At 46.1% G+C, this 72089-nt stretch overlaps 2 protein-coding genes across 2 annotated transcripts; both read right to left on the bottom strand.

The window, feature by feature from the left end:
* Window positions 1–43001: 43001 nt before the first annotated feature.
* LOC125530914 (RNA-binding KH domain-containing protein) lies at window positions 43002–44927 on the bottom strand. Its single transcript, XM_048695328.2, has 2 exons — window positions 44545–44927; window positions 43002–43665 (listed from the first exon to the last, which is right to left on the bottom strand). Exons 1-2 carry the CDS (start codon window positions 44797–44799, stop codon window positions 43243–43245), a joined length of 678 nt encoding a protein of 225 aa, XP_048551285.2. The 5' UTR covers window positions 44800–44927; the 3' UTR covers window positions 43002–43242.
* Window positions 44928–45490: 563 nt separating this feature from the next.
* Window positions 45491–50493, bottom strand: NYC1 (NAD(P)-binding Rossmann-fold superfamily protein). The gene is made up of 10 exons (XM_048695327.2): window positions 50101–50493; window positions 49204–49282; window positions 48974–49109; window positions 48540–48614; window positions 48266–48461; window positions 48032–48100; window positions 47755–47894; window positions 46734–46856; window positions 46236–46428; window positions 45491–46148 (listed from the first exon to the last, which is right to left on the bottom strand). Exons 1-10 carry the CDS (start codon window positions 50389–50391, stop codon window positions 45963–45965), a joined length of 1488 nt encoding a protein of 495 aa, XP_048551284.1. The 5' UTR covers window positions 50392–50493; the 3' UTR covers window positions 45491–45962.
* Window positions 50494–72089: the final 21596 nt, after the last annotated feature.

Genomic DNA, 72089 nt, shown 5'->3' with positions numbered 1-72089 from the left:
CTTGCTTGTTGCGGTATATCCATTTGGTGCTATTATATTGTGCTTCTGTGGATCAGGACGCTTAACCAGTTCCCATACATTATTCAGCTCAAACTGTTGAAGCTCTTCTTGCATAGCTTGAATCCATTCAGGTTCCATGAAGGCTTCTTCAACTTTCTTGGATTCTGTTATTGAGACGAATGCGAAGTGCCCACAGAAATTTGCTAGCTGAGTTGCCCTTGAACGAGTGAGTGGACCTGGTGCATTGATGCTATCAATTATTCTTTCAATCTGTACTTCATTGGCAACGTGAGGATGTACAGGGCAAAGACTTTGCTCTTGCTGATCATTGTCATTGTTAGAAGGAATGTCTTCAGGCTGAGCATTGTCTTCATGTTGATCAGGTGCTGAGATGATAAGTTCTTCTTCAGGATGAGCTTCAGAAGGTATAATTTCTCCAGTTCCCATTAGCTTGATTGATTCACTGGATGGAACTTCATCTAGCACATTTGGCAGTTGCTCTCTTTGTGAACCCTTGGTCTCATCGAACCGCACATCCATTGTTTCAACCACTTTGTAATGAAAGAGATTGAAGACTCTGTAGGAGTGCGAATCCTTTCCATATCCAAGCATAAAACCCTCATGTGCTTTTGGTGCAAACTTTGAGGTGTGATGTGGGTCCTTGATCCAGCACCTTGCGCCAAATACTCTGAAGTAACTGACATTTGGCTTCTTGCCAGTAAGGAGCTCATAAGATGTCTTGTTCAGAAGCTTGTGAAGATAAACATGATTGATTGTATGGCATGCAATATCAATGGCTTTGGGCCAGAATTTTCTTGGGGTCTTGTATTCATCTAGCATCGTTCTGGCCATCTCAATGAGTGTTCCGTTCTTGCGTTCGACGACGCCATTTTGCTGTGGCGTGTACGGGGCTGAGAATTCATGTGTGATGCCCAAGGTATCAAGATATGTATCAAGGCCATTGTTCTTGAATTCAGTGCCATTGTCACTTCTGGTGTGCTTTATCTTGGCGCCATAATTGTTCATAGCTCGATTGGCGAAGCGTCTGAAGACATCCTGCACTTCAGTCTTGTAAAGGATTATGTGCACCCAAGTATATCTAGAATAATCATCAACAATGACGAAGCCATAGAGACAAGCAGTAGTAGTAAGAGTTGAGTAATGAGTGGGACCAAAAAGATCCATGTGAAGCAGTTCGAAGGGTCGAGTAGTGGTCATGATTGTCTTCGAGGCATGTTTGGCCCTCGTCATCTTCCCTGCTTCACAGGCACCGCATAAGTGATCTTTCTTGAACTTGACGCCTTTGATGCCTATGACATGCTTCTTCTTTGCAAGGGTGTGAAGGTTCCTCATGCCAGCATGCCCAAGCCTCCGATGCCAGAGCCAGCATTCTGGAGCTTTTGCTAGAAGACATACGGCAAGCTGTGGTCCTGCTGAGAAATCTACCACGTACAAATCATCTTTTCGATACCCTTCAAACACTAGAGACTTGTCAGATTCCATTAGTACAAGGCAACGATATTTTCCAAATATTACGATCATGTTCAAATCGCAAAACATTGAGACAGACATTAAGTTGAAGCCAAGGGATTCAACAAGCATGACTTTATCCATGTGTTGATCCCTTGAGATTGCAACTCTACCTAGACCCAAGACCTTACTTTTACCAGTGTCAGCAAATGTGATGTGGCTCTTGTCGGATGGACGTAAGGTTGAGTCCATAAGAAGACTTCTTTTGCCAGTCATGTGATTTGTACACCCACTATCAATAATCCATTCTGAAGACGCTGGTGTCGTACCCTACAGTGCAGTTAGGGGGATAGGCTTCACCAAGAGCATTGTGAAGCAAAAACATTTGACGAACCAGTGGGTTATGAAAGCTTAGATCCAGATTAGGACTAATAGGGAGAGTAGCAAGAGATTCAGGTACGAAGTACATAGTAAGACCATTTGGGCATTTGATCTTGCGCCCTACAAGATGTTTAAGGTCCCCAGCAATAGCGTCAGACGATTTTGGTTTTCTGCTGGAGACCTTTCCCTGCAAAAGAGAGTTAAGCTATCTTAGCCACCCACATCTTCAAGGGTGGCTTAGAAGCAATAAGTCTAAGTGCAGCATCTGAGAATTTTGGCTTTGAAGCCCTAGCAAACAGTCTTGCAGGCGGACAATAGTACTCATAAGAATAAGCAGAATAGTTCTTGGTCTTATGAACATGGCGGTTTGATGAACCGCTCTCATATTCATATGCCTGAGTATGGTTTCCCTGCAAAACATTTGCGTTAGTGCGACTCAGGTGAGTCCTCTGTTTGTATGAAGCCTTTGGACCGTATGAAGCCTTTGGTCTGAGGTTTGTCTTCTTCACGTGAGGTGTCATGATGACATTCACAGGAAGATTCTCCAGACACCTTTTCGGAACCCAAATCTTCGTCATAGGCGTTCCATTCCTGCAGTTAGTACCAATGTACCTGGCAAACACTTCACCATTCTGATTCTTAAACAGTATATAGTTTGCATCAAAGGATTCATCAATGATAATGGGGTTAGCACAAGTGAAGCCAGATAGATTGGATGGATCTGCTGAAGGTTCCTTTGCAGCAACCCACATGGTTTTGGGGTACTACTCAGGTTTCCAGTAAGAGCCATCTGCATTCATTTTCCTTACAAACCCTACACCCTCTTTCCTAGGGTTTCGGTTCAGAATCTGCTTTTTTAGGGCATCACATAGCGTCTGATGCCCTTTAAGACTTTTGTACATCCCTGTTTCAAGCAATGTCTTCAACCTGGCATTCTCATCAGCAATAGCGGTGGTATCCTCAATAGAGGGGTTAGTCACCACATCAACAGTTGAAGATATCGCAACAGCAGTAGCAGTAGAACATTCAGCAACAGAAGTAGCATTATCACGCTCAATGCATTTAAAACATGGTGGTTCAAATCCTTCCTGAGCGGGACTGATCTGTTTGGCGTGAAGTGACTCGTTTTCTTTTTGAAGATCTTCATGAACCGCTCTCAATTTCTCAAGATCTTGCTTCCTTTGAAGATAATCATAGGAAAGCTTTTCATGAGTTGTTGAGAGAGTTTCATGAAGATTTTCAAGTTCCTGATACTTAACGTGAAGATTTTTTATGTCTTCAATTAAGGATTCAGATCGAGTCATTTCAGCACCTAACAGATCATCGCTTCTGTCTAACAGTTTTTGAATATGTTCCATAGCTTTCTGTTTTTCAGTTGCAATTTTAGCAAGTGTTTTGTAGCTGGGTTTTGAATCACAATCAGAGTCATCGTCACTAGATGTTTGATAGTGAGTAGTGCGTGTGTTTACCTTGGCACCGCGTGCCATGAAGCAGTAGGTAGAAGCAAAGTAGTCCTTGTCATTTGCATCGGTGTCGGTGATGAAGTCATTGTCTTCAGTGTTGAAGATGGACTTGGCAACGTATGCTGTAGCCAGGCTTGCGACGCCTGAGTCGGACTCCTCCTCAGACTCCACCTCCGCCTCCTCAGAAGCAGACTCCTCCTCTGAATCCATTTCCTTGCCAACAAACGCACGTGCCTTGCCAGATGAGCTCTTCTTGTGTGATGAAGACTTTGATGAAGACTTGGAAGAAGACTTTGAGTATTTCTTCTTCTTCTTGTCGTCAGAGTCATATTCCTTGATCTTCTTCTTCTTTTTGTTCTCATTGTCCCACTGTGGACACTCAGAGATGAAGTGGCCAAGTTTCTTGCACTTGTTACATGTTTTCTTCTTGTAGTCATGAGCAGAAGCTTCATCATTCCTTGAGCTTGATCGGGAAGACTTTCTGAAGCCTTTCTTCTTGGTGAATTTTTGGAACTTCTTGACAAGCATAGAAAGTTCCCTTCCAATGTCTTCAGGATCATCAGAACTGCTGTCAGATTCTTCTTCAGATGAGGAGACAGCTTTTGCCTTCAAGGCACGAGTTCGCCCATAGTTTGGACCGTAGATATCTCTTTTCTCAGAAAGCTGAAACTCATGTGTGTTGAGACTCTCAAGTATGTCAGACGGATTGAGTGTCTTGAAATAAGGACATTCTTGAATCATCAGGGCTAGAATGTCAAACGAACTATCAAGTGATCTCAGTAGTGTCTTGACGACTTCATGTTTGGTCATCTCAGTAGCGCCGAGGGCTTGAAGCTCATTTGTGATGTCAGTGAGTCGGTCAAATGTGTGCTGGACATTCTCATTGTCATTTCGCTTGAAGCGGTTGAAGAGGTTGTGAAGGACACTGATTCTCTGATCTCTCTGGGTTGAGACGCCTTCATTGACCTTGGAGAGCCAGTCCCAGACCAGCTTAGATGTCTTCAAAGCACTCACACGCCCATACTGTCCTTTGGTCAGATGACCACAGATGATATTTTTGGCAGTGGAGTCCAGTTGAACGAATTTCTTGACATCAGCAGCAGTGACACCTTCTCCAGCCTTGGGAACGCCGTTTTCGATGACATACCATAGGTCGACGTCAATGGCTTCAAGATGCATGTGCATCTTATTCTTCCAGTAGGGATATTCAGTTCCATCAAAGACGGGGCACGCAGCGGAGACTTTAATTATCCCTGCAGTCGACATAGCTAAAACTCCAGGTGGTTAAGCCGAATCACACAGAACAAGGGAGCACCTTGCTCTGATACCAATTGAAAGTGCGTTATATCGACTAGAGGGGGGGTGAATAGGCGATTTTTATGAAAGTCTTTAAAACTTGGAAGTTATGAAGACAAACGATAGAAATAAACCTATTACCATGCAGTGGAAGGTAGACTACACTAGGTAAACCATAGTCAAGTATTCAATGAAGTCAAAGCACAAAGACTAATAGCAGCTAGGTAGTAAGGATCAGGTAGGAAGATATTATGAAGCCAAACAGAACTTGCAGTCACTCAGTGAAGACAAAAGATAGTGCAATCATACAATGACATCACAAGGAGTAACGGTAAGTAAAGGGAAGGGAAGATGAAACCAGTGACACGCTGAAGACAATGATTTGTTGGACCAGTTCCAGTTGCTGTGACAATTGTACGTCTGGTTGGAGCGGCTAGGTATTTAAACCTTAGGACACACAGTCCCGAACACCCAGTCCTGAACACGCAGCTCAGGACACCCAGTCCTCACCGTATTCTCCTTGAGCTAAGGTCACACAGACCTCGCCCATCACTCTGGTAAGTCTTCAAGGTAGACTCCCAAACCTTCACAGACTTCATTCACAATGACTCTTGGATGCTCAGAACGCGACGCCTAACCGGCTGGAGGATGCACAGTCCTCAAGTGTAATAAGTCTTCAGATCACACAGACAAGAAGACTTAAGTGATGCCCAATTCTCTCTGGCACTGGGTGGTTAGGGCTTTATCCTCGCAAGGAATTCTCTCTCAAAGGCTTCGAGGTGGGTTGCTCTCAAACGACAAAAGTCGTACTCTCAATCTGAGCAGCCAACCGTTTATGATTGTAGGGGGTGGGCTATTTATAGCCACTTGGCAACCCAACCTGATTTGTCCGAAATGACCCTGGGTCACTAAGGAACTGACACGTGTTCCAACGGTCAGATTTCAAACTCACATGGCAACTTTACTTGGGCTACAAGCAAAGCTGACTTGTCCGACTCTGGACAAGATTCGCTCTCAAAGTCTTCACTCGAAGACATAGGTTTTGGTTTGTTAGGCATCACTTCAGTCATTCTGACTGGTTCTCTTGGACCCCACTTAACAGTACGGTGGTTCCTATGACTCAACACAAGAGAAAAAGAACTACGAAAGATCTAAGTCTTCGAGCTCCATAGGCTTCATATGGTGTCTTCTCATGTCATAATCTTCAACGTGAATATCTTCATATACCACCTTTGACTTCAATGTCTTCATACATTTTTAGGGGTCATCTCTAGTAGGAAAACCGAATCAATGAGGGACTTCTACCTGTGTTATCCTACAATTCTCACAAACACATTAGTCCCTCAGCTAGGTTTGTCGTCAATACTCCAAAACCAACTAGGGGTGGCACTAGATGCACTTACAGTTATTGACCGGAGAGGTGTCTCGGTCATGTCTACATAGTTCTCGAACCTATACGGTCCGCATGCTTAATGTTCGTTGACGATATAGTATTATATGAGTTATGTATGTAGGTGACCGAATGTTGTTCGGAGTCCCGGATGAGATCATGGACATGATGAGGAGCTCTGGAATAGTCCGAAGGTAAAGATTGATATATATATATATATATATGATGATATGGTTAGTCCAAGTGGTAAGACCCACCGGGTTTTAAGTCAGTGCAAAAGGATTTTTGCGGAGGCCAGGGGGCCAAACGCCGGAGACCCTGGCGTCTGGCCCTGGGCCAGGCATCGAGGCCCATGGGTCTGGGCCAAACGCCAAGGACTGTGGCGTCTGGTCCTAGAAATCCGAGAAGGACTCTTCCTTGTGGGCAAAACCGACTTTGGATGCTCTTTCTCCAAGTTACGACCCCAGGGCTCAACATATAAATAGAGGGGCGGGGCTAGCACCTGGGACACATCAAGATACAGTAAGCCATGTACCGGCAACCCCACCCCTCTAGTTTATCCTCCGTCATAGTCTCCGTTGTGCTTGGTGAAGCCCTGCGGAGATTGTTCTTCACCAACACCGTCACCACGCTGTCATGCTGCCGGAACTCATCTACTACTTCGACCCTCTTGCTGGATCAAGAAGGCGAGGATGTCATTGAGCTGAACGTGTGCTGAACACAGAGGTGTCGTATGTTCGGTACTTGATCGAGATGGATCGTGAAGGTGTACGACTACATCAACCGTGTTGATAAACGCTTCCACTTAGCGATCTTCATGGGTATGAAGATGTTCTCCTCCTCTCGTAGCTATGCATCTCCATGGATAGATCTTGCGTGTGCGTAGAAATATTTTGTTTTCCATGCAACATTTCGCAACAACAACACCATTCAAAATAGACCCATCTATGTTGAGCTTCACCCATCGAGCGGCTGGTGGAGACCAAGGACTATGTTCTTGACGCCTCCTATCACGTGTGGGTGCCACCAGAGGGAAACAAACTTGAGCTGGGAACTTCCCTTTTGTGTGGTCAGCATTTGGATTTGTAGCAATGGAGTTCAGCAAGGCGACATAGCTAGATAGAAAGTGGTAGGAAACATCAATTGAAGGTGCAGGTTTGTGGTGGACTAACTCATTTTGAACGTGCCAGATCCGCCAAAGAAGCATCATGAACCGAAGCCGGATAGGTTCTGTCAAATCAGAGATAGCTTGAGTAAACCATTCTTTGCCCGTGGGAAGGATATTAGTGACCTCTGGGAGATCCCATTTAGTGGACATTGCTTTCCATAAGCATTTTGCATTGATGCAAGAGAAAAAAGTATGAAATGAATCTTCCTCTTCATAGGAGCAAATCGGACACAATGCACAAATCTCTAGATTACGTTTCTGTTTATTTCTCCAAGTAGCAAGGGAGTCTGTAGCTAGTCTCCAAGCGAAATTTAGTACCTTTGGTGGAGCCGGATTAGACCAAATGCACTTCCAGCCGTCATGACTGCCATCGGCTTGCCCGCTAGATGTTGCAATAGAGCTATTGTGTACCTCATCAAAAGCAAGTTTGTAAGCACTTCGTATTGTAAAGACTCCTGATTTTTCTAGTGCCCGACCAGGAAGTCCTTACCAAAACGCGATGATGGTCAAATTTTCAGAATTTCAACTGTGTCCACTGACAGAAAAAATTGATGTAGTTTTGTGAGGTCCCAAGCTCCATTGTGATCCAAGAGATCAGACACCCACTTTAGTCTACACCGTCCCTTACGGGAAAAAGGCTACCTGTTGGCTGTCGCACCACCCATCTGTCTCGCCAAATACACATAGTATGGCCATTGTCAATCCTCCATACAAGCCCTTTCTTTAATATGTCTAACCCGTAGCTGACGCCCTGCCATGTTGGAGAGGGGTTTCCAGTAAAAACTGTGTCCTCAAATATGCCACTTGGATAGCATTTAGCCTTCAATAATCTAGCACACAAACTATTTGGGAATGCAATCAATCTCCATGCTTGCCTCGCGAGTAGCGCTTGGTTAAACAGCCAAATCTCTAAAACCTAGGACCCCAGCCTTGTCATTTTATCCCATGCATACCAGTGCATCTTCCATTTACCTTTCTCAGCTCCCCAATAATAATTCTGCACCATCCGATTTAAATCATCACAAAGTTCCATCGGAAGTTTAAAAACACTCATGAAATAGGTAGGGATTGACTATGCAATTGACCTGATGAGTACCTCTTTTCCCGCATGAGTGGGGTGGCCATCAAAAGAAAACAATCTCTTTGAGAGCTTCACTTGGAGGTTCTGAAATTTACCTTTCGTCGTCCTGCCATCCGGGGTGGGTAAACCCAAATATTTCTCCTCAAAACAAACTGAAGTAACATGCAGAATATTTTTGACCGAATCAACATTACCTTGTGGGCATGCATCTCCAAACAGCAAGGAAGACTTATCTTGATTTATCAATTGGCATGTTGCCTTACCATAAACCTCCAGGATATTAACAACATGGGAAGCTTGCTGATCAGTGGCTTTAAAGAAAAGTAGAGTATCATTAGCAAACAACAAGTGGGATATACCAGGAGCTCTTCTTGTAATTTTTAACGGGGAAATATGCTCTTCATCAATGCCTTTATCAATTAGAGCAGAGAGACCATCAGCTACAAAAAGAAACAAATAGGGGGACAATTGGTCACCTTGCCGAAGACCACGTGACGGTGCAAACGATTCCAAGACAGCTCCATTAAATTTCACAGAGTATCTCACCGAGGTTACACAAGTCATGATCCAACTAACCCACCGGCGAACAAAGCTGAGCTTTTCCATCATTTGCCTAAGGTAGTTCCAATCCACTCCATCATAAGCTTTTGAGAGGTCTAGCTTATATGCACACAAGCTTCTCATACACTACTGGAATTAGCTTCTTTGCCGTCCACCATGGAAGACGACAAAGGCATAGATCACGGACAGCAAACATCTTTGTCGTCCTCCAGCAGACAGCAAACTGTCCGTCTGAACACGTGCCAACAAAGGCCTTCTTTGTCGTCCGCTTCTTAGAAACGGACGGCAGTGGGGTGGGGTGAGAGCCGTTAGGGGTTAACGGCACTCTTTGCCGTCCGCCAGCGGATGACAAAGATTCAAAGATATTTGTCGTCCGCTGACAGACGGCAAAGAACTCAGCTAGGCAGCACTGGGGAGCTGCCACGTGGCCAGCTATGCCATCTTCCAGCGGACGGCAAAGTGATCTGAATCTTTGCCGTCTGCTGGCAGACGACAAAGTGACCAAATAGGTAGCCAATGTTCCCAGTTTCTACAGGTAGCTAACACGTGTCCTCTTTGCCGTGTGCTAGCAGACGGCAAAGAGGCTACATATCCCCTGTTTTTATTTGAATCCATTTAATTTCACAGGAATTCACACACATATATACATATTTTTTTTCACATGCACAGTAGACATATGATGTATCCAACACATAGCTCCATCCATGACAACATACATATATACATAAGAAAGAGAGTTCCATCCATACATATTACAGTAACATCACAATGTTCATCCAACACATTGTTCTATGCATGCATATAACAAGTTCCACATTTTTCATCGATACAAACGAAAAAAGAACAGGGAAACAAGCACTCCATCCATGCAAGCTTCCATATAGTGAATTAAATCTGCAAAATGGGAAACAAGAAAGTTAGAAGAAGAAGAAGACTAGAATCAGAAGAAGAAGAAGAAGAAGAAGAAGAAGAAGTAAGCATACTTAGGTAAAATGGAGCCAACCTACCTAATTATGCCATTTTTGAGTGAACTAAGCATATTATGCCATTTTTTATATAACTTAGAGCTAACTTCATTTTAGAGAAGAAGAAGACTAGAAGAAGAAGAAGAAGATCTTCTTCTTTTCTTCCTATTCCTTCTTTTCTTCCTCTTCCTAGATTTTCTTCATCTTATTATGTCATTTGTGGACTAAATAGGCTAAATTATGTCATAAATGGACTAAATAGGCTAAATAAGAAGAAAAATGCCATTTTTGAGCTTACCTAGCTAATTATGCCATTTTTGACCTAACTAAGCATATTATTCCATTTTTGATATAACTTAGAGCTAACTTCATTTTGGAGAAGAAGAAGAAGAAGAAAAAAAAACTAGAAGAAGAAGAAGAAGAAGAAGAAGAAGAAGACTAGAAGAAGAAGCAGAAGAGCTTCTTCTTCTTCTTGTCTTCTTCTTCTTCTAGTCTTCTTCTTCTTTTCTTCATATTCCTTCTTTCCTTCCTCTTCCTTGATTTTCTTCATCTTATTATGTCATTTGTGGACTATATAGGCTCAATTATGTCAAAAATGGACTAAACATGCTAAATAAGAAGAAAAATACCGTTATCATAGTGGTGTAGGAAAGGTCGGGGCTGCTCCAGTGGAAGACGGAAGTGAAGGACCGGTCGGGGTTTCAGCATTGGCAGAAGGAGTGGCCGATGCTTGTCGGGAGCCATGCTGCACCAAAGATCATTTCCAATAATGTCTCGTTAGCAAGTTCGCAAACTAAAATGTGAATAGTAGTAACTAATGACCATTCAAATCAAACTCACCGTGGTTGCCGGAGCAATCTGGGGCATCGGCGGAGGGGCCTGACCATTTTTCTCGCACATGGTCTGCACATTTGGTTCTCACGAGTCAGTCATATTAGATAGTAATGCGAACATTACATGCATGATTGGGCTTATATGCACGAGAAACGTACCACGATGAGCTCGTATAGGGCCCGGTTAGCGTCGTGGTTCCGGTTCCTCTCCTCCTCCAATAGCTTAGCCGTCTCCTCCTCCATCTCCCTTTTTGCCTCCTCCAAAAGCGCATGGGTCTTCAATCTCTCTTTCTCAACCACTGCCTGCAACACACCACTCCTCGTTAGCATTGTAATCATCGACGGACGCACACACAATGTAATGGAGGAAAGGTGAGAAAGTGCGTATAACTAACCGCCATGGTGAGCTCCACGGGCCGTGCACGAGGCGTTATCTCAGGATCAGGGCCACTCAGGCGCTTCTTGATCTGCGGGGGAGTCATAGGACAACGTATCAGTCCATCACCAATGGCTTGAGAGCCATGGGACCTCCTGCCACCAGATATCATCACCAGCTCTGTATCAAAAGGATCCTGGCTCGGGTTAAAGTCATCCCCTTTCCTCACCTTCCCCTCGTCTCTGTACTTCACAAGCTTGTGGTGGGAGGATATGTTGGTGAAGCTCTCTGGATGATCTAGGTCAGACTCCGTGAATGGCTTGGCCTTCTTGTACGGGGCCATATGGGCCATGCCATAGAGGTCGAACAGACTTTGCACAGGCTTCTTGTGGTGGTGCGCCTGAGAGAGAGGAACAAAATATTAGTTATGCCATTTTTAACTAACTAAAGCATATTAAGTCATTTTATAGAGCTATCTAAGGTTATTATGTCATTTTAGAGCTAAATATGTCATGAATGAACTAGCTGAGATTAGTTTAGGTCATTATTGAGCTATCAAAGGTAGTTATGCCATTTTTTACTAACTAAAGCATATTAAGTCATTTTATAGAGCTATCTAAGGTTATTATGTCATTTTAGAGCTAAATATGTCATAAATGAACTATCCAAGGTAGTTATGCCATTTTTTAACTAACTAAGCATATTAATTAAGTCATTTTGGAAGGGATAAATGCTAGCATGAAGAATGAAATTGCATGAATCATGTAGCAAACCACATACCCAGTTATCCCCGTACTCAAACAGGTTGGAACTCCCTTGATGGTGTGGCACACCTTCCATTTGGTCGCGCTTATCCTTGGCCCTTTGGTGTTCGACTTTCCATTGGGGAGAGCACCACGCATCCACCAATGCCTCCCAACAGTCCATCTTATCCGCACACCATCTCGGGGGCACCTAAGTGAGTCAAGAGAAATTTCAGCACTACGCCTACGAATCAAATCAAGAAAACTAAGTTCAAGGCCTTAAGAATAGGTAATTACCTGCATGTACTTATCCTTACTCAGAAACTTGCCGCGACACTTGTTCTTGCCCTTCCTAATACCCTTCGAGGCGTAGTAGTCTCGAACGGCCTGCACCCGAGCCTTGTGCCTTAAGTTCTGAAGTAGGCGCTTGCACTCGGTTTCGACTACCATACACGCGGCCTCCTGCTCTCCCTCTGAAACCCTGTAGAAGGTCTGCAATCAAACAAGACAACAATGATTAGTACAATCACTAGGTAGTGTTGATTTTTAATTCTGTAAAGGAGAAATTACCCAAAACCGATGGAACACAATGTCGGCCACTGTATCGCACAAGACACCGTCGACCCTCTCCTACAGCGTGGCCGGGGCAACCGAGTATAGCTCCCAGGTCAGTGCTAGCTGTGGAACCTGGCCCTCACCGAGCAACGTGACCCACCCAGGTAAGTGCTGCCGGCAAAGCACACCAAGGACCTGGTTGGGCCCGCGGACACCACGGGGGTGTACCCAGCCCCTGCAGTATGACAAGGCCAACGCATTAGATATTAATTTGAAGGAACATGAAGGCAAAAGGTTAAAAAAATAGTAAATGCACTTACTTCAACCCTTTAGGCGCAATCAACCACCTCTGGTCGGGGGTCGTCGGCACGGGCGGGAGCTTTGTACAGCCACGCCTGTAGACCTTCTTGCCCTTCTCAACCAGCTTTTCGTCGATGTAGCTATCATCTGAAAAGGTGTCCTCGCTACCATCGTCCACGCCACTAGCCTCCGGAGTCTCGTGGGAAGAAGACTGCGGTATCGGAGTCTTCTGGGACGAAGACCCCGTGACCAGAGTCTTCTAGGACGAAGACTCTGGGACCGAGCGCACGTGGGGCGAAGGATCGACGAACCGAATCTGGTGGGACGAAGGATCAGTGACTGGAGGCTCATGGACCGGAGTCCGAGACAGGTCCACGTCAGACGGAGTAGTCCTGTGGTCGGGTGAATCAGCTGAGGGTGGCGGCGAGGAAGGCGTAACAGCCTTCCTACCTCTCCCGCTACCATGTCCACCTCTACCAGCCTTCTTCGTCCTCCCCTGACCTCTCCCAGCCGAAGAAGAAGCGCCCGCCGCAGTTGTCTGCATACTGTCTAGCAGCTCTCTCCAGAGGGGCTGGGCTGGAATAATGGAACCACCCCTCCCAGTAGCGCTCGCAGGAGGATCGGGGCACTCTGGACCCTTGCCCACCATCCTGTCAACACCTACAATGACAAAAAGTAAACGAATTTAGTACAACATAAAAAATTTGGATACCTGACATGAACATAATAATATGTATATAATTTAAGTGTATCATAATCATGAACATGATAAAAATACACCCGATCAACACAAATATATATGATGGTTTTGTATCATCATCATGTCCGGGGTCGATCGGGGTGTCAGGGTGTTGGGGTCAGGGTTGGGGTGTGCTGTCAGGGTGTCGGGGTGTGGGTCAGGGTGTCGGGGGTCGGGGTCGGGGTGGGGGGTCGGGGTGTCGATTGTCGGGGTGTCGGGGTCGGGTCGGGGTGTCGGTGGTCGGGGCGGGGTGTCGTGTCGGGGTGTCATGTCGGGGTCGGGGTGTTAGGGTCGAGCGGGTCGGGGTGTGGGTCGGGGTGTGGTGTCAGGGTGTCAGTTGGTCAGGGGTCGGGGTCGGGGTGTGGTGTCAGGGTGTCGGGGTCGGGTGTCGGGATCGGGGTGTCGGGGGTCGGGTCGGGGTGTCTTTTTTCCTTTTCGTCTTCTCTTCTTCTTCTCATCCTCTCCTCTTTCTTCTTCTTCTTCTTCTTCTTCTTCTTCTTCTTCTTCTCCTCTCCTCTTTCTTCTTCTTCTTCTTCTTCTTCTTCTTATCCTTCTCCTTTTTCCTCTTCTTCTTCTTTTCTTATTTCTTCTTCTCCCTCCTCCTGTTCCTCCCTCCTCCTCCTCCTTCTACTTCTTCTAAACTAAAACTAAAACTAATCTAAACTAAACTACAATAAAATAAAATAAACTAAAACTAAAACTAATCTAAAACTAAAACAGAAACTAAACTAAAAGAAACAAAAAGAAACTAATTAAACAAAAAAGGGGAGGAGCTCACCTGGTGGAGGGGGAGGCCGGACGGCTGCGGCGGCCGCTGGAGGAGGCGGCGACTCGGTGGAGGGGAGGCCGGACGGCCGCGGCGGGATGGGGCAGGGACGACGACGGGGCGAGGATGGCCGCGGCGTGGCTGGCTGGCGTGGAAGAGGCGGGGGGCCGCGGTGGAGGTCGGGGAGGGGTGCGGGGCGGCTGGGCGGCCGGCTACGCCGGACGGGGTGGGCGGCGGCAGCGCGGGCCGATGTGGGTGGGGGATGGCGACGGAGGGGAGGGGCGGGGGGCGGGGCAACGTGGAAGGGGCGGCGGGGGTGCGGTGGAGGTTGGGGCGCCGCAGGGGAGGGGTGCGGGGTGCCGGGTCGGCGGCGGAAGCGCGGGTGTGGGTGGGGAGGGAATGAGAGAGTGGAGAGAAGTGACAGAGGACGGGGGCGGGACGGCCACTAAAGTACCCGCCTCTTTGCCATCAGCCAACGGTCGGCAAAGATTCTTTGTCGTCCGCTTGCGGACGGCAAAGAGGTGTGGCCGGTGGGCTTGAGTTGGTTAAACAATAACTGGACCCACCCACCTCTTTGTCGTCTGCTAGCGGGCGGCAAAGATTCTTTGTCGTCAGCCAGCAGACGGCAAAAAATTGGCTGATGGCAAAGACCTTGTTTGCCATCAACCACATCTTTGCCGTCTGTTTTCGTTTGGCTGACGGCAAAGACCTTCTTTTCCATCAGCCAACGGACGACAAAGAGTTGGCAGACGGCAAATAAGCTAATTCTAGTAGTGGTAGGGTCTTTTTCTTACTTTATATGATGAATGCATTCAAACGCCATCAGTGCATTGTCAGTGATCATGCGCCCAGGTATAAAAGCACTCTGTGCTGGTGAAATAATATCATCAAGAATTGGACGGAGTCTATTAATAAGACATTTGGACACCACCTTGTAGATAACATTACATAAGCTAATAGGGCAGAAGTCCGTGACTTTTGTTGGGTTTGTGATTTTTGGGATCATCACAATTATCATATCATTTACATCTAAAGGCATGATACTAGTGCAGAAAAATTCTTCCACAGAAGCTATTACTCCTTCCCGCAATGTTACCCAATTTCTCTGAAAAAACCTGGCAGGGAAACCATCTGGCCCTGGTGCTTTCAATGCTCCAATTTGGAATGAAGTGGCAGCGATTTCTTTGTCAATAAACTCAGCACAAAAAAGATCAATTGTATTGGTTGTTAGCACGGGCTTAATTAATCCAATAACCGGAGATGCATCAAGAGTAGTGTTGGCCTTAAAAAAATTCTGGAAGTAAGCCACGACCACCTCTCCCATCTCCTTCTGTGAGGTGAACAGATTCCCATGCATGGGCATCTTCAAGCTTTTTAATTTTGTTTTTCCTTGCTCGCCAGATTGCTTTTGCATGGAAAAATTTCGTGTTTTGATCGCCGTCTTTCAACCAGGTTATTCGGGAATGCTGCATCCACATGAGTTCTTCACGGTACAGAAGCTTATTCATCCTATCTGTAACTCTCCAAATTTCCATTATATCTGCGTTCATGGACATGAACTGCTCCAACTAGGTTCTTGACTTCTCTATCTCACGTGTAACACTCCCAAACTTGACTTATTCCATTCACATAATCTGCGCATTGTACCTCTAAGTGCAGCGTGAACATCTCCAAGTGAACTTTTGGTTCCAGCCTCTGCCCATGCTTGTGCAATTACTTCCTGCAATGCAAATCATTGTAGCAAGGTGCACCCAAAAAATAGCATATAAATGCGACCGCACACTAGAAAACTCATGAAGCGTCCTTTGCACCAAAAAGACCAACCAACCTTGCAGCGTCACATGGCTGGTTTTGCGGTAAGTAAAACAATGGTGGTGTGCTTTATGACAAAAAACACAGGGACTCGACTCGCAATGTCACACAGTCGACTTTGCATCAAGGAAAACAACTATAGTTGCAACAGTAACAAGGGCACCGGCATTTTACCATCACATGGGAGGCTTTGAAGTAAGAAAAAATAGCGGTGGTGGTTTACTTTGCAACAAAAAACAAGATGGCCTTGCAACATCACGTGGTCGGCTTTGCAGCAAGGAAAGCAATTATAGTTGCAACAATAGATAAGGTGACTGATGTTACAACATCGCATGACCGACTTTGTAGCAAGAAAAACAATATGGCCAACTTGGCAACAAAAAAGCAGCCCGCTTTGCAGCAAAAAAACACATCGTTAGTTGGCTTGCAGTGGTCAGCCTTATTGCGGCAGAATAAAATCATGTGGTCGCTTGCAATATTGGCGTGCTTGCGCGTTGCATGCTCGTATTCGCAATGGGAAAAAATGGTGCCTCTCTTGTAGTGTCTTGCGACCGATTTGTATCAGAAAAAAAATGCACGACCACTTGCAACATTGGCATGTTTCCGCTTGCAGCATCCCGCGACCGACTTTGCAACAGAAAAATATACATGTGGTCGCTTGCAGCATTGTCATGCTCCCTCTTGTAGTATCATGTGTCCCATTTACAACAACAGCGGCGGCTGCTCTTGCAATGTTGGATAGCGGATTTGCAGCATTGAAAAAATGTGTGGCCACTTTGCAGCATCGATGTGGTTCAGCTTTAGCATTGGTGGTCGGCCTTGCAACATCATGTGGCCAGGTTGTAGCATGGTGGTCTAGTTTTTGCAGTATAGTAAAAATAAGTACGATAATCCTAATACATCGATCGCTCGGGAAGCCACTCGATGGAGCTGTGGAAAACCATCTGATCCTCCCTCATGAACCGATGAGTCTTTGCAACAAACCTCGTGTAGCTCTTAGTGCTTTGCAACACGAGTCTTGTTGCAATTCTGAACAGTTCTTTTCTTTTCACGAGCCATTGTGCCTTTACAACAAGTATTGTGTTGCGCTTTTCAACATGAGCCTTGTTGTAATCCTCGAAAAGTTTTTTTTCCTTTTCTACAACACGATATGGAGTTGTGTGAGCCGCTGAGCCTTTGCAACAAGCCTCGTGTTGCACTCGGTATTTTCCAAAACGAGACTTATTGCAATCCCCTGACCACTTTGTTTTCCTTTTTTCTATGCACGAGCATGATAGTCATCCAATTGTCAGCTATTTACAACATGGCTCATGTTGCGCTCTTAGTTTTGTAACAAGTCATGTTGCAGAGAGCTCAGCAGGGCACGTGGTGTGCGGTTGAATTATAGCGATTACCATTGTTTAGTGCGTGTAGAAATTAAGGAGGCCATGCCTAGAATGTTATTGGTCTTGATTACCGTCTAATGAGAGAAAATAATATATTTTTTCCTACTTTAAAGTGCATTGGAAAGATAGGAGTACACTTTTTATGGACAAATTTTAAAGTCAAACATACACTCTTCACCGAACGGATGGAGTAGCAAGGTTATTGTTAGGCTTCTCAAAGTGAGGATTATCATACATATGATATTACATCTGTAGTGCATAATATTATACTAGGTTAATATTATATATGTTCTCGTTTATTGGCATAACTCATTGTAGAAAATCAATTATTATGATACAATACCATGAAATTATGCCTTATCCTTTGTTTTTTAATTTAATTTTATGTCAACTCAGTAACCATTTCTAGTTGATATGCATGATACTGCTCCAATACCACCACTATGGAAGGTCTAAGCAAGTTGACATTTTTTTATCATGGCTCGGATGACTTGATTTATCATGTCCTAAGAAAATAATTTGAAGAGTAGACTAGCGTAATTAAGAACTCGTCACAGTTTAATCATAGTTCTGATCTTTGATTTATTTATTTATTTGTGATGGGAACAGCTTGCCATGTCTTGGTGATAATGCTACAAAATACTTCAATTGCTTACTGGACTTGCTAAAGAACACATGCATGTCCTCAATCTATGCATTGCCAGTGGCTTGTTAGAACAAGCTATCTTGGTTACGCATGGTTTGCATACTCGAACACACTTTTGCTTTGGTACACCCCAAGCACATTAACGATTGAGTATCCCTTCATAATAAAGGACACGATGACATTAAAAAGATGAAGATAATCCCCGTAATCCTTGTCCCTCTCTCATAAGTATTAATTCTTCTCCTGGCCAGCAATGGGGGCACCTCGCCCCGCATCCAGCGCCTAGATAGAAAGCAGTAGTTGCAGCGAGGTGTCTACTGGCGTTCATACATAACCGTAGCTTGAGAACGTGGACATGTAATTTGTTCCTAGTTTTTTTTTTGAAACCCCACCCGTAGAACAATCATTCTACGATATTTTCTATAATAAATAAAAAGTACACAATACAAACGTCCTATAAAAGGTCTCCAGGAACAGGTGCAAACTATCCTATGCCTATCTTTGGAGTACAAATCATCTTAAAATTATTAACTATCCACTGAGAGAAACTATCCAAGAATTTATCTTTGATCATGTGCTTAAGAAGAAGAATGTCCTGCTTGAGATAAAATCCCCAAGATTGCAAAGTGGGTTGTTGAGCACGGAAGACTTTTCCATTTTGTTGTATCAGATGTTCCAACAACCCAAAATGATAATCTCTGCTGCAAAATGCTTGGTGTCGTGGATTTGTCACGACAGATGTCCTAGTGTGAGGACTTAGTCGTGAGGCCAACGCATATATGTGGTAGCTTGAGAGGGGTTGAGAGGAATTGAGAGACACAACGCAAGACAAGGATTTAGACAGCTTCGGGCCTCGGGAAACATCATCCGGTAACAACCCTACGTGTTGTTTGTGGCTAGGTCTTATTATCATCACGAAGGAGTCGCCGTAAACCGGCTCTCCCAGTTATCCCTAACCCTTAAGATTATTTCCTCTCCCTCTTGGGGTGCCCTGCCCCTCCTTATATATGTTGAAGGGGCGGGTTACATGTAGAGTCCAACTCGGATTAAGACTTAAACTATTCTGACTTCTCTTCATGGGCTTAACGTCTTGGGCTTCATAACGTCTTGGGCGTTATAACGTCTTGGGCGTCATAACCCCAGGCGACTCTATGCCGCCCGTTTATGACTGGAAACCAGTTATCACTTCTGCCGGGTTATGACTGTCAACCAGTTATCATTGTCTGTTGGGTTATGACTGTCTGCCGGTTCATGATGGTCTGTCGGTTTATGATGGTCTGTCAGTTTATGATGGTCTGTCGGTTTATGATCTGACTTAACACCTGCCGGGTTATCATCTGACTTAACACCTGTCGGGTTATCATCTGACTTAACACCTCTCGGGTTATCATTTATCATCTGACTTAACACCTGCCGGGTTATCATCTGACTTAACACCTGCCGGTTTACCAAGTCCCAACCGGGTTATAACTCCGGTCGGGTCATACCGCGGGGTATATCCCCGACATTAGCCCCCAGTTTAATTTGGATTTATCCATGTTAAACTGATCCTAAGCATCCTTAAATCCTTGTCATTTCCTTCTAGAAAATTAGGGTCAATAGACCATCTTCATAATCAATTTGCTGACATTGGTTTGTCATAGAGAAATATTGTGAAGAATAATTCATTTGACTCAGCTCCCAATTCTTAACAAAAATATTGGTCTTTGAAATACTCATCTGATCTTCAGCCGGTTTAAGAATGTAGAACTTGCCGGTTTATCATTGCCGGTTTACAAATATTGATGGCACCGGGTCATAATTGTAGTTAACATCAAGCTTGAAAATATACCTCTTGTATGCCTATCACTTGTAGCCCCCAAGTCTTAAGAAGGTAGCATAGCAACAGCTTAAGACTTGTTTCAATATAAATATCACAATCTTGAAGATTTCTGATTTGTTCAACCCATTCATTAGTCATAAACTGAGTATTCCATATATGTAGCCCCCAAGTGCCGGGTTGTCATGCTTGCAGCAACCTGGGACTTGTAATCACCTGATGCTCATAAAAACTTCAACCAGTGTGGCCCCCAAGAGCCGGGTCATTACGCAATAATGAGCAGGGACTTTGTAAATATAATCATGTAAACTTTGAACAACAACATGTATCCTCCAAGGACTGGCTCAGTAAGATAATATTGAGCTGGGACTTGATATACACTTCAATGAAAATAACATCATATGATGTAACCCCCATCATGGGGCTTGAACCCACGTCCACAAGCTTAAGAGCCTTGTGCTTTACCAAATGAGCAGTGGACCTTTCAATATAATGGATTAAAAGCTTTGTACCTTGAATTGTTGACAGGAGCAATCGGTAGCCCCCAAGGGCCGGCTCATTACGATGTGATGAGTCGGGTCTTCAATAAGGTGATGAAAAAATGACTTTGCATTAGCCCCCAAGTGACATGGTGCATGCTGGCAGTGACATGGGACTTGTACATTGATAATATGAAAGCCATTGCGCTAAAGCGACTTTTAAAACCTTTAATCATAATACTGGTTATTGATAACCATAATAAAATCCAGCCATGTTGGCTATTTGAAGATTTGAATAATATAACCTGGTTTGAAAACCGATTCCTGCCATATAAACCGGTATATCTGTGCCCATATGATACATGCTATGATGATGTAATGATGATGCAATGTATAACGCAATATATGATGATGTATGTGTATGATCAAGAGGGTTTAAGCTATGGTTCGGATATGACCAGAGCCCCCAAGTAGTCACAATTGTGGCATTGCGCCGATCAAGAGGTGTAGCTATGGCTCAAATACGACCAAGCCCCCAAGTGATTTCCCTGTTGCCCTTATGCCTATCAAGAGGTGTAACTATGGTTCGAACCCATAGCCCCCAAGTGATTTCCTTGGTGGCCTTAAGCCTATCAAGAGGTGTAGCTATGGTTCGGATACGACCAAGCCCCCAAGTGATTTCCCTGGTGCCCTTAAGCCTATCAAGAGGTGTAGCTATGGTTCGGATACGACCAAGCCCCCAAGTGATTTCCATGGTGCCCTTGTGCCTATCAAGAGGTGTGACTATGGTTCAAACATAGCCCCCAAGTGATATTGTGAGCTGTGCTCAAGGGATACCCATGTTTGAGCTGTGTTGTGCAGCAGACTCTCTTTGGCCCCTTATGATAATATTGGCTTGATAGCCGGATTACCGAAGTAACCAGAGTTGTGCTCTTATGATAATATTGGCTTGATAGCCGGATCAAGAGGTGTAGCTATGGTTCGAATACGACCAAGCCCCCAAATGATACCGTGATCTGTGCTCAAGGGGCACCTATGTTTGAGTTGTGCTTTTGCAACAGACTCTCTTTGGTCCCTTTAATTTTTCATGAGAACTCGAACTTGCGAGAGATTATTCTTTTTGAACCGGAAATTCTTAAACCGGCTACTGAGAGCTTCAAATCTTTGTGGGAGATAGCTTTCCCTTGAACCGGATTTTAAACCGAAATCCTTCTTTTTAAGCCGGAAATTTTCTGACGGCCTTTAAATTTTCACCAATATGGCGGTAGCCTCCAGGACTGGGTTATCTTCCCTCCAATGACCCGGGCTCTGACAATATTTGCTCAGTCATGTCATCGTAGCCCCCGAGTCTTAAGACTACTCGAGGCGTTGGCTTGATACTCTCCATGCTTGACCATGATATAACCAGTGGTTTGCTGGAATATGTTGAATCTCGGTGGGTTATAATTGACCAAATCCATCGATCCGTCCAGTGTAGGCAAGGGCCATAAATTGATGCCCTCTTTTGTAATGATGAATTGTTCTGCATAAGAATTTGCACAAACAAGAGTAATTGTTCTCAAAGAAATAAAAATGTAAAAAATTGATTGGATAGCTGTCACCTGATTTGTCTTATCTAAAATCATAGTCCGGCAGGTTGCGGCACCGATGATAGAAGTGGCGGTTTAAAACACGGCACCTGGCAGCTCAGAGAAGATCATCCGGGTCATGTTGACCCCCTTTTTTTCAGTGCAAACGCACGAGAAGGGAGCAGCACGGTGGTTCAGCACAATACAAGGCGCGGTGAAACGGCGCTCAGTGCGCTGTAAGGCAGCGGCGGTTTATGAGTGTGAGCAGTGGTGACTGAACATGGCTGTGGCGACTCGGCGGTCTAGCACGGTCGGAACAACACAACATCGCGAAGACGTGTGGTGATGGGATACCATAGTGGCAGCATGAGGCGGCACAAGGCGCGAAGCCGATCGCAGTGAAGGCAAGGCTATGGCAGAAGGGTGCAGTGCCGGCGACTCAATCCGGTGGCGGTTTAAAACTTGGAGGCCTGACAGCGGCGCAGAAAATAGGCATAACCTGACACGGAGGCTCACACATAGGTGGAGGCACGTCAACCGCAGGCAGCTCGTCCAATGGCCCCATGACTGTGGCGGACTGACCGGGTGAACCACAGCAGCGGCGGCGGTTTGTGCCGAGGCGGTTTATGGCGCAGATGTGGTGAGCAGCTTACGCGGGGCCAAGCGGAGGCCTCTGGCGGCTCAGCACAATGGTGGCGTTTTAGAAGGGAACCAGGCAGGTCCGTGGGGAGTGGGCAATGGGCGGTTCGGCTACTCGATGTGAGACGGAGGCCAGCAGCAGCAGCTCGGCGCGCGATGACGGAGATGGCAGTGCCAACTCAAACTCGATGGTGGAGGCGGATTTACAAGAGGCATGGCGAACCACAGCGGCGACTTTAATAATGGCCGACGACTTGTAGGCCGCGGCGGGTGGCTCAGCGCAGTGCAGACCGGCGCTGGCGAGGCATAGTACAAGCGATGGCGACCGGCGGCTCGGGCCATAGGTGACTCGGAGCAGCGAGCTCAAAATTAGAGAAGACCGGGCGCGAGCTGGAGCCGCGCGGGGCGATATGGAAAACCAGCGTGGGGAGCGGCCGTGGCAGATGGGCAACCCGGCGGCGACTCATTGAGGTAGCTCGGAGTTCGAGCAAGTGGACCAAGGCGGAGGCGACTTGGAGCGGAGTCGTGTCTATAATGGCGGCTCAGAAGTAGCAGAGGGGCTCTGGTGACCCGACAACAGTAGGTGGCTTCGAACCGGCCCGCGAAGACGAAGCCAGCGCGACATCGGGTCGCAGCAGAAGCAGGCGGCTCAAGGCCGTGGAGGCGACGCGAGTAGAGGGCACACCAGGGCAATGGCGACTATGGGCTGCGAGCCGGCGGAGGCGATTGCGGAAGTTGGTGGCGGCCTGACACACTGGCGAGGGCGGTTCGAGCGCAACAGGCTTGACGAGGCCACGACAGCAGCTTTGCGGCAGAAGCGAGCCAATCACGCAACTCGACAGTGGCTAGCGATTTGAAGGTGAGCCGCAGCAAGAGCAGCATGAGTGGCTTGACATGCATGGAGCTCGAGGCAGCCATGGCGTAAATCGGTAATGGAGACGGAGCGCGCATCGGCTCAAGACGTGCTTGGAGACGACCGGCAACCGGCGGGTCAATAGCAACAGGGTGGCTGCGGTGATGATGGAGATGGCGTAGGAGCCGGCTAGAGTGGACCAGTGCAGGCCGCAACGACACTAGCTCGGGCGCAACCAAATCGGTTCAGGCGCGGGCGGAGACCTGTTGGAGGTGAGATTCCTTGTATGGTTGAGGGCGTGGGCGATCCGGCACGGCCTCTGCTATGGAAGTGAGGCACGCAGTGAGTCATTAGGCGCCGAGGACCGGGTCACAGCCAGCGGGCGGTTCAACGGCGGCCGCGGGCTAGCCCGATCGCAACTTGTAGAGGAGGCCTGAGGCACGGTGTTGGGCGCCCGGATGCAGAGCCGGTGCGGGCGTGCGAAGGCGCGGAGCGGAGGCGTCCGCGAGAAGGCGCTGGCAAAGCAAGCAGGAAGCAGAGGCGGACCGATTTCTCCTTCAGATCGTGGTCATTGGATAACCCCCATCCGGGTCGTGGTGATTGGATAACCCATGCCCGGGTCACTTGTCACTTTAACCAGAGGCCTTGGTGGATGAATTTTTTTTCACGTGGAGGAAACAGATGAGGCGATTTAGGCATGGCAAGGTCCATCGACGCAGTCGAGCAGAGGCGAACGGGCACAGCCGGCCAGCGTCGATGGGTCAACGGAGCTGCTGCTTAGGGCGTCTCAAGGCAGAAGCGGAGTCCAGGCTCAGCGTGCTACAGCAAAGGGCGGTTCGGGCGGTGGTGGCTCGAAGCTCGGGAAAGGCAGGAACAAATCCCTGGCGGCTCAAGGAAAAAGTACACGATGACTTGGCAACGCGGTAGTGCGGCGACTCTCCCATTGCAGCTGAAAACGGGCAGTTCAAGCAGAAACGACAAAGCTCGACTGAGCCGGCGGCAGGTTGGAAAGCACTGGTGCAGCGGGGGCCGCAGCCGAGCGACCGTCGGAGGCCCGCCCGGCGATAGCGGCTCAGAGACCAAAACTAAATCCGTATTGACCAAGGCTTTGTAAGACGTGCGGTGACCGTTTGCCTCTGATCGTTCTCTTCTTTCCTTGGTATCCACTTGTTGAACTCACATAGTAGCTTTTCCTTGTAGGCATGTAGCAACCACAGTTGACAAAGGGAAAACCGATTTGGCTTATGGTGACAGTCTCGACAACTCATGTATGCGGTAGCAGCGACTCGGCGAATCAGATAAAGCAACCGTAATTTGACAACTTTGACCCGTACAGATGAAAACCCCCTTTGCACTTGGCTTTCTCGCGACGATGAAGGAAAAAGGTGATCCGGCCACGACGGATCACCTGCTTGCATGCGACGGCGCACACAGATTTTAATTTTCTCAGACCTCATAGATTATAAGCTTTGAAGTTGACGCAAATCTTTTCAACCCGGCTTTTCTTCATCCGAAAAATCACAAACTTCTCGATTCCTGGGAGAGATCCCTCCAAGAACTCAACACCACTGTGCGTCAGCCTCACGGTGGGCGCCAACTGTCGTGGATTTGTCACGGCAGATGTCCTATTGTGAGGACTTAGTCGTGAGGCCAATGCATCTATGTGGTAGATTGAGAGGGGTTGAGCAGAATCGAGAGACGCAACACAAGACAAGGATTTAGATAGCTTCGGGCCCCGGGAAACATCATCCGGTAACAACCCTACGTGTTGTTTGTGGCTAGGTTTTATTATCATCACGAAGGAGTCACCGTAAACCGGCTCTCCCCGTTATCCCTAACCCTTAGGATTATTTCCTCTCTCTCTTGGGGTGCCCTGCCCCTCCTTATATATGTTGAAGGGGCGGGTTACATGTAGAGTCCAACTCGGATTAAGACTTAAACTATTCTAACTTCTCTTCATGGGCTTAACGTCTTGGGCTTCATAACGTCTCGGGCATCATAACCCCAGGCGACTCTATGTCCCCAGGTTATGACTGTCAACCAGTTATCACTGTCTGCCGGGTTATGAATGTCAACCAGTTATCATTGTCTGCCGCGTTATGACTGTCTGCCGGCTTATGATGGTCTGGCGGTTTATGATGGTCTGCCAGGTTATGATCTGACTTAACACTTGCCGAGTTATCATCTGACTTAACACCTGACGGGTTATCATCTGACTTAACACATGTCGGGTTATCATCTGACTTAACACCTGTCGGGTTATCATCTAGCTTAACCTCTGCCGGTTTGCCAAATCCCAACCGGGTTATAACTCCGGCTGGGTCATACCACGGGGTATATCCCCGACATTTGGGGAGGAGCTTGCTAACCAGAATGGTGTCCTCATATATGGAAGTCCCTCGTGGTCTGTTTGGAATCAAAGACTTCCAGCATGTTTGTGCAAAATTGCAATCCCAAAGCAGATGCATATTTGTTTCCTGAGCTTTTTCATTGCAAACTGGGCAATAAGGATCATCCAAGTTCATTCCTTTTCTCTGAAGCAAATCTCTGGTGTTTGTTCTGCTGTGGGCCACTAGCCAGAAGAAGATTTTGTGTTTTAATCTGCTAGATTTATTCCATATGAGTTTGAAAATAGGATGCTCATCTTTTGGTTCAAGTAACAGATGGTAAGTGTGGATGGCTGAGTATTTTCCTTTTTGCCCATGGATTAGCCATGAATCATTTACATCTGGTTGCTCTACAAAATCAAGATTTTGGAGCTGTTGGAACTGATCATAGGCTTGCACTGACAAAGGAAGATTGAAATTATCAGACCAATTGTGGGCCCCCAAGAAGTTTTGCAAAGATTGATTCTCATTAGAGGCAAAAGAAAGCAGCTCAGGAACATATTGATGTAGTGGTTAATCCAACCATGAGTCTTTCCAGAAAAGAATTGTTTTCCCATAGCCAACAGTGCACTTGCTTATTTCTTTAAATTGATTCATTAGAGGAGCATGAGCCTTCCACCAAAAGGATCCTTCCAATTACCCATGGGTGGTTCTGTATGATAATGTTTCTCCCATAAAAAGTTGACCCATGGACTGTCCTCTCTGTTGAGAAATTTGAAAATCTTTTTCATGAGCAAGGCTTTTTTGTGTATGGCAATGTCCAGAATTCCCAAACCTCCATGCTTCTTGGGCTGACAAACCTTGGACCAAGCAATTAGAGATGTACCTCTATCCTCCATACCAAATTTTCTCCAGAGGAAATTCCTGAGATACTTATTGATTTGATCAATGACCCCCATTGGAAGAGCCAGAGTGCTCATGAAGAAGATAGGCAGTGAAGCAAAGACAGATTTTATCAAATCAGTCTGCCATCATAAGATAGCATGGTGGAGCACCCAGTTAGACTTCTTTCAATCCTTCGCATCATTGGGTTGAAGTCTTCGATCTTTGGTTTGGAGCTGCCTAGGGGTAGTCCTAGATATGTGAAGGGGAAATTTCCTTATTTGCAACCCAGAATGTTAACCATGGCAGACATGTGTTGAGGTTGGACATTAATATGCACCATAAAAGATTTTTCATAATTGATTTGAGCCCAGTTAGCTGAGAGTAATAGAGCAGAAGATTCTTGATTTGAGCTAATTGTTGAGCCTCTGCTGGTAAGACTAAGATAGTATCATCAGCTTATTGAATAACTGGAAAATCAGGGCAAGCTTGGCTGCTAATAGGAGCTTGGATCAGATTCTGCTGCATGGCTTCATTCAGAATTGTTTGCAGAAGATCTGCAGCTAGAACAAACAGAAGGGGAGAAAGAGGATCTCCTTGCTTGACTCCTTTTTTGCACTTGAAAAACTTTCCAGGAACTCCATTTAGCATAATAGAAGAAGATCCTGAGGTCAAAATCATGCTGATCCAGTTAATCCATCTGTCCCCAAAACCTCGTGCTTTTAGAATTGCCAAAATAGTTTGATGATCAATCAGATCAAAAGCCCTTTCAAAGTCCAGCTTGAGCACCACAATTGGTTTTTTGGATTGATGGCAGTGATGTAAATATTCAAAAGCCCACCCTAAACAATCAGGGATATTTTTGCTCTTTATGAATCCATATTGGTTTGTGTGAACCAATTTAAGGATAACAGTCTGCAACATGTTAGCTAGCAATTTAGTAATGATCTTGATTGTACCATTTAAGAGGGAAGTTGGTTTGAAATCACTAGCACAAACAGGACTGTCTTTCATGGGGATCAAGGTTATAAATGATGCATTTATGCTCTGAAGAGAAATTTTACCCTCATAGAATACCTCAATAAGATGGTAAAAGTCCTCAGAGATGATATCCCAGCAAGCTTTGATGAAATCTCCATTAAAACCATCTGGTCCAGGTGCTTTATCTGATGGCAAGTGCTTAACAACCTCATCTATTTCTTTTTTGGTGAAAGGTTGTTCAAGATCATTTAACCCTTCAAATCTAGGGATTAAACTGAGCGGCTTGAGGGGATCAGAAGTGATATCAGTTTTTCCCAGTCTCTCCTTGAAAGAGTTTCAGAGAATAGCAACCTTGGAAGAATGTTTAGTGTGCTCTTGCCCATTATTGTCTTCAAGCATTTGGATATAGTTGTGCCTATATTTGATAGTTGCTTTGGCTTGGAAGAACTTGGAATTTTCATCTCCAAATTTTACCCATTTGATGGTAGCCCTTTACCTCCAATAAATTCTTTGGAAATATAGCACTTTTAAGAGGTGTTCTTTTAGCATCTCCCTACTGTTACTTTCCATATCTGAGTGCACTCTGTATTCCTCAAAATGATCCCACATCAAAAGCAAAGCATTAGTGGCCTGAATGATTCCAGCTAGATTGGAAATATTTTTGCTCCAGACTTTTAGCCCTTTTCTGAGCCTCTTAAATTTTGTAGTGAATAATTTAGCACTATTACATTCTTGCAAAGGCTCACTCCAAATTATTTGCACTGTTTCATTGAAATTATGATGCTGAAGCCAGAAGTTTTCAAATCTAAAAATCTGAGCTTTTGGGATTGCAGTACCAACAGATATAACAAAGGGGCAGTGATTTGAAACTGGTTTAGACAACGGATGAGCCATGGTATTGGGATAGGTTGTAAACCAGCTTTCTGAGGTGAATAACCAATCAATCTTCTCAAGGAGTGGGGCCTGCTACATGTTGCTCCATGTAAAACTTCTGCCTTTTAAAGGAAGTTCCACTAGTGCTAGATTGTTGATAGCTTCATTAGACTGCATCATGTTATTATTATCTCCATGCCCCATGTTTCTATTTGAGGGATATCTGATATAATTAAAATCCCCTATGATGACCCAATCTGTATCCATAGGCATCTGAATGTTTTTAAACCAAGCTAGAAAGTTCTGCCTGCCCTCGTTGTCACAAGGCCCATGCATGTTTGTCAAAATCCAAGAAGCACCTGTGTGCACTCAAGTGAATCTCATAAAGATAGAGAAGTCATTTTCAAAAAGGCACTCTCCCTGGAAAATGCTATCATTCCAAGCAACAAGCAAACCTCCTGAAGCACCTACTGAAGGAAGAAAATCAAATTTGCTAATTCTCTTAGGGTAAAACTTTATGTAATTACTATCAAAAGTTTCCCTTTTAGTTTCTTGTAAGCAAATTACAGAGCTATTGGCTTCCTCAATTTTGTTTGAAATAGCAAGCCATTTGTCACTAGAGTTGATACCCCTCACATTCCAGTTTAAGATATTCCAGGATTTAAACATTGCCAAATATAATCCACAACATGCCAGGACTTTTGGAAGTCATACATGAGAAGATGCAAGTCAGGCAAACCAATAAGAAGATTCTGAAAGACCAGAGCTCATACAGTTCACAAAATACAGGTCTGATAGCATGACTGAATCCATTACAGAAACACATATAAAAGAGCCAAAAGCAGGGGCAAGCTATCTTGTTCCAGGTCTCCTCCTTCCTTGTGGTCAGCATGTTTAATCTTTCCAACCAGGCTGCTTCCCTCCCTTCTTTGATTTCTTCTTGAGGAGATTTTCATCTGAGCACACCTTTGGGTCCACCTTGCAGTAAGAGGCAGTCAAATTTTTAATAACCTTGATGTTACAAATGGGAGGTTTAGCTTTGCATGCCATGCAAGTGATATCCTGATAAGATTTGTGCTTATAACCCTTGTTTAAGTGTTGTAATCTCTCACTTCTTCTTACCTCAGATTCCACAATTGGAACTCTATCCTTTCTATTTCTTTGGGAGGGGCGTAGAGTTGTTGAAATTAATTTCATCAGAGGCAGTAGATGTTGGGGAACGTAGTAATTTCAAAAAAATTCCTATGCACACGCAAGATCATGTGATGCATAGCAACGAGGGGAGAGTGTGATCTACGTACCTTGTAGATCGACAACGGAAGCGTTTGGTTGATGTAGTCGTACGTCTCCACGGCCCGACCGATCAAGCACCGAAACTACGGCACCTCCGAGTTCTAGCACACGTTCAGCTCGATGACGATCCCCGGACTCCAATCCAGCAAAGTGTCGGGGAAGAGTTCCGTCAGCACGACGGCGTGGTGACGATCTTGATGTACTACTGTCGCAGGGCTTCGCCTAAGCACCGCTACAATATTATCGAGGACTATGGTGGAAGGGGGCACCGCACACGGCTAAGAATATGATCACGTGGATCAACTTGTCTCTTTCTGGGGTGCCCCTGCCTCCGTATATAAAGGACTAAAGGGGGGAGGCCGGCCGGCCAGGAGAGGCGCGCCAGGAGAGTCCTACTCCCTCTGGGAGTAGGATTTCCCCCACCCCTCCCCCCAATCCTAGTTGGAATAGGATTCGCGGAGGGGGGAAAGGAGAGAGAGGGGCCGGCCCCCTCTCCTTGTCCTAATCGGACCAAGGGAGGGGAGGAGCGCGCGGCCCATGTTGGGCTGCCTCTTCTCTTTTCCACTAAGGCCCACTATGGCCCATATAGCTCCCGGGGGGTTCCGGTAACCTCCCGGTACTCCGGTAAAATCCCGATTTCACCCGGAACACTTCCGATATCCAAACATAGGCTTCCAATATATCAATCTTTATGTCTCGACCATTTCGAGACTCCTCGTCATGTCCGTGATCACATCCGGGACTCCGAACAACCTTCGGTACATCAAAATGCATAAACTCATAATATAACTGTCATCGTAACCTTTAAGCGTGCGGACCCTACGGGTTCGAGAACAATGTAGACATGACCGAGACATGTCTCCGGTCAATAACCAATAGCGGGACCTGGATGCCCATATTGGCTCGTACATATTCTACGAAGATCTTTATCGGTCAGACCGCATAACAACATACGTTGTTCCCTTTGTCATCGGTATGTTACTTGCCCGAGATTCGATCGTCGGTATTCCAATACCTAGTTCAATCTCGTTACTGGCAAGTCTCTTTACTCGTTCTGTAATACATCGTCCCGCAACTAACTCATTAGTTGCAATGCTTGCAAGGCTTAAGTGATGTGCATTACCGAGAGGGCCCAGAGATACCTCTCCGACAATCGGAGTGACAAATCCTAATCTCGAAATACGCCAACCCAACATGTACCTTTGGAGACACATGTAGAGCTCCTTTATAATCACCTAGTTACGTTGTGACGTTTGGTAGCACACAAAGTGTTCCTCTGGTAAACGGGAGTTGCATAATCTCATAGTCATAGGAACATGTATAAGTCATGAAGAAAGCAATAGCAACATACTAAACGATCGGGTGCTAAGCTAATGGAATGGGTCATATCAATCACATCATTCTCCTAATGATGTGATCCCGTTAATCAAATAACAACTCTTTTGTTTATGGTTAGGAAACATAACCATCTTCATTAACGAGCTAGTCAAGTAGAGGCATACTAGTGACACTTTGTTTGTCTATGTATTCACACAAGTATTATGTTTCCGGTTAATACAATTCTAGCATGAATAATAAACATTTATCATGATATAAGGAAATAAATAATAACTTTATTATTGCCTCTAGGGCATATTTCCTTCAGTCTCCCACTTGCACTAGAGTCAATAATCTAGTTCGCATCGCCATGTGATTTAACAGCAATAGTTCACATCACCATGTGATTAACACCCATAGTTCACATCGATATGTGATCAACACCCAAAGGGTTTACTAGAGTCAGTAATCTAGTTCTCATCGCTATGTGATTAACACCCAAAGAGTACTAAGGTGTGATCATGTTTTGCTTGTGAGATAATTTTAGTCAACGGGTCTGTCACATTCAGATCCGTAAGTATTTTGCGAATTTCTATGTCAACAATGCTCTGCACGGAGCTACTCTAGCTTATTGCTCCCACTTTCAATATGTATCTAGATCGAGACTTAGAGTCATCCAGATCTGTGTCAAAACTTGCATCGACGTAACTTTTTACGACGAACCTTTTTGTCACCTCCATAATTGAGAAATATTTCCTTATTCCACTAAGGATAATTTTGACCGCTGTCCAGTGATCTACTCTTAGATCACTATTGTACTCCCTTGCTTAACACAGTGTAGGGTATACAATAGATCTGGTACACAGCATGGCATACTTTATAGAACCTATGGCTGAGGCATAGGGAATGACTTTCATTCTATTTCTATCTTCTGCCGTGGTCGGGCTTTGAGTCTTACTCAATTTCACACCTTGCAACACAGGCAAGAACTCTTTCTTTGACTGCTCCATTTTGAACTACTTCAAAATCTTGTCAAGGTATGTACTCATTGAAAAACTTATCAAGCGTCTTGATCTATCTCTATAGATCTTGATGCTCAATATGTAAGCAGCTTTACCGAGGTCTTTCTTTGAAAAACTCCTTTCAAATATTCCTTTATGCTTTCCAGAAAATTATACATTATTTCCGATCAACAATATGTTGTTCACATATACTTATCAGAAATGTTGTAGTGCTCCCACTCACTTTCTTGTAAATACAGGCTTCACCGTAAGTCTGTATAAAACTATATGCTTTGATCAACTTATCAAAGCATATATTCCAACTCCGAGATGCTTGCACCAGTCCATAGATGGATCGTTGGAGCTTGCATATTTTGTTAACACCTTTAGGATTGACAAAACTTTCTGGTTGCATCATATACAACTCTTCTTTAAGAAATCCATTAAGGAATGCAGTTTTGTTTATCCATTTGCCAGATTTCATAAAATGCGGCAATTGCTATCATGATTCGGACAGACTTAAGCATATATACGAGTGAGAAAATCTCATCGTAGTCAACACCTTGAACTTGTCGAAAACCTTTTGCGACAATTCTAGCTTTGTAGATAGTAACACTACTATCAGCGTCCGTCTTCCTCTTGAAGATCCATTTATTTTCTATGGCTTGCCGATCATCGGGCAAATCCATCAAAGTCCATACTTTGTTCTCATACATGGATCATATCTCAGATTTTATGGCCTCAAACCATTTCGCGGAATCTGGGCTCATCATCGCTTCCTCATAGTTCGCAAGTTCGTCATGGTCTAGTAACATGACTTCCAGAACAGGATTACTGTACCACTCTAGTGCAGATCTCACTCTGGTTTACCTACGAGATTCGGTAGTAACTTGATCTGAAGTTACATGATCATCATCATTAGCTTCCTCACTAATTGGTGTAGTAGTCACAGGAACAGATTTCTGTGATGAACTACTTTCCAATAAGGGAGCAGGTACAGTTACCTCATCAAGTTCTACTTTCCTCCCACTCACTTCTTTCGAGAGAAACTCCTTCTCTAGAAAAACTCCGAATTTAGCAACAAAAGTCTTGCCTTCGGATTTGTGATAGAAGGTGTACCCAACAGTCTCCTTTGGGTATTCTATGAAGACATATTTCTCCGATTTGGGTTTGAGCTTATCAGGATGAAACTTTTTCATATAAGCATCACAATCCCAAACTTTAAGAAATGACAACTTTGGTTTCTTGCCAAACCACAGTTCAGATTGTGTCATCTCAACGGACTTAGATGGTGCCCTTTTAAACATGAATGCAGCTGTCTTTAATGCATAACCCCAAAACGATAGTGGTAGATCGGTAAGGGACATCATAGATTGCACTATATCCAATAAAGTACGGTTATGACGATCGGACACACCATTATGCTGTGGTGTTCCAGGTGGCATGAGTTTGTGAAACTATTCCAAAATGTTTTAATTGAAGACCAAACTCGTAACTCAAATATTTGTCTCCACGATCAGATCGTAGAAACCTTTCTTTTCTTGTCACGATGATTTTCCACTTCACCCTGAAATTATTTGAACTTTTCAAATGTTTCAGACTTATGTTTCATCAAGTAGATATACCCATATCTGCTCAAATCATCTGTGAAGTTCAGAAAATAACGATACTTGCCATGAGCCTTAACACTCATCGGACCGCATACATCAGTATGTATTATTTCCAATAAGTCAGTTGCTCGCTCCGGAGAACGGAGTCTTAGTCATCTTGACCATGAGGCATGGTTCGCAAGCATCAAGTGATTCCAAAATCCCATCAGCATGGAGTTTCTTCATGCGCTTTACACCAATATGACCTAAACGGCAGTGCTACAAATAAGTTGCACTATCATTATTAACTTTGCATCTTTTGGTTTCAATATTATGATTATGTGTATCACTACGATCAAGATCCAACGAACTATTTTCATTGGGTGTGTAACCATATAAGGTTTTATTCATGTAAACAGAACAACAATTTATTCTCTTACTTAAATGAATAATCGTATTACAATAAACATGATCAAATCATATTCATGCTTAACGCAAACACCAAATAACACTTATTCAGGTTCAACACTAATCCTGAAAGTATAGGGAGTGTGCGATGATGATCATATCAATCTTGGAACCACTTCCAACACACATCGTCACTTCACCCTTAACTAGTCTCTGTTTATTCTGCAACTCCCGTTTCGAGTTACTAATCTTAGCAACTGAACTAGTATCAAATACCGAGGGGTTGCTATAAACACTAGTAAAGTACACATCAGTAACATGTATATCAAATATACTTATGTTCACTTTGCCATCCTTCTTATCTGCCAATCACTTGGGGTAGTTCCGCTTCCAGTGACCAGTCCCTTTGTAGTAGAAACACTTAGTCTCAGGTTTAGGACCAGACTTGGGCTTCTTCACATGAGCAGCAACTTGCTTGTTGTTCTTCTTGAAGTTCCCCTTCTTCCCTCTGCCCTTTTCTTGAAACTAGTGGTCTTGTCTACCATCAACACTTGATGTTTTTCTTGATTTCTACCTTCGTCAATTTTCGCATTACGAAGAGCTTGGGAATCATTTCCGTTATCCCTTGCATATCATAGTTCATCACGAAGTTCGACTAACTTGGTGATGGTGACTAGAGAATTCTGTCAATCACTATCTTATCTGGAAGATTAACTCCCACTTGATTCAAGTGATTGTTGTACTCAGACAATCTGGGCACATGCTCACTAGTTGAGCGATTCTCCTCCATCTTTTAGCCATAGAACTTGTTGGAGAATTCATATCTCTCAACTCGGGTATTTGCTTGAAATATTAACTTCAACTCCTGGAACATCTCATATGCTCCATGACGTTCAAAACGTCTTTGAAGTCCCGATTCTAAGCCATTAAGCATGGTGCACTAAACTATCAAGTAGTCATCATATTGAGCTAGCCAAACGTTCATAACGTCTGCATCTGCTCCTGCAATAGGTCTGTCACCTAGCGGTGCATCAAGGACATAATTCTTCTGTGCAGCAATGAGGATAAACCTCAGATCACGGATCAAATCCGCATCATTGCTACTAACATCTTTCAACACAATTTTCTCTAGGAACATATCAAAATAAACACAGGGAAGCAACAACGCGAGCTATTGATCTACAACATAATTTGCAAAATACTACCACGACTAAGTTCATGATAAATTTAAGTTCAATTAATCATATTACTTAAGAACTCCCACTTAGATAGACATCCCTCTAATCCTCTAAGTGATTACGTGATCCAAATCAACTAAACCATGTCCGATCATCATGTGAGATGGAGTAGTTTCATTGGTGAACATCACTATGTTGATCATATCTGCTATATGATTCACGCTCGACCTTTCGGTCTCCGTGTTCCGAGGCCATATCTGTATATGCTTGGCTCGTCAAGTATAACCTAAGTATTCTGCGTGTGCAACTGTTTTGCACCCGTTGTATTTGAACGTAGAGCCTATCACACCCGATCATCACGTGGTGTCTCAGCACGAAGAACTTTCGCAACGGTGCATACTCAGGGAGAACACTTCTTGATAATTAGTGAGAGATCATCTTATAATGCTACCGTCAATCAAAGCAAGATAAGATGCATAAAAGATAAACATCACATGCAATCAATATAAGTGATATGATATGGCCACCATCATCTTGTGCTTGTGATCTCCATCTTCGAAGCACCGTCATGATCACCATCGTCACCGGCGTGACACCTTGATCTCCATCGTAGCATCGTTGTCGTCTCGCCAATCTTATGCTTCCACGACTATCGCCACCGCTTAGTGATAAAGTAAAGCATTACAGCACGATTGCATTGCATACAATAAAGCGACAACCATATGGCTCCTGCCAGTTGCCGATAACTCGGTTACAAAACATGATCATCTCATACAATAAAATTTAGCATCATGTCCTGACCATATCACATCACAACATGCTCTGCAAAAACAAGTTAGACGTCCTCTACTTTGTTGTTGCAAGTTTTACGTGGCTGCTACGGGCTTAAGCAAGAACCAATCTTACCTACGCATCAAAACCACAACGATAGTTTGTCAAGTTGGTGTTGTTTTAACCTTCGCAAGGACCGGGCGTAGCCACACTCGGTTCAACTAAAGTTGGAGAAACTGTCACCCGCTAGCCACCTTTGTGCAAAGCACGTCGGGAGAACCGGTCTCGCGTAAGCGTACGCGTAATGTCGGTCCGGGCCGCTTCGTCCAACAATACCGCCGAACCAAAGTATGACATGCTGGTAAGCAGTATGACTTATATCGCCCACAACTCACTTGTGTTCTACTCATGCATATAACATCAACATATAAAACCTAGGCTCGGATGCCACTGTTGGGGAACGTAGTAATTTCAAAAAAATTCCTACGCACACACAAGATCATGTGATGCATAGCAACGAGGGGAGAGTGTGATCTACGTACCTTGTAGATCAACAACGGAAGCGTTTGGTTGATGTAGTCGTACGTCTCCACGGCCCGACCGATCAAGCACCGAAACTATGGCACCTCCGAGTTCTAGCACACGTTCAGCTCGATGACGATCCCCGGACTCCGATCCAGCAAAGTGTCGGGGAAGAGTTCCGTCAGCACGACGGCGTGGTGACGATCTTGATGTACTACTGTCGCAGGGCTTCGCCTAAGCACCGCTACAATATTATCGAGGACTATGGTGGAAGGGGCACCGCACACGGCTAAGAATATGATCACGTGGATCAACTTGTCTCTTTCTGGGGTGCCCCTGCCTCCGTATATAAAGGACTAAAGGGGGGAGGCCGGCCGGCCAGGAGAGGCGCGCCAGGAGAGTCCTACTCCCTCTGGGAGTAGGATTCCCCCCCCCCAATCCTAGTTGGAATAGGATTCGCGGAGGGGGGAAAGGAGAGAGAGGGGACGGCCCCCTCTCCTTGTCCTAATCGGACCAAGGGAGGGGAGGGGCGCGCGGCCCATGTTGGGCTGCCTCTTCTCTTTTCCACTAAGGCCCACTATGGCCCATATAGCTCCCGGGGGGTTCCGGTAACCTCCCGGTACTCCGGTAAAATCCCGATTTCACCCGGAACACTTCCGATATCCAAACATAGGCTTCCAATATATCAATCTTTATGTCTCGACCATTTCGAGACTCCTCGTCGTGTCCGTGATCACATCCGGGACTCCGAACAACCTTCGGTACATCAAAATGCATAAACTCATAATATAACTGTCATCGTAACCTTTAAGCGTGCGGACCCTACGGGTTCGAGAACAATGTAGACATGACCGAGACATGTCTCCGGTCAATAACCAATAGCGGGACCTGGATGCCCATATTGGCTCGTACATATTCTACGAAGATCTTTATCGGTCAGACCGCATAACAACATACGTTGTTCCCTTTGTCATCGGTATGTTACTTGCCCGAGATTCGATCGTCGGTATTCCAATACCTAGTTCAATCTCGTTACTGGCAAGTCTCTTTACTCGTTCTGTAATACATCGTCCCGCAACTAACTCATTAGTTGCAATGCTTGCAAGGCTTAAGTGATGTGCATTACCGAGAGGGCCCAGAGATACCTCTCCGACAATCGGAGTGACAAATCCTAATCTCGAAATACGCCAACCCAACATGTACCTTTGGAGACACATGTAGAGCTCCTTTATAATCACCTAGTTACGTTGTGACGTTTGGTAGCACACAAAGTGTTCCTCTGGTAAACGGGAGTTGCATAATCTCATAGTCATAGGAACATGTATAAGTCATGAAGAAAGCAATAGCAACATACTAAACGATCGGGTGCTAAGCTAATGGAATGGGTCATGTCAATCACATCATTCTCCTAATGATGTGATCCCGTTAATCAAATAACAACTCTTTTGTTTATGGTTAGAAAACATAACCATCTTTGATTAACGAGCTAGTCAAGTAGAGGCATACTAGTGACACTTTGTTTGTCTATGTATTCACACAAGTATTATGTTTCTGGTTAATACAATTCTAGCATGAATAATAAACATTTATCATGATATAAGGAAATAAATAATAACTTTATTATTGCCTCTAGGGCATATTTCCTTCAGTAGAATCCTCTTGGGCTCCTCTATCTTCAGCATTATGAACCTGAGAGCAGATATATGCTGCAGATTCAAGACATGATGAAGGAATAAAGAAATTCAAATAAGATGACTCATCTGATCCCTCTCTGATTATGTGCCACATGGGTGATTTGAGAAAAGAGGCAGCCCATTCAAACTTATTAGGATTTAATAAAGTGGAACAAATAAAGTCCACCCAATCAAGTGGTACCTGGACTTCAGTGGCTCCAGACAATTTTTTTGAGAAATGAAGCTCCCAAGCATCCCAGCAAGCTGGTTTCTGTCCCACTAGATCTGCAGACGAGTCAGAATCTAAAGTTTTAGCTAAATACTTTCCTTTGATACTGAATCCTGGAGGAGCAGAGCTTTCTGAAGATGAAAAAGAGTGAGAATGATTACATGCAGAGACTGTCAAGGCATTAGTGCTGACTGCATTTTTATCTTCAACGATTTCAAATTCTTCATCTATATTATCACTGAGAGCAGCTGCAGCTTCCAAATCAAGGTTATATTCTTCATGCATGGCCAGCCTAATAATAGGATCATGCCCCTCTGCTAGGTTCAGACTAAAGAAAGGAGCTTCATCCTCAATATGAACTAATGGAGGGGGACCACCAGTTGGTTGAGAGGCAACAACTACAGGGTCAGGTGAGTTGTCCAAAATCTTAGGCACATCTAGCCCTTGATTTAAATCAATATCTGCAAGTGGACCTGGAGGCAAAAGGTTAAGAAATTCCCCATGAGCAGCCAGAGCTGGAGCTTCCTGCATCTGCACATGTGCAAACTGACCCTGGGCTTGCTAGGCCTGAGTTGGCCCCAGAAACAAATTGAGATCTGGCAGCCCATGGAGTCCCTCTTGGGACTGAATCACTTGATTTAAAATAATATTTCCCTCCATATTTTGGTTCTGAACTGCATTTACATGGTCCACCTGAATCACATGATTTAAAAAAACATTGCCTCCCAAATTCTGATTCTGAGCTGCAGGTGCATAATCCACCTCTATACCATTTGAGCCAACAGAAAGAGTTAGCTCACTGTTAACATCCATATCTGGCAACTCCACCTGAATGTTTTGTTCTGCCAGAGGCTCCATGAGATCAGCAAGCTTCATAAACTCTCCATCTTCTAATTCTTGATCAATAAACGCATCATCCTCAGCAGGCATGGCCTAGTGCCCCCAGCCAGGGACCTGTTCATCTGCTTCCAAGTCAACATCATTGCCAAACTATTGCATTGCTTGCTAGTGAAAATTTGGCTGGTTGTCTCCCACAACATCTTGGGCCTGGTGCTCTTGAATTGGTCCCACAAAGTGATTTAGCTGGTTTGGATGATGAAAAGGGTTTGCAAGCTGAGGATGAGGGTTTCCATCAACAGGTACATGGTATTCAATAGGAGGGCCTCCTCCCAAAAGCTCTTGCTGCAGAATTATAACAAGCACTGTCCAAGATTCAGAATTTGGGTCCTCGGATTCCCCAAGAACAATACTGATAGGAACATCTGTTAGGTCATCCACCCTAATTTTTACCATGAGGGCAGCCTGCGTGCTTCTTGCTCTATCCCACATCTGCATCTTCCCAAAGCCTCTGACAGCATTGGCTAACTCATGGATTTATCTTTTATCAAACGGAAACCCCACTAACAAAGCCCAGATATCCCTATTTAAAGCCAGATTTCTCCAGTTCATACCTTGATTGTGTCTCTGGAAGATGATGTGAACATTCCCATAAACGTGCGGACTCTGAAGAACCAAGGCATCCCGATCAAAGGGGTTTCTCAGCCTGATGTATGCCTGTCCAAAAGGACATGGACAGATCTCCTGGAAACCCAAATGCTTGACTTGAGTGAGGAACTCACCGATGATTTGCCTCACATTAGGGAACATAACCTACTGATTAGGCATAGGAACAATAGTGACTATTGTCCATTCCTCATGGTGCGGTGTGGCCGGGTCCGTAATAACCCTAACTCTGGCCGGTCTTCCTTCTACTTCAATGGCTTGATGATGCGGTGGAAAAAAAGGAGTGGGGTCAAAAGGAAAGTTGGCAATGGCCCTGCTGCTGAGCTCGCGATTGCTGACTGAAGCTTGCAGTAATCTGCTAGTTGTGAGGGGTGGCGGAGGAGGGAGCGAACTCGAGCTAGGGGAAAGATGCTCTGTTCTGGCTGGATTAGGTGAGGGATCCCAGAATCATCGATAGCATTCCTCGGGTCTTGCACTCCAATCGCGCCATTAATGGGAGCTGCAGCGGTAGGAACAGATACTGAGGTGGACCGCTGATTTGACAAGGCGAGTGATCGGAAGGCCGAGAGACAACCACTGGCAATGTGGCCCCACCCTTTACAATTACGACATCTGATTTTATTTTTGCAAGCCGGCCTCTCATGGCCCACCAGAAGGCACCGAAAGCAGAAGGCCTTGGACTGGGCCTGAGAAGATGGGCCAGCATTAACAGGGGCTGGGGCATGACCAGTTTGAATAGGCAAAATTCCTACCTCATTATTGCCATCAATGGGGAATTTAAGGCGATCAAAGACCGTGGTAACTGGAACCGTTGATTGAGCTCTGTCGGATCTCTGATGAGGAGGATGATGAAATCTTTGATTCAAGAATCTTGGAGCCGGAACCGCATTGGCGTAAGAAGAATGATTGTTTGATCGAGTGACCAAAGTCCAACCTTCCTCTTGATCACGATCTGAAAGAGGGCGGTGTTTTGGCCCATTTCGACCCCAAAGCAGAAAACCCAGATTGAATTTCGAAATAGAGATGTTGCCCTCATTATAAATAGCAAAACCCACATTGATGGACGAGACAGAGAACTTGAACAAACATGCACCAAGTTTTTGAACTTTGTAAAGAGAAGCACGTCCATCAAAGCAGGAAATAAGAATAGTACCTATCGATTCTTCTGTGAGACGGATCTTTGATCTTGTGAATTCAGCCACTAGGAAGAATTCACGTTGACCATTTTCTGCAGTGAAATTGGTCGGTAAGTTCAGAGATCTCAGATACGGTCTTCAAATGCATGACCTCTTTCAAAGCGAAGATCAGCGAGAGACATGGCTGCGACCAGAGGAGCGGAGGAGGGCCATGGAGCGTAGGAGATAGAGCAGAGCAGGCGGCTAGGCAGCTACGGCGGTGGCCGCGGTGGCCAGAGTGGCCAACGGCGGGGCGGGCGAGGCGCGCGGGGAGCGAGACCTAAGCGGAGCGACCGGCTGTGGTTTTTCGACATACATCGTGAAAGATCGTCACCACAATAATTCATTCCTAGTTACCTATAAAGCATTAATTATTTCCTTGTAAATAATATTTGTAGTAACATTTGTTGGTATCAGGATTTTTAAACCTTGTCATGATGTCACTCGCGAGACAGTAACATATAGTTGCCCATGAGAGAACACTGGGTTTGGGAGATAAACACACAATTTAGAAAGTGTTTGTCCTTCACTTCTATTTTTTCATCAAAAATTCTTCTACTGAATTCCCATGTATTGCAAGTAGTAACAGAGAGGAGTATATACCTTTTTCCTTCTGCAAAAAGTAAACACACTTCATATTGCCAAACAGTTTGCCTCCAATATCATATCTTCCCCAAAGGGTTCCAATGCTATAAGACATAACGAATGGTTACACAGATTAAACATATCAATTGGAATTGAGATTTGTGGTGTCAAATAAAACAGTTGGAGAACTCATCAAACGACCAAGAAACAATTTCTCTGGTACCACATGATACACACCACTTTACAAAATCTACAAACCTAAATTGCAATAAATATATATAGCAACAAAACTAAGAAAAATATAGTGGAAGACTAAGATAATTCTTTTCTCAATAGTTTCTACAGATAAGCTGAAATTTTAATTGTAATTTGAGGAACTAAAATCATGGTCTATGCGTGGCTGAGTAGAATGTTGCCCAGTTAACGATTTCTAAGCCCAAGGAATAAGAATCAGAAAATAGGTATTAGAACAGAGTACCAGTAGGTACCTTCGCTGTAGCAGAGATTACATGGTGTTGCCGGAAGGGATGCATATCACATCTTCTGCATCTTGTCCAAACATTTGCATATACCAAATATGTAAATCCTTCTATAAACTTCATGTAGCAGCTACTACAGGGATAACATACTGCAGCAGGAGATGCAGACCAAACCCTTTATGGCTCTCCACTGCCCATGTGCTGCAGTTAAATTGTCCGATCTTGAGACAGTAATAATACATAGCTATCATAAGGATAACCATACGTAGACTACATGTTTACCTTCTCCAAAGTCTGATCCTAAGGGTAACTTATACTGACTGTGACGACATAAGTGCGACGGATTGGTTATAGGTGTCGCTGTACTGTGAAGGACCATTGGAGGCAGGAGATTGAGGCCCTGTTCGGAGAACCTCCACTCCACAACTCCTGAAATTTCCCGGAGTTGGTGGAGTTGCGGTTGAAAACTGCGAAGCAGCTATTTCCTGACTCCACAACTCCTGAAATTTCATGGAGCTGGTGAAATTCCGAACAGGCCTTGATAACTGTTATCCAGCTCAAACTCTGCAGAAGCACCGTACGCACGCACAGGATGGTAATCCAAGATTGGATTAACAAAGCACCAAAGAAAGAAACTATGGCATCCAAAGAAACATAGCCAAGCTAAGATGGATTTACATGGCAATAAAGTACTGCACCAATGCTATATGTTTTGGGTGAGCCTCCTGTGAGAAGGGCTCGCCATACTGCTCAAGAGCAATGCAGAACTTTCTGTAGGATTCACAACCATTATTGTGGTCAATTTGTAAGGGTAAATCGACCAAATTTGACAATTCAAGATTCTAGGTTAACTTGATCATTCTCCACATCCATAGCCATGTTATAGAGTATAAAATACACACACTGAAGAAAAAGAGACAACACAACTTACACAACAGTATTTGGCATATATAAATAGTAGTCGAAGCAAACATATGGTAACGTGTATCAGAACAGCATTTTCTCAAGAAAAAGCCGAGAACAGAACACAAGGAATATCACCACAGATCTCTCGGCACTTCCAAGTTGTTCTTCGTATCAAGACAATGCATAGCACAGGGACACAAATCAGCGGATACAACACCTTACAAGGCCAAAACTGCAGCTATATAATGTGACCCAGACTCAACTAATACCTTTCTGCCAACCTAGCAGATACAGCCCTAAGCTTAGAATAGACCTTGCCGGCAGGAGAACCTAAGATAAGACTACAGAGTGAATCCCTGGCAACCTTGATGTTAACAAAGGATCCGAGTATGTGGATCTTCGTATCAGCGATAACTATGCGAGTCCTCGTAGAGTTCTCGATGGCATACTTGGTCTTGCCTCCTTTCCCTGACAGGCGCCCAATGGCACGCGACAGATGCTCCCCTCTGAGTGTCTTCACATCCTTGATCTCAAAGGAGTCCACATACAGGTCATCAAGACGAAGCAAGGCAACGGCATCGGCAATGTCAAATCCAAGCATAAAAGCATGCACGAAGTCCGCGCACTTCTGAAGGTTGCTCACATCTGGTGTATCATGCCTCGTCTTCAGCTCGACCCTTTTTGCCTGTAAAAAACAAAACAGACTAATGAAATTGCTGCGAAGGAGACAGAGAAATGCTTAACATTCAGATATCTGACAAGTTCTGCCCCAATAATAAGCACTGGAAGAACTCCCTGCAGACCCAAAAACCATGAGAGAAACACCGGCCACAAGGCAAACCAATTGAGTCACGTGTATCTGTATTCTTCTAGAACACTATGCTTTCCCACAAAAATAAGAACACCACTAAGCTAATTGATCAGGTCAGGTGCTCAGTTGGTGGCAATAATTCAAATCAGTAGCTTCACATCATGATGAACTGAAATAAATATGTATATGCAAATAATCAGGATAGCCAGCAGACATTTACTTGCTTCAAGACATACTGCTAGCGTTTATCCAATCGATCGAATTCATGAAGAATCCTCTAATCAAAGCTAATCGATCAGATTCAATACATACTGCTAAAACACTGAACAATCAAGTTCGAAAAATAGTCTATTTTATCACCATGGCTATCATGACTACCTCCCATTTTTTCAGGTCAAGTGCACAGGGAATTAAAATACTGAACACTGAAGTTTGAAAACAGAACATGTTTTATCCTGATAAAAGTGCTAGTACAGTGAACTGAAGGAACATGACATACATCACGTGTCTTTTTGACCTGAATGTCTAACCACAGGTGCTTTAAGCTAGTGCGGATTTTCCCCATGATATACAAGTGCTTGAACCAAACCGTACAGGATATAAGATCATCAACAGACCAACAAATTTCTCCATAATTACTCACCGAACGGCGTGCTTTAAATGACAGGGAGAGAACGAACACAGGTCACACGACTTCCCCTAACTATTAGGACGCTGCAACGACAGACTAGAAAACTGAGCCGGGTCACCAACCTTGAGGTTCATGCGGATGTCGACCTTCATGTGCTCGTAGACGGGGGTGTAGATCTCCAGCCACGCCTTCTTCAGCGGCGCGAAGCGGTGCGGCGGCACCTGGACCTTGCGGTACTGTGGCCTCCCGCCGCTCATCTCGCTAGGCATCAGCGCGTCGAACCGCGGCTTCTCCACGCCGCCGGCCGCGTCCACCGCCATCGCGCCAGAGGAGGATCCTCCTCCCGCGGCAGCGGCCGGGGCTCTGTCGACTTCCATCGGGCTACGGCTGATGCGGCTGCGGCGGGGGTGCGATGGCGCCGGGTAGGAGGCTGCGGCGGGGGTGGGATGGCGCCGGGTGGGAGGCTGCTAGGGTTTTGGGACCGAGAGGAGTGAAAACTTCGGAACGGAGAGGCTTATATTGGGCTGTGGAAGGAGTTTGGGCCAGCACAAGACGATGGACTGTTCCTTCCCCTGTGCGACATGGGCCTGGCCCAGCGAGCACAGTCAGAGCTAGCGACAGAAAACTCACGCATGTTTTTTGTTTTTTTATCGGTCTGTTTACTTTTAAGTTGAAAAAAAATACGAATTAAAAAATTGTTAATGAACTAAAAAAATGTTCAGGACTAAAAAATTGTTCGCAGATTTGAAAAAAAGTTCATGAGTTGAAAAATTATTCACGGATTTGACAAAAAAGTTCGGGAATTCAAAAAAATGTTGATGATGTGCACAATTGAAGCTTTCGTAATTGGGATGTGTCAAGCCTTTCTGGCATTGGACTTTTTGGGTGATATGCATGATGGGATAATTCGATGCGCTCCTCGCAAAAAAAAAAAGAAGAAGGATAATTCGTTGCCGCAAATGTCTGGAGTCATTAGCATTTTCTGTGGTCCTTTGATCCACACACAATGTCAGAGTGGAAATTTACTCCTGTATAGATCAAGAAGCCACAGTGGAAATTTACTCCATGTGTACAAAGATCCACTTCTTTAGTTCACGTTTCCGAGTCTTGCTTTCTTTCTATACAACGATATGTATAAATCTACAAGAACAGGGACATACATATCCTGAACTTTACACTGATGAACCATGAGTTCATAAGGATCATAACTACTACATCCATGTACAAGAGACGACCAAAGCCTGTCGACTTACTCGACTCTTTCCGTGCTCTGGTTACTTCAGACACATGTTCTTACAAGACAGCTTCACACACTAGCTTACAGTAAGTGGAATGCCCACATAACAAATGCTATTTACCCTTTTCTTAATCTGATGAGGGCTCGGTTAGCTTATCCTTAAATGGTAAGGCGGCTGATGATGATCCTATTTGCGTGTAATTACGCGTCTGGGATCACCTTTGCCTCCTTCGCAACATATGTCATTGGATGATAGAATCCCAGTAGTGAAAAAAGAATTGTCTGGTTTGGCGACTCCAGGGATTATGTGCCAGGGAAAGGTCCGCCTGAACTGGAAAGCATTATGAATGCACAGACGACCGAGAGTGAGAAAACAGAAACCCATGTATTCTCTGTGTACATCTCCATGGCATCTGTGAAGGAGAAGCGTGTTCGACTTTCAGCCCAATTGCGAATTCTATCAGCCTCGGCTGCATATACTGCTCTCCCCTGCAATCAGTAAACAACCGGTCAGAATTTGCAAGAGATACATCGACAGAATGGAGGGGTGTTATATTATAGAAAGAAGCAGGCTACCTCTTCATCAAACCATCGGCCTCGGCGAACCCATGCAGTAACCAAGGCAAGCAAGATTCTTGGTGGTGTCAAGTAGTTTACTGCCTTTCCACTTCCTTTCACAACTCGCATTCTTGGGACCAATGTCCTTGCTACTGTTTCTGGAAGCTCGCATATTATATTGAACATCTGTTTATTTTGGAGAGATGAACCACTGCAAAGAATAGACTGTAGGTTAACAACATGAGAGCGGCATGTATATACTACCTCTGTTCCTAAATATAAGTCTTTGTAGAGATTCCACTATGGACCACATACGGATGTATATAGATGCATTTTAGAGTGTAGATTCACTCGTTTTGCTTCGTACGTAGTCCACAGTGGAATCTCTACAAAGACTTATATTTAGGAATGGAGTACTATATATAAGGAGAGAGTTGCAGAGTACAGAATGAACTTTCTTTTCTTGCGCCAGTCGAATCCTGGCATCTGAAGAAGTCAAGTAACTTAAGAGGTTACCTTAGAAGGAGATCTGTAAGGACCATTCCAGGAGACGCGGTGTGTACTCCAACTTTTGATCTTCTGCTTTCCTTCATAAGCGATGCTTGGAACTGCCTTAGTCCACACTTAGTTGAGCCATAACTTTAAAATTGCAAATCAGCATCAGATTTAGTTTCATTGTAAAAGCAGGAGCATCAAATACAATGCATCATCAAGTTTTAGACAACGAGAAAAGCAAGATACATCATCTCTACAATGTAAGTGTTAAATAAATGCGTAGCAGATAATTCGAGAGAGAATTCCTTATTTAACACTGTGTCTAAATTTTATGCCCTATTTGACATTGACAAATAATTTCTTCCCTATCTAACAACGAGTCTAAATTTTATGCCTTTTATAACACTTCTGTCCATTTTGAGCCTAAATAACACCTGAAAAGACCCTTTTGCCCTCTTATAGTATGTTTGTGCGCGCATGTGTGTGCTGTTGCATCTGTGTGCGTGCGCACATGTGTGTGCTACTGTGTGTGTGTGTTTTTGCTACTTTGTGTGTACGTGTGTGTATTTGCTACTACTGCGTGTGTGTACGTGTGTGTGCGCGCGTTGTTGCGTGCCTATGTGCTGCATGCGTCCCTGCTGCTACGTGTGCTGCTGGGTGTCTCTGTGTGTGTGTGTTGCCTGTGAGTGAGTGCTACGTGTGTGTGTGGTGTTGTGTGTGTGTGTGCGCGTGTCTGTTGCTGCTTGTGTATGTGCTGCTTTTTTGCGGGTGTGTGTATGTGCTGCTGTGTGTGCTACTGCCCTCTCTCACTGATGCTGCGTGTGTGTTACTGCCTCGCACACACACATAACACATGAGGGGCAAAAGGGTCTTTTTAGGTGTCATTTATGCTTAAAATGGATGAGAGTGTTATAAAAGGCATAAAATTTAGATTCGTTGTTAGATAGGGAAGAAAAAGTTTTTCAGTGTTAAATAGGGAAACAAAATTTAAGTTAGTGTTAAATAAGGAATTGTTTCATAATTCGATGGCTGAGGTGCTTACACAGCTGTCAACGGTGTGCTTGATCCTCCAGATCCTGCTCCATCCATGTTGAATACATGACCTCCCTTCTCTTGGTATTGCATGACATCCATAGCTTCTCTGGTGCAGAGCAAAGAACCAACTAGGTTTGTTGAGACGATCTGCAAGTAAACCAAGGAAAACAGTTTTAAGGAATAGTGAAATCAGATTGGATGATCGAGCATGATCGAGCTAGTTATAGTTTTCCTGTCATTAAAAGGAAGCATTACGGACAGATAGAAGATATCAATGAACAAACCTGGGTAATATCTTCATCTGAAAAATTTACCAGTGGCCTAAAACCTTTGTTTGTGCCAGCATTATTTATCTGTAGATAAATTAAAAGATCGTATTTAGAGCAATCTACAATGCAAATACAGAATAAAATGATAGGGTACAAGTCGGTAAAGTTGTATTTTTCTACTTTATCCAAGTGACTCTTGAGGTGAAAAATGCAATGCTTAGCGGCATCCATTTCTACAGAATTACTTACCCAAATGTCAATTGAACCCAGTTCACCAACAGCAAAATTTACAAGCTTTTTTACGTCTTCTGGTTTGCATACATCACAAGATGTACCAACAACCTTAGCTTGTAATAAAGTTTCTCTTTGTTTCTTCTTGGCAACTGACAGGCCCTCCTGTATGTTCTCTTCAAGCTCATTGATGGTCTGAAGAACTGATTCAGGGCTGCCAATAGAAATGGAGATAGTAAGAAAACTAAGACAGGGAGCCATTGAACTAGAGCATTATGTCAAGGACTACTACCTGCGGGAAGCAATTACAACATGATCTCCAGAAAGAAGAAACTCCCGAGCAAGTGCTTTTCCTAACCCTCTTGTGCTGCCAACATAAAACTGCAGGGTCAATGATGATCATAAAAATAAATAACAACGAAAAAAAACAGCTTCTCATGGATGAAATCAGCGGTGTCGGATCCATGAAATAACATCCATCAATTTTTACTTCACATGTTTATAAGGCAACTAATTTAGGGGATTGTAATATATAACCGCACACCATAATCTCCTTCATAAACCAACAAAGAGATACGTCACTGAGGTGAAATAGTATTTCCTATCAACTTATGGAGACATTCATTAGATTAGGTTATTTGTTTTGTTCTATATTAAGAGCATGCACACTACTTACTGGGAAAAGATTCACATGGCATGTCAGAAGAAGAATGTAAAATAAGCTACCTTCCCGTTATGACAACGTTGCGAGGTCCAGCTTTACAATGTTCCTCTAGGACACTGTTTGCACCTAGCATTGTGCCGATAATTACTCCACCAAGCCAGCTATACCAAATTAGTGCATCCGTTTGGCTGTCTCCACCTAAATACAGAGGTAGACACATTATTAACTGAAACAAAGAGAAAGGAAGAATACAAATGCAATGCATTAGATTGTACAAGAGTATATGACTGACCTGATAACTGAAATCCAACTGCTAGTACAACACCACTGCTCATCATAGTGATAACGTATCTCCCTACCTGAGTAGCAACCTGAGAGGAGAAGGAAATCAGTGAATACAGATCATCCATGTGAAAAGGAGTACAATGTGTGATCTGTCTCAGAAAAAAAAAGATAAAATTCTTTACTGTCGAGCATGCAAAGAGTCAAAATGGCCATTTTAAGTTTATAACACACAACTGGACAACTTAAATGGATTAAATACAAGTAGGCATGATGCAGCCGATCTAAATAACAACATATTTTGAACAAATCTTGCAAATAAGTAGATAATGCACAGGCGATTAGGCCAGTATCAGGCGAGAGTGGACATTTTGTTCACAGTCACAAGTAGCTACTAGAGAAGAAAGACCCTACCTACATCAAACCACCCTCATCCCCACCTCACCCTATGGACTCTTTAAACTAAAAATCACAGTAAAGTTAGCTTAACTACACAACGTTCGCGCTGCAATTTTAGGCTCATAATGTGCAGTTTTATGTCACTAAGATTTAAGAAATATCAGGCAACCTAGAATTTAGCAAAATCGAACGCGCCGATCAGTGTCTCACACATAGAGTGTGCCAGTACTAGTGATTGGAATTCTAAACACCAAACCAGAAGAGAAGATCAACTAGAATTTAGGCCCCGGAACATATATAGGATCGTTTTCAGCATCTGATGCGAGCAATTCTCGCAAGCATGCGGCTTAATTACGATATCTACCCCCCCATATCTGCATATGCATAAGATAGTACCGTAAGTTAACCAAGCACCAGGCAACCGATCAATCGAAGAAATAAACCATAGTACTATCATCTAGAGCAACTGCATGTGTCGGGCGATCGACGGTTCGCGAACGGAGCTCACCGAGAAGAAGATCTCCTCGGCCTTCTCCACCGCGAGCTCATACTGCCCGCCATACACCTCCGCAGCCGCCGACCGGGACCCCGCGAGCCCCTGCATCGCTGCCTTCAGCGTGTACAGCGGCCCCTTCCTGCGCTTCCGCGGCTCGTTCGGCTTCTCGTCGTCGCCGCCGGCCTCCTGCTTGAACGCGCGGCAGCGGAGGAGGGAAGGGCGGTGGCACGCCTGAGAGACGACGGCCTCCGGCGAGCGGCGAAGGCGGCCGTGGACGGAGAGGTGCACGACCGCGGCGGCCATGGCGCGCTTTCCCCCGGAGGAGATAAGGATCCTGTGCTCTTCCTCTCGCTCCGGTCCGTTCTCGCTCGTACTGTGTGCGCTCCTTTTTGTTTGTGTGGGGTTGTTTTGCTCCTTAATTTATGGAGGGGCGTGTGCCCTGCACTTGCCAGTGAAAATAATAACGCGATGGATTTTGACGGAGAAAATTGAGCTCAATTCGTGGATACAGGCTCGGGTTAATTACAAATTATGCTTAAGTCCATTAGGTTCTCCTTGGCTTCTACAATCTCCGTGTACTTCCTCCGATCATTTTTACTCCGCGTATTAGATTTTTCCAAGGTCAAAGTCTTTGAAATTTGATCATGTTTATACAAGAAATTATTAACATTCATAATACAAAATTAATATCATAAGGCTGATCATAGAATATATTTTCATATTATATTTATTTTGTATAGTAAATGTTGATAATTTTTAATATAAATTTGGTCAAAGTTTATGAAGTTTGACTTCAAAGAAATCTAATATGTGTCGTAAAAAGGACCGGAGGGAGTACATACACTCATTTCAACGGAAGTTAATTCAGGGCCGAGGGAGTAATTTATTAAAAGAAATAATTCAACCTGAAAAAATAAAGAAATAATTTTCTGCTACTAGCAAAAAATAATGTGCAATATCTTTGAGAGAAAAATGTGCTTGCATACAATTTTCAATTAATCTGGAAGTTCTTAGGATCATATATTCTCTCTTTTTGTAAGCAAAAGTTGTTTGATGTAAATTGTTTTATCTTGCAAGGTTGTTGTTTTGTTTCACTGCACATTATTTCTCTATCTATATATAGTTTCTCGCAAAGAAAAATTATTCAAATGTTGCAATGTAGCAACCATACCTAGAAACTTTGAAGTATCGTCAAATCATCAAGTGCCAATTTGTATCTAAGAATCCCCGCAAAAACAAATTGCATCGAAGAAACTTTCTGTTGGGGAACGTAATAATTTCAAAAAATTTCCTACGCGCACGCAGAATCATGATGATGCATAGCAACGAGAGGGGAGAGTCCCACTCGGACTCAGGACCAAACACCACAATCCTTGGCGTCTGGCCCAGACGCCATGGGCCTCGGCGTCTGGCCCAGACGCCATGGGCCTCGGCGTCTGGCCCAGGGCCAGACGCCAGGGTCTCCGGCGTTTGGCCCCCTGGCCTCCGCAAAACTTCTTTTGCACCGACTTATAGCCCCATGGGCCTGACCCCTTGGCCAAACCATATCATCCAATATATGAATCTTTACCTCCGGACCATTTCGGAGTTCCTCGTCATATCTGTGATCTCATCCGGGACTCCGAACAATATTCGGTCACCAACATACATAACTCATATAATACTATATCGTCAACGAACGTTAAGCGTGCGGACCCTACGGGTTCGAGAACTATGTAGACATGACCGAGACACCTCTCTGGTCAATAACCAATAGCGGGACCTGGATGCCCATATTGGCTCCTACATATTCTATGAAGATCTTTATCGGTCTGACCGCATAACAACATACATTGTTCCCTTTGTCATCGGTATGTTACTTGCCCGAGATTCGGTCGTCGGTATCTCAATACCTAGGTCAATCTTATTACCGATAAGTCTCTTTACTCGTTTCGTAATACATCATCACGCAACTAACTCATTAGTTGCAATGCTTGCAAGGCTTATAGTGATGTGCATTACCGAGTGGGCCCAGAGATACCTCTCCGACAATCGGAGTGACAAATCCTAATCTCGAAATACGCCAACTCAACAAGTACCTTCGGAGACACCTGTAGAGCACCTTTATAATCACCCAGTTACGTTGTGACGTTTGGTGGCACACAAAGTGTTCCTCCGGTAAACGGGAGTTGCATAATCTCATAGTCATAGGAACATGTATAAGTCATGAAGAAAGCAATAGCAACATACTAAACGATCGGGTGCTAAGCTAATGGAATGGGTCATGTCAATCACATCATTCTCCTAATGATGTGATCCCGTTAATCAAATAACAACTCTTTTGTTTATGGTTAGAAAACATAACCATCTTTGATTAACGAGCTAGTCAAGTAGAGGCATACTAGTGACACTTTGTTTGTCTATGTATTCACACAAGTATTATGTTTCTGGTTAATACAATTCTAGCATGAATAATAAACATTTATCATGAAATAAGGAAATAAATAATAACTTTATTATTGCCTCTAGGGCATATTTCCTTCACTTTCAACACTATATACAATGGCCGGGCTATGAATCCAATCATGTGTAGTCAACTGAAAATTGGGTAATATGCATTACTCTATTTTTTTACATAATTTCATCTCATGGTATGTATGGCTTTTTTGCCAAAAAAAAGTCGTGTAGTTAATTGACTACACATATTGTGCGTGGCTTCGCCACTGACTGCATGATATCATATTAGATAGATGTGTTAGATTAGGCCATTGAGAACCATAATATCGACTTGTTCATAGTAGATAGATTATGTTTGGTTAGTGAAGTGATCATCAAAAAGAATTATAAGTCATGTTTTCTAATAGATAGATGCCTGGAAGAAATTTTGTTCAGTCAGTTTTTTCCTGTTTTTCTGCATGTTTGCCTTTTCCTTTATTAGTCGGGTTTTCCTTTATATTTATGTGTATTTTTGTATGTTAGGTGTGTGTAAATGTATATAGAGAAGTACTATACAATGCGTGTAAAGTGTACTAGAGTGCAAAATATTCATTATTATATGTTTATTATTGCAAGTTACAAAAATAACAACTTGTGTGCAACTTATTGTCATCATTTTTTAAATTTCATTTTTTCTTTAAGGTTAATACCAATGTCACTAATTCATTATTTTTTAGAAAACTTCGTCTTTTGAGAAAAAATAGTTTCGATTTTTGGTTTTTATATAGGGATAAGATTAATGGCGGTCGTTGACTTTCAATGTAATGGTCCCAACGAATTTGATTGAACACCAGAAGAAATTCAAGCATCAGATGGATACTTGGCCCATTTAGAAGGGAATATATTTCATTCAACGCCGAAGAAAAATATATTAGTTTTTTTAGAACATAGACGCTGGGAGCGTCCGGACTTAAATTAATAAAGCCCACATCGGAACAGGCAGAGTAGCTAACCGCGGACATAACATGTTCGAGACAAAAGCCAGGGCTACGCGAGGAACAAGAGGTTGAAGGTTCGGAGCCTGACTGCGAGAATGGTTACAAGGCCGAAGCCCATGGCTTTGAGTGCGCAGACTCGCCAAAACAAAATAAGGTGCCCACCCTTAGACTGGCACCACCGGCTCCCTAGCCGCGACGTAAACCTGGTGAATACGGATTTGGGCATGCTTCATGAGATCAGCGTCCTTCGGCTTCACCAACGGACTCCATTGCTGCAAGAGGAAAGAGCATTTGCAGATAATATTAGCCGGATGCGTCGGGAGCTGTCCTTCGATGGTAAATTTGTTGCGTGTCAGCCACAGGGACCAAAGCATCGCGCCTATGCTAGTCCACAGTACCCTCTTGCCCTGGCCCTGGACTGAGTCCAGGAGCGCCACCAATTCAGACAAGGAGCGCGGGTCCCATGAGACCCCGGCCGCCTCACGCATTGCACTCCAAGCAAAACGCGCCAGCGGGCAAAGGAAAAAGACGTGGTTCACGTTCTCTGGGGTCCCGCACAGCGCACACAGCCCGGAAGCCGGGCCATTCCTTTTTGCAATGTTAACAGATGTGGGAAGTCGATCGCGTAACAACTGGCAGAGGAATACTTTGATTTTCAGAGGGACGCGGGCTTGCCAAAACCCTTTAGCCACTGCCTGTATCGACCCTTGGCACAGTTTGTGGTACAGATACTTGACGAAGAACTTCCCGGACGCATTGAGGTGCCAAGAAACCCTATCTCGTTCCTCCGTTAGCGCCACGGGGGCTATGAGTTGCAGCAAAGCCTCCCACTTTGCTGCTTCCTGCTCGTTCAGGTTCCGACGGAAGGCAATGGCCAGGGGATGAGCCAATGCCTCTGCCACTCGCTGGTCCGGAACCACAGCTAGAGCATACAACTCTAGGAACACTTCCCAGAGAGGGCCTCTGCCCACCCAGTAATCTAGCCAGAATCGGGTGGAGCGACCATTACCGACTTGGGACTTAGCACCTTTATCAAAAGCGGGTCTAATGGCCTGTAGGTCTTGCCAAAAGGGAGAGCCCCTTGCTTCCCCTTCAAAGAAATTCCCATTGGGGAAGTACTTGGCCCGAAGGATGTCAGCCCAAAGTCCAGCCGCTCCTTGCGAGAGTTTCCAGATCCATTTGCACATGAGCGCTATGTTCTGTAGTCTGGTGTTGATGATCCCTAGTCCTCCCAAGGATTTGGGCCTACATACCGCAGTCCATTCTACCATGTGGTATTTGCGCTTAAGGCCCGACCCCTCCCAAAAGAATCGTGCACACGGTGTCCAACTTGGCATGTACCCCTTCTGCCAATAGGAACAGCCCCATAGCAAACATGGGGAGCGAGGAAAGACTCGAGTTAGTGAGAACCAATCTGGCTGCGGAGGACATAAACTTGCCACGCCACGGGCTCACCTTCTTCCCCGCCTTCCCTGTTAGTGGAGCCCATTCATCTATCGTCACTCTACGTGGCGCTAGAGGCAGCCCCAGATACGTAAAGGGAAATCTTCCCACTTTACAATTGATGAGGTCTGCGATACGGCGCCCCTCCTCTCTGTCAATCCCCATAGACAGAAATTCACACTTGTGGAAATTGTTTTTTAGGCCGGACATCAACTCAAAACTTAACAGCAGGGCCTTCACCGTAGCGATGTTGTGGTCGTCTGGTTGGAACAGTAGCAAGGTGTCGTTTGCGTACTGCAAGTGGGAGATCCCCCCTGGGATAAGGTGGCCAACCACACCCTTGATATGACCTGCCGCGGTCGCCCTGCGCAGCATTGCCGCAAGGGCATCTACCACGAAGTTGAACAGGAGCGGGGAGCTGGGATCTCCCTGACGCAACCCCCGCTTGTTCCTGAAGAAGTTCCCTACTTCACCGTTTACCGAAATAGCAGTCTGGCCACCCGAGACCAGCTGCATAATCCGGTGCACCCACATGCCCGAGAAGCCTTGGCTAAGAAGGACATGGCGCAGAAAATTCCAATGCACGCGGTCGTATGCTTTTTCAAAGTCAAGTTTTAGAAGAATAGCCGGTTCGTTGGTGCGTTTGAACTCGTGGATGATCTCCTGAAGCGCAAGAGAGCCTTCCAGAATGTTACAACCGCAAATAAAAGCCGTTTGGGTGCGGCTGATGGTGTGATGCGCAATCGGGACCAAGCGGGAGGTAGTGGCTTTAGAACATATCTTGAACGGTACGTTGATGAGCGCGATCGGCCTAAATTGGCGGATGTTATCTGCCCCAGCCACCTTAGGGATCAGCGAGAGGATCCTGAAATTTAGCCTAGATATGTCTACCGTCCCGCGCATGAAACCGTTACACACATCAAAGACTGGTCCCCGAAGAAGCGGCCAGAAGTGCTTGAACATGGCAACGGGCCAGCCGTCCGGGCCTGGCGCAGTGTCAATCTTCATGCTCTTGAGAGCCGCATCAATCTCCTCGGGTAAGAAGGCTAGCCACAAATCCTCGTTTTCCCGGTCTGAGACGAGCTGGGAGGGGTCCCAAATGCCAGCGTCAACCCCTGCACGCTGTTCTTCACTCGTCCCCATAAGATTGATATAGAAATCATACACGTGCCGTGAAATCGCCTCCTGCGTCAACAGCAATCCCTGGTCGGATTGCAAGCGAATGATCGCACATCTGCGTCGTCTCCTGTTGGCGTAGGCGTGGAAGTACTTAGTATTAGCGTCCCCTTTAAGGGTCCACTTTAGGCCTCCCCGGCGCCTCCAGTACTCCTCTTCCGCCCGTAGCAAGGACTGAACTTGGTTCTCCAGCGCGTAGCGTCGAGCCCACTCCTGTTCGGAGAACGGCCGAGCGTCTGCCTGCTGATCGATGCTCGCGATCTCGGCTAGGATACCCTCTCTTAGTGATCGCTCCTTCTTGCCCAAGTTGGCTCCCCAGCCCTTGAGGCAGGCCCGGAGGCGGCTCCCTACCGCGATCCAGAAGTCCAATGGGCCCCTTTGGTAACCCACCTGGCTTACACAAGCTGACCACTTTTCCCTAAAGAAAGAGTCAAAGTCAGGATACTCAAACCACGCCGTCTCAAAGAAGAAATGAGGGTTGCGGCGAATCCTATCCTCCCCTGAGGCAAGGATAAGTGGCACATGGTCCGAACCTATCCGGGTCTCTGCTACTAACGAACAGAGCGGATACAACAGTTCCCACTCAGGAGAGATGAAGACTCTGTCAAGCACTGACAGCACAGGATCCAATTGCTTGTTCGTCCACGTGTAGCGTGCGCCCGACCTGGCTACTTCCCTAATAGCCATCGAGGCGATCGCATTGTTGAACATGGACACCCTCGTCCAATTGATGTTATTGTTGTTTTTATCCACACCCGAGCGGATAAGGTTAAAGTCGCCCCCACCACCAGGGGCGTGAGCGTGATGCTCACCGCAAGAACCTTCGCTTGCAGTTCGGCTAGAAACGCGGCCGAACGCGCGTGATCCGCTGGCCCATAGACCTGGATCACCACCAGCTCCCTCTGAGTCTGACGGTGGCGAATGTGGCCAGCCAGGAAAAAGGTGCCCGCATCCCACGCGATCACCTCGTATATAGCTTGGTCGAAACCCAATAGCATACCTCCTGAGTGTCCGTTTGTAGCAAGGTGATACCAGGAGAACCTTTCCAGGGGATCTATAGATAGTAAGTCATGGTGCCGGAACTCCGATTTAATGGTCTCCTGTAAAGCTACAATATCTATCCCTTCTCTGCGCATATAATCCTTCAATTGTGATCTCCTGCCCGCATGGCCGAACCCACGAATATTCCAAAAGATAGCCCGCATCTAGATAATTCTATTTCGGAGACGGATACCCCTAGAGGACACCGCTTTGGCCACTCGCCTCGCCTTGACCCTGCAAGGCGAAGGAGGGGGGGCAACCCCTGTTGCCAACACCACCTCATTGGGCCGAGATGCTAGAGCCTGCGAAGCCCCTGCCTCATGCTCTAACTGAACAGCACGCGTCGCTGCCGCAGCAGCAATCACCGCTTGCGCCTGCTCGGTCGCACGTAACAGCGGCACCAACTCATGCATACCCCCAGAGCAAGACGCGTCCACTCCACTCTCCCACAACACCTCACCCAAATGGTCGTCAGAAAAGGACTGCAGAATCGTAAAACGGGGGGAGGGTTACCTGAAGTCTCAAGGTTCTTCTGCGCCTGGATGAGCTGGGCCCGCTGCATCACCGGCAGGCCAGCCTTAGCACCCCTGGGGCGCAAGCTGGAGCGGACCGAAGCCGCTGCCACCGCCTTGGACCTCTTGGCCTACGCAATCGGGGCCGCCTTGGAAGCCTCCTGAAGCAGCGCGTCGCTAATGGGCTACACGGTGGGAGCCGCAAGCGCCATCACCGACTGCCGCGGCGTAGGCGGCGCGCCCAGCGACTCCATGGGCCTGATCCCATCGGTGACCACCTTGCGCCCCGCAAGCTTCTTCGCCTGCCGAACGGACCCACTCTTGCTGCCGTCGTGCCCACCCGAAGCCGGCGAAGCAACCAAGGATGGGAGGACGGTGCTCACGGACAGCAGAATCGGCGTGCGATCTCCCGCGGGCACACCAGTGTCGCAAGAGGCCGTGTGCCCCTTGTCAAGCCCAGACAGAGCCTGGAGAGTCACCAGCCCCAAGTTGGAGCCGTATTGATTGGCCACGTCCGTCTCCATCGGCCCCACCGAAGAAACCCGGTCTTGACGCGGCTGGGCCGGAGGCGAGCTCACCCCCCTGATGCCAAGCTTGTCCCATGCCGCCGTGTCAATAGAGTCATCCTCCATGCTCGCATCTGGATCCTTGTCGTGCTCCTTATCTTGGGACTTGTCCTTGTCGCCCAGATCCGGGCTCTTGTTGTTGCTTGGCGGCGGAGGAGGAGGAAGTGCCGGAGCCCCGCGACGAGGTGCGAGCTCCGGCTCAAGCTTGATGAGGAAGCCTTCTGAAGGAAATATGCCCTAGAGGCAATAATAAAGTTAATATTTATTTCCTTATTTCATGATAAATGTTTATTATTCATGCTAGAACTGTATTAACTGGAGACATAATACATGTGTGAATACATAGACAAACAGAGTGTCACTAGTATGCCTCTACTTGACTAGCTCATTAATCAAAGATGGTTATGTTTCCTAACCATAGACAAAGAGTTGTTATTTGATTAACGAGATCACATCATTAGGAGAATGATGTGATTGACTTGACCCATTCCGTTAGCTTAGCACTCGATCGTTTAGTATGTTGCTATTGCTTTCTTCATGACTTATACATGTTCCTATGACTATGAGATTATGCAACTCCCGTTTACCGGAGGAACACTTTGTGTGCTACCAAACGTCACAACGTAACTGGGTGATTATAAAGGAGCTCTACAGGTGTCTCCAAAGGTACATGTTGGGTTGGCGTATTTCGAGATTAGGATTTGTCACTCCGATTGTCGGAGAGGTATCTCTGGGCCCTCTCGGTAATGCACATCACATAAGCCTTGTAAGCATTGCAACTAATGAGTTAGTTGCGAGATGATGTATTACGGAACGAGTAAAGAGACTTTCCGGTAACGAGATTGAACTAGGTATTGAGATACCGACGATCGAATCTCGGGCAAGTAACATACCGATGACAAAGGGAACAACGTATGTTGTTATGCGGTCTGACCGATAAAGATCGTCGTAGAATATGTAGGAGCCAATATGAGCATCCAGGTTCCGCTATTGGTTATTGACCGGAGACGTGTCTCGGTCATGTCTACATTGTTCTCGAACCCGTAGAGTCCGCACGCTTAAGGTTTCGATGACAGTTATATTATGAGTTTATGAGTTTTGATGTACCGAAGGAGTTCGAAGTCCCGGATGAGATCGGGGACATGACGAGGAGTCTCGAAATGGTCGAGACGTAAAGATCGATATATTGGACGACTAATTCGGACATCGGAAAGGTTCCAAGTGGTTCGGGTATTTTTTGGAGTACCGGGGAGTTACGGGAATACGGGGGAAGAAGTATATGGGCCTTATTGGGCTTTAGGGGAGAGGGAGAGGCAGGCCGAGCGCCCCCCATTGACTAGTCCGAATTGGACTAGGGGGAGGGGCGGCGCCCCCTTCTTCCTTCTCTTCCCTCTTCCCCTTCCTTGTCTCCTACTCCTACTACATGGAAGGACTCCTAGTTGGACTAGGAAAGGGGGAATCCTACTCCCAGTGGGAGTAGGACTCCCCTAGGGCGTGCCATAGAGAGGGCCGACCCTCCCCTCCTCCACTCCTTTATATACGGGGGCAGGGGCACCCCATAGACACACAAGTTGATCTTCGTGATCGTTCTCTTAGCCGTGTGCGGTGCCCCCCTCCACCATAATCCTCGATAATATTGTAGCGGTGCTTAGGCGAAGCCCTGTGACGGTAGAACATCAAGATCGTCACCACGCCGTCGTGCTGACGGAAGTTTTCCCCGACACTTTGCTGGATCGGAGTCCGGGGATCGTCATCGAGCTGAACGTGTGCTAGAACTCGGAGGTGCCGTAGTTTCGGTGCTTGATCGGTCGGGCCGTGAAGACGTACGACTACATCAACCGCATTATGCTAATGCTTCCGCTTCCAGTCTACGAGGGTACGTAGACAACACTCTCCCCTCTCGTTGCTATGCATCACCATGATCTTGCGTGTGCGTAGGAAATTTTTTGAAATTACTACATTCCCCAACACCTTCTCCGTTGAGCCAGAGTTGGACCGATCCCCGCAGCTTCTCGAGCTTGCGACAGGCGAAACGCATCCTCACCGGGCCGGAGCGGATCAAGGACAGCTCATCTACCACCAGCGGGCGGCCCAGCATCGTCAGCCCGGCCATGAGGCGGTCCACCTTACTGTGCTTGGAGGGAATGCCCCAGAGCTTCACCCAGACCTCGGGCATCGTCTCTCCTTTGGGGTCGTCAGCCACAGCGTCGTGGATGAGAGCAGTGATGTTGTTGAGGGACAGAAAGATCTTGCCACTGCGGGTCGCCATGCGCAGCATCGCCGGGTCCGGGAAGACCACGGAGAAGCAATCTTCATTGATCTGGGCCACCTGCCGGTCCCACTCTCCCTTGAACAGATGTGACAGCTCCACCTCCAAGATCTCCTTCGACAGCACGCCCGGGGCTGCGGAAAGGATGGCGGCGTTGACCCCGAACCCGCTCTGGGCGTCGTCAGTAGCTTCTGGGAACTGCAGACAGAAAAAACCCCATCCTAGGATGGCATGGCCCATTGTCTGGAGGAGCAGCGGCTTGCCACGGGAGGGGCAGCAAGCCGAGACATGGCCCTCCTGAGAGCAGAGGATGCAGAGTGGTGCGAACTTGCAGTTGCTCTAAAAGTGCCCCGCCCGGCCACACTTAAAGCACTCTCTGTCGTCGGCTTCCTCCATCGGGATTGGCTCGGACGCCGTGCCCTTCGACGACCCCGCCTGCCGCGAGGACGGCGGCTTGGAGCCCGCCGGCCTCGCGGCCTTGAACTTCTTCTTCTTCGACGCGAAAGGGTCGCCAATCCGGTCGCCTTGGAACTGCGGCATCTCCTCGATGCACTTGAGCTCGAGCCCTTTCTCTTGTGCTCTTCTTTCTTCCGCTTCTTGCGCTCCTGGTCCTTCACCCACCACGCCAGTGGCGGCCCCCATCCACCCGACTCGCCAACGCGCGCCGCGCCATGCGCCTTGGACGACCGCACCTCGCGCTCACGGCCGCGCTCCGGCTTCGTAGCAGGAGGAGGAAGGGGACGCTTGTCCGAACGCCGATCGGCCTTGGAGCCCATGGCCACCACCTCGGCGAAGGAGCGCACGAGGGGCAGCGGAGGGGGAATGGGGAAGAGGGAGCGAGCGGAGTGACCGAGGCGGCGCACCTCCGATTTGGTGGCTGGGAAACCTAGCGACGGATCTAGGGTTCCTCTGGGCAGCCACAACCACTTAAGTACCGGAGCCTCTAGGCTTGGGCCATTTGGACCGGGCCGGCCACCCACTGGCCCAGCGGGAGCCTGGCTGCACTGCCCCAGACTGACCGTCCCCGCGTGGGTTGGATCGGAATCCGAAGTGGGCCGAGCAGCCTGGGAGCCGCTCCGGCCCACCTGGCCCGCCAGCGCCAAGGCACCAACCCTAGGGCCTGGCAAATCCGCCGCCGCCGGCGCAGCTGCCACCCCTGGGCTCTGCGAACTCGCCCGCAGCAGGAGCCCGACCTCCGCCTCCGGCGCTGAGAGGCCAACACCCCGCAGGCGCGGAGACTTCGACCGGGCCGCCTGACGCGCCACTCCGACCGAAGGGACTTGCCGATGAGGACCACGGCCCCCGGGCGCGAAGGCACGCCGCCTGCCAGGGTGAAGCGAGCCCCCGAGCTCCGCCGCCCTGGCCACGAAATCCCCCACCGAGCTTAGAGACGGGCCACGGGCCGTCCCCTCCCCGTCGACGACCGCGTCCGCCTCCGCATCTGAGTCCTCTGACGCCTCCCCCACCAGGGCCCAAAAACGGTTGCCGGACCAGCCGCCAGCGCCCACCAGCGCGTCACACCGCCCCTCCCTGGGCGCAGAACCCGCCGGCGCCACGCCGGACATGACCAGCGTCCACTCCGCCGAGCCCTGCCGGCCATCCACCGCTGCCCCCGCGTCGCCCCCGCCGTCGCCTGTAGGATCGCCTCCTCGTACAAGAGCCGTTGGGGACATTTCCACCTCTCACCGAAGACCATATGCAAATATCACCCAGCTTGTAGCATCGCAACATGTCATGGTCTTGTCAATTTAGTCATTTTTTTAAATGTCACGGGGGACGGGGGGGGGGGGGGGGGGGGACTCCCCACCTGAACCTGAATATATATTTCAATCAAGATAAGGTTCAGGGAAGACGAGAGGTGAAAAAAATCCCGCCACATTCCGGCGTGGATTTTTTGATCCGCCTTTGTAAGGCGGTGTGACCAAAGAGTGAGGTCAGACATAATAACCCTAACTACATCATTTGGAGAGAGTGACAAGTTCCTAAAAGTTTTGGCGTTTCGAGCATCTCAAATTTTGCAGAGCATGGGTGACATCTTATCAATTTTTTTTTGGGTGATATTTTTACAGTCGAGATCAATTGGTACCGCATTCTATTCATAATGCACATGACAAAATATGTTTGAATCATATCCATGAAGAAATCTAACCTAGTGATAGTTTCCAAGCAGTCATGACTTAAAATGCGTCGAGAAAGGACGGCAATTTGTCAAGAATCAAGAACGCCACAAGGAGAAGTACCCCGTCGTAATGACCCTCTTGGTCGTGGGTTTACACGAAAAAGTGCAAAAAAAGAGATACCGGTTCGACCAGCACAAAATGACACTCGACTGGTACCATGTTCGATCTTCTTCTTCCATGTAAAAGATCATGGCCGCTACGGCACAACCACGCCGCAACGGGACAAACGGGCGCCCATGCGTCCGACCCGACCGATCGGGCACGCGGAAATAGAAGGAGAAGGAGAGAAATATCAAGCAGCGAGACGGCCACACGTTGAAGCAACCTCATCTCCCCGGGGATAGGCGCCACGTAACCGCTGCCGGGTCCACCGCTGCGGTCGCTTGCTTTTGGGGATCACACTCTCCTTGTCAGCCGAATCAGCTCAGCTGCTACGGCCACCGAGGCGCGCGCCGCGACCACGGGCTAGGAATCTCACCGCCATGCCGGCCTTGCCGCTCTGGCTATGGGATTTTTTTTCCTTCCGCGAGGTCTAGAAGTATCTGTGTATTCGACTACTTGTTCCTTTTTCAAAGATATTTTTTCCATCTTCTTCTTCTTCTTCTTCTTCTTCTTCTTCTTCTTCTTCTTATATCAGTGGCAGATATATATCCAACGCTGGGACCAATTTGATAAGAAACAAAATGGCGTCGCCTTCCAGACAGGCCGTACGTTAGGGCGCGCCACGAAATCCAACACACAGTGCGTGTTTTTCAAATAAATCCTATAGACCCCTGTCCTTGTAAATACATCCGCATGGTGTGTATCCCCGAGCTTTTATCAGGTTTTCGTTGGTAATAAAGAAACTAACAACGCGTTTGGTTCGCGAAATTTTCGCTATCTCCCGAAAACACCGGCTAACGATTACATCACATGCATTTGTTTCGGCCGTAGCGGTTTCAGGTCCCGTGTAATCGCAAACCGCCCTTCACAAAACCGAAAACACCCAATCCAGCATGGTATCGAATAACACCGCTCGTGCTGATCGATTTCTTCACCACGAGGACCAAGCAGCAGCGGCCATTTCTTCCCCACGAGGACGAAGCAGCAGCGGGGCAGTACCATCGCCGTCTCAATTCACCTCCGTCGCCGAGTGCCGCCGAGCGCCGCCGATCTCCATTCGCCTCCGTCGCCGAGTGCCGCCGATCTCCATTCGCCTCCGCTGCAGTAGGCAGCGCCGCCGATCTCTCTTCACCGCCGCCGATCTCGCTTCGCCGCCGTGAGCCGTACTGTTGTTGTTAATGGCTGGTGATCTCATTTTCCGTCACGAGCCATCCCCAGCAGCCGTCCGATCTCCAGTCCTCTGTTATCTTCTACAAGGCCGGCGACGGTACTCCACGGCATCCTATTTCCTAGCATGAACCAAACACATCATGTATCCACTTACCCCTAATCTAATACAGTGCATTCTCATTACAACAGTGAATACGTTACCTGAGCTCCAACCAAACGCGTAAGTCGTTTCCTAGTACTGCTTATATGTGTAGCGTGCATGCTTTCCCGATCGAGCAAGTTAATCGTAAGACAGAGAGAGAGGAAAATTCTGGTGTGCAAATCAGGTTCAGGGCGAGGTTTCAGTCTGCAACTAATGACCACGCAAGTCCGTATATGTCGACGCAGCGTGGGTTTCAGCCGTGCAGGTGTCTACTGGCACATGGGCGCACGGCCGCCGTGCACGGAACCTCCGCCAAAGGCAACGGAGGGGGAAACATTCTGGGCGGCGAGCCGGGCTGTTCGGCACGCAAGCTAGCGGACCAGGGAATTCGTGGACGGCCTAATTCTGGACTGTTGTGCGGGCTGGTCAGTGACGAGCGTTCGGTTCAACTGTTCAATTTGACAATCTACGCGGAGTTGATTGATTTTTGGTTGATTGGACTTGATGTATGCGTACACTCAACAGCTAGCATGGCACTAGCAGTAGCGGACGAGTGTTTGATGTCTCTAGGTAATACAAGGTGTTCTTTTTTAACGGTAATACATGTCTTATTTGTATCATAAGAACCCTCAACTCTTGATGGAGTCTAAATTTGGTCCCTCAACCCCAAAATCAGACAACTTACACCCCCAACTACCGAAATCGACGTCCCTGGTCTCGGTTCTGACCGGTTTAGGTACTGAGTCACCCCGTTTTTGATCAGGGCTCACTTAAATTCGCGTAATTTTTTATATTCATGGACTTTTTGAAATTCACACACACACTTTTCAAATCCGCGTAGTTTTTCCAAGGTCGTGTTTTTTTTTTCAAAAATAAACATACATTTTTCAAATCAGTGAACTATTTTGAAATTTCCATACTTTTTTCAAATTCATTTTTTTAATTTACGTACTTTTTCAAATCTGCGTATTTTTCTAGGTTTGTGTAATTTTATCAAACCAAGTATGTTTTTCAAATCCATGAACTGTTTTTGAAATTCCCGTACTTGTTTCAAATCCGAATACTTTTTAAAGTTCACGTATTTTTTTCAAATCCGTGTTCCTTTTCCTATCCAGGAACTTTGTTTGAAATTCACGTACTTGTTTCAAGTTGACATAATTGTTTTCAAATCCACATATTTCACGTACTTGTTTCACGTACTTGTTTCTAGGTTTTTGAACCTCCTTCTGCCTCGACTGGTGGCTGCCGTGCGGCCCCCTGAGTGTGGCCTTCCCCGCGCTATACTCGCACACCACGAGCGCCGAGGCCATCGTGTCCCACGTCTGGGGAGGGGGGCTCAACCGCGTCTTGGTCCCAAGACACACCCAGGCTGGTGCTCGGGAGCGTGCGGCCCTTCTCGCCATCCTTCCTGAAGCACCCGCGACGCCGGGCGTAGACGAGAGGGTGCTGCCGCTCTGTGGGCACCCGCGGTCCGACGGGCTTGTCATGAGCCACGCTTACGTCCTCCTAAGCTACGGCAGCCGTCTCTCGCCCCATGCTGCATTCGTCTGGGGGACGCGCGCGCCGTCGCGGGTGAAATTCTTCTGTTGGCTGCTAGTCCACCGTCGGATCAACACTCGAGATGTCCTACTCCGGAAAAACATTGTTGATCGCACGGGGGCCGGCTGCCCCGTCTGCTCGGCGGAGCTGGAAACTGCGGACCACCTGGTGTTTGGCTGCCCATTCGCGCGCGAGTTTTGGCGCGCCGTGGGAGGTGTGGTGATCACGGCGGACACATCGGTGGAGCGGCTCTCCGCCCTGGATGTGAGAGTAGCAGTTGGAGACGTCTCTCCGGGCACCTTCGTCCTCCTTTGCTGCTGGCACCTATGGAAGCATCGGAACGGTGTGGTTTTCCAAGCTATGGTGGCGTCCCTAGACCGGGTAGTAAGCTGCTGTCGCGAGGATGCTGTTCTTTGGCGGGAGCGGCTACGTCCACGGGATCGCGAGGATATTGATGCATGGGTGCGTGCGTTGATGCGGTGATCTAGTCTAGGCTCTGTTGGATTCCCCCTTCTAAGTGTGCGTTGCTGTTTGTAAAAATGAGGACCTCCCCCATGTGGTGCTGACTTGGCAATAAAATTCAGGTGGAGGGATCGCTATCCCTCTCCCGGTGACAGTTCAAAAAAAAATCCACATATTTTTGCGTAAAAAATATCCAAATCCACATACTTTTCTGAACTTCGCATAAGTTTTTCAAATTCATGAACACTTTCCAAAAAATATACGCGAACATGAAAAAGTACGTCAATTTTAAAAATTACATGAATTTGAAAAAACTACATGAACTTTCAAAACATGCGCAGATTTGAAAAAAGTATGCGGATTTGAAAAGGTACACAAATTTTTAAAAAGTTCACGCATTTAAAAAAGTACTAGAATATGAAAACATTACACGGACTTGAAAAAGTACGTGAATTTGAGTCGGCCCCGTCAAAATCAGGGTGGGACAGCACCAAAACCGGTCAAAATCGTGATCAGGGATGAATCTTGTCCGGTTTTAAAAGTTAAGGGTGCAAGTTGTCCGGTTTTGGAGTTGAGGGACCAAATCTAGACTCCGTCAAAAATTAAGAGACGAAAAGTATACTTTTCTCTAAGAACTGTACCTTATAAGAGCATCTCTAAAATACCCCGTATAATGCCGACCCGTAAATCTTGTTTACAGTTTGCTGAAGATCTGATTTGCGGGGGCGAATTTGTGCGCTGCAAATCAGACCCCGTATATGAAACTGTAAATTTTTAGAAAAGCATTAGTGGGAGAAACTTGCAATGACGTTGATCATACATAGTTCATCATCATACTACATTGATCATACATAGTTCATCATTTATACTACATTGTACTACTTGGGGGGGATCTGCGGGCCGTGCAGCGTACCCGAGCCTACGCTACCAAAATCGACGAGCTCACGGCGGCGACGACGCGGCGGAGGAGCCGGAGGAGCTCAGTCCCCGTCAAAGTCGAGGTCGATGAAGACCTTGGCTTGCTCGGCCTTCATGACGCGCAGGTCTGCCTCCTTGGACGCGAGCGCCTGCGACGCCCTGCTCGAGGAAGAACCGCTCGTAGTCGAGCTGGCGGCGGAAGAACGCGTTGGCCTCCTGCTCCTCCCTCGCCGAGCGCTCCATGATGATGCGCTCTAGGTGCTCCTCCTGCCCCAAGGGAGGTAGTCCTTGGGGCCGATTACTCCTCGACGCCGATGGCGCGTCGGCCTCGAGCTTGACGGCGAGCGGCCCGAGCTCCTCCGGATCTCTCTTGACCGGAGTGAGCCGCGAGCTCGAGGCGCCCGCAGATGAGCTCCCCGCAGCAGAGGAGCCGAAGGAGGCGTGGCGGTGGACCGCGAGCTCGCGGCGTTCGAACACCGGCGGCGGCCGGCTCCCGTGGTTGAGCCACCTCCGCGCCCCCCACTTCCGGCCGCGTTCGCAACATGCATGTGTGCAAAGGGCGATGGGCCCAGACCCCTGCGCCATAGGATTTAGACCAGCGTGCTGACCTCTCTGATGTGCCTAGGTAGGGCTGCGACGTGTTGATCTTCCGAGGTCGGGCATGACCCAGGAAAGTGTGTCCGGCCGGAGTTAATCAAGCGTGGTGGGTAAGTTGGTGCACCCCTGCAGGGAAGAAAACAACTATCGATAGCCTGTCCTACGGTAACGGACACTTGGAGTTGTATCCTGATCGATACAACTAGAACTGGATAGTTGAGATGAGACATGTAGATGAGACTTGGATATGAGATGATGACTGGATAGTATGGCTCTGGGATTGCTTTCTCACAGGGAGTCGAGAAAGGAACTCTGGCCGAGGTTGATAACATTTCTGCTTCTTTACTTTATACTACACTACTTCCTCCCGTTGCTGCAAGATGGTGGTTTCCAGAAGATGCTAGTCTTCGATAGGACTAGGCCTTCTCTCTATTCTGGCATTCTGCAGTTTAGTCCACATATACAACCCATTCGTTTGATACAGATGCATACTTAGTTTAGATCTGAAGTAAGTCTTACGAGTACTTTGGATGAGTACTCACGGTTGCTTTGCTACTTCTTTTTCCCCCATACCTGATTGTTGCGACCAGATGACGGATCCCAGGAGCCAGACGACGCCACCGATGACTACTACTACCCGGAGGATGCCTACTACTACGTGAAGACCACTGACAATTTGGAGTAGTTAGGAGGCTCCCAGGCAGGAGGCCTTGCCTTTTCGATCGTTGTTGCTTTTTGTGCTAGCCTTCTTAAGGCAATCTTGTCTAACTTATGTCTGTACTCAGATATTGTAGCTTCCGCCGACTCTTGTGTATTCGAGCTTATGTATTCGAGCCCTCGAGGCCCCTGGCTTGTAATATAAAGCTTGTATTATTTTCATTTGTGTCTAGAGTTGTGTTGTGATATCTTCTCGTGAGTCCTTGATCTTGACCGTACACATTTGCGTGTATAATTAGTGTACGATTGAATCGAGGGCATCACAAGTTGGTATCAGAGCCGACTGCCTGTAGGAATCCTCTTCCAAACTCCTTGGCCGAAGTTGAGTCTAGTCAGTGAAAACTGTTTTACTAACATGGCTGTGTGGCTTACGGCCCCACGTCGCCATTGGGAGGTATTAGGATCTTTTACTCCTCATCTATACTCTGGGACTCTGATCTCTCTTCCTTTCGGGTTAAATTTTTACTAACTTGACATTAGGTTCTCGTAACCACTTCATCCCGGAGAGCCCCTTCACCACAGATGACCGACTGTTTCATCAGAAGACTCTAAAGGTACTCCTCGATGAGTCCCGAGACCCTGTGCCCACTTCTTTGCAGCTCCCTACCACCGATATATCCTTATTAATAACTATATACACTTTTCATTCATACAATCATTCCTTGTTGCTCTTGTTATTACAAGATGCCCTGAACCGCTGTTCCGAGAATCCTTTGAGCTTACTGCCTTGCAGTTCACATCTGAATACCCCTACGGATAACCTTGTGCACCTATCGAGTATCCGCTCATCCTCAGTTGACTCATGTACTTCACAAAAGTCTTCGTAATACCATTCGTTCTTGTGAAAATCCTCAACAACCTATTGTTCTTGATTTTCTTGCTTGCTTGCATTATGGTCAATACCATAAGGCTAGTAATCTTATGGTCAGCCTTTGTCATAATCATTTTGAGTCTGTTGATGCAATATGTTGCGAATGCTCGCAATCCTCAGTCAGATCCTAGAATTCATCCTTCTAGCTCAGACGTCATTTTAACATGTGCTGAATCTCGACCAATCAAATCGCCATGGATTGTACCCCTAAGGCTATTCTACCTATCCATCCTAATTAGAGCATTGCTTCTGATCCCTTGTCTTGGAATTCATAATTCCTTTGCAATTGAGCTTTGAGTTAGTCAGTTGTTTCTATAATCTGATCTCCTTGCATTCTTTCTCCCTCTGGTTGAATATTGATGCTCACATCAGATCCCTTGCGGACCACCAGACCCCTTTTTCGGATTTTTATCCAACAACATCCTTCATATTCAATAAGCTCGTGAGCCTTTCCTCGGATACGTAATGCTTTTGGTTAATTGTATCCTCTGCTTTCACAAGCATGCTCTACTACCGAGCTTGTGTTATTATTCTTGAAATTTATGATATATGTTCCTAAGATGCCCCGATGGGATGAACCTATGCCTTCCCTAATCTGTGTGAACTCAAAAGTTATGCGGATTATACTCTACTGGATTTTCGTCCGATAAATTTTTCAATACTACAACTTCATCAAGAGCGAGAAGTAAATTGAAAGGTTATGCATTGTAGAAGTGGGAGTCGACCCTGAACCTTTGTGTTCATGCCCACGGACACGGTGTGGAACTTATCATGGAAGATTCTTGCAAGGATATTTAATCATTTGAATAATTCTTCCGGTATCGTAAATTGGATCCCTTGCAGTTATGGTCTCGACCATATTTCCTCCTTGATCTCATTCACTGGGTAAGTTAAAATTACTTATCCTCTGCAAATCATTCCCCCGTCTAAGCTCTACTCCGATTTACCTTCTGGCATTACACCTAGTACTTGTTACTGGGAAGCTTTATACCCCATCACATCATTACTAGCCTGATCGGCTATATTTTTATCATGACAACTTTTTAACTGTGCTACCTGGTCCTTATGCCGGAGCAACTTCCGACGATGAGCTAAGCTTACGTCGATCTTCCTCATCTTAACATTTCACGTCGAACAACAAGCTTGACTTTGAGCTTGTGTCGAATCTGTGGTACTCATAGCCTTTCACTTCATCCTCCCTTTTCTGCTCGAGTGCATCTTCTTAGAATCTCTCGACAAACTTTGTCTTGATCACCGTCACACTTTGGATTCTTCAGAGATGTCAATTGAATTCATGGCTAGAAATACCATCCTTGCCTCTCGATGATTTGTGTCAGCATCAACAACATTCTTGTCTTCCCGCCAACACAAACTTGATCATATTAATTTCAGAAATACATCCTTTTGGCATGTCGATGGATTGTGGCTGAGCCCGTTGGCCACACCCTCATCTCTTCCCTGCTAAAATTGTATGACTTATTTTCTAAGTTGTTTCCGATGGATCCTTGGTGTATCCAAAGTTCGACCTTGCTTGAAGACCATGTCAATGCTATCTCGAAGCTTGTCTGTGGTACTCCGATTTTCAACGAGCCCAATGCTAAATGTTTCCTGCTCAATTACCCAAACACCACTTTATGGGTAACGTCATGAAATTCCTCTCCCCTTACCTAAGTGGTTTTCTACCTTCTATCCGGTATTGGATATCATACTCTGCTTGTTCTTGGGAAGGATATACCCCTGAAATATGTGTTTAAGCACATTTTCCTTTCCATTGTTCTGTTTAATCTGATAATCACATTTTCCTTTCCATTGTTCTGTTTAACCTTCTTGAGGTTTATATGATCTAAGAAGTAATACGTCACTGCTTTTATAAACACCTCGATGTACTACTTGGTCAGAATACGCCTGTTACTATTGATGGTGGCATTTCAGTAGCCACCGATGGACGAGAACTTTGCCTATTGGTCCGCCTCGTCTTAACGAGCAGGAAAATGGTTCTCTTCGTCCCTCGCCCTTGGTACCAAACTTTGTGGCCAACATAACAGACATGCTATCCTCTGACCTGCCTTGCTATCATGACCGTGCAAGATGTCACTACTCTTCCTATCTTTAACCCACATGGTGGGCCCATGACCCACAATTCCATAGGATCGAAACCTGACTCTCCTATACACCATGTTGCCAAAGATATTCCTCGCTCTTGGCTCCGTAAGTAATTCATGAGCCACCTTCCTAGTGATCTATTCTAGTATCAGACGCAATAATTTTTGTTGGTGTTGTTGCTGTGAACCCCTTTTCACCTTTTGATTAGGCATCGAATGATTGCCCGCCCGTTAAAACTTCTCATGGTACCCTCATACTTTGCTCTCGACATTTTATTTAAGTTCAACTCGAGAGATACTTCCGCCTCATTCCCTGATTTGTTCACCAGATAATTAACCCTATAAGGGTCAGTCCTCCCGAGGTTACTCTTTACTTCCCCACTTAAATCTTGGGACGAGATTTCTTGTAGTGGAGGAGATTTGTAACACCCCCCAGTGTCATGCTACAGAAACCCTCGGTGATTAAGCTAATCATTTATCCAAACAGTGCTTAATCACCTTTGTCCAATATCCCATTGGAAATTCCAGTCAATTCTAATTCAAGTGAAGTTTGAAGTTGATTAAAAGTTGCTGGAAAAATGTTCATCATCTGTCAAAAATTCCATAACAATTATTTGTTAAGGAACACAACATCACTTTGGTGCAAAGATGAGCATTAGCAATTATATCAGCACCAATTCAGCATTTTTAAATGCTATCCTATTTATGAAAAATACCAAATGAATTCCTCGGGTCTCCAAAATAATTGTGGCACTGTCTATGATCACCAGGGATTTAATGG

The sequence above is a fragment of the Triticum urartu genome, chromosome 3A (assembly GCF_056163025.1).
Source record: "Triticum urartu cultivar PI428250 chromosome 3A, HENAU_Tu73, whole genome shotgun sequence".
NCBI classification, from domain to species: Eukaryota; Viridiplantae; Streptophyta; class Magnoliopsida; order Poales; family Poaceae; genus Triticum; species Triticum urartu.
The sequence above is the reverse complement of the archived record's forward strand: the minus strand, read 5'-3'. Positions and strand labels throughout refer to the sequence as shown.

Bases quoted from the DNA above. Each gene is read 5' to 3' on its own strand.
- LOC125530914 (XM_048695328.2), bottom strand. From the start codon at position 44,799: ATGGAAGTCGACAGAGCCCCGGCCGCTGCCGCGGGAGGAGGATCCTCC. The intron at 43,666-44,544 runs GTTGGTGACCCG...TGTTTTTTACAG, and splicing joins ACATCCGCATGAACCTCAAG to GCAAAAAGGGTCGAGCTGAA.
- NYC1 (XM_048695327.2), bottom strand. From the start codon at position 50,391: ATGGCCGCCGCGGTCGTGCACCTCTCCGTCCACGGCCGCCTTCGCCGC. The intron at 48,462-48,539 runs GTAGTAGTCCTT...TTCTATTGGCAG, and splicing joins GTTGTAATTGCTTCCCGCAG to CCCTGAATCAGTTCTTCAGA. The intron at 46,857-47,754 runs GTAAGCACCTCA...GCAATTTTAAAG, and splicing joins AGCACACCGTTGACAGCTGT to TTATGGCTCAACTAAGTGTG.